Source organism: Nicotiana tabacum, chromosome 12, assembly GCF_000715075.1.
Source record: "Nicotiana tabacum cultivar K326 chromosome 12, ASM71507v2, whole genome shotgun sequence".
Lineage (NCBI taxonomy): Eukaryota > Viridiplantae > Streptophyta > Magnoliopsida > Solanales > Solanaceae > Nicotiana > Nicotiana tabacum.
This window is the reverse complement of record NC_134091.1, coordinates 87,266,234-87,338,322: the sequence shown is the minus strand read 5'-3', so window position 1 is coordinate 87,338,322 and position 72,089 is coordinate 87,266,234. Positions and strand designations below refer to the sequence as shown.

Genomic DNA, 72,089 nt, shown 5'->3' with positions numbered 1-72,089 from the left:
AGTAAAAGTGGTATAATATTATGCAAATGATCCCCAAATTCAGTTTTTATTGAAGCATTAGATCCGTATTGAAATTACGGAGTCATAGCAAAAAGAATCATCGAATTCGGACATCGTATGAGAGAGTTATGCCCATTCCCGTGTCATAACAAAATCATTTCCCGTCGCCAGCGCCCAGGGTAGCACGGGGCGCTGTCCCTGGTACTGGGGTTTTTGTTTCAGCTACTGGAACCAGTGCCACAGGCAGCCCCCAGCGCCACCTGTGGCGCCCAAAATGCTATATACTCATTTCGGGGTTTATTTTACTCCGTTTTTCTTGGCCGAACTTTGGGGTTTTCCTCCACTCTCTCAAGACCTCCAACTCCCCCCATCTTGAAGGTGAGTAATCCCTACTAGTTTTATGTTTCATTCCATCAATTCCACCCTAAAACTAACTCAATCCTCCATAAAATACATAGATCTTCAAGAAAGTTTTTCAAGAACTCAAAGGAGGGTTTTGCAAGATTTCTTCCAAAAGGTAATTCTACACCCTTAGACTTACATGTATGGATAAATTATGGGAATATGAGTATGAATTAATTATTGGAACTCATGGGATGGTGATTGAAAGCCACTAGTGCTTAACCTAGATTATTGAATGTTGTAGAGATTTTGTAATGAGTTAATTAGTAAAATTTGGTGGATGTGAGTTCATTGATGATTACAATGGTGCTAAGAATGTAGTTAGTAGACAAAGGATGTTGCAGTATCTCATGTTGGTAGGAATGGGGGATTGTTGGATGAAGAAACACCATTACTAGAGGTAGTTGAGTGTTATGCACTCTAGGTGTTTGCTAAAATGCCAAAACAACCAAAAACCTGGAAATGTTTACTAATATTGGTCCAATTGAATTTTTTTGATGTAGATTGAAGTTGTAAGAGTAGTGGGAGGTTTTAGTATCACTAAAGAGCTCCATCAAGGTATGTTGGCTAAACTTTCTCTTTTGGAATTGAATTCCATAATGTTCCCGTAAGTTTCAACGTATGGGTTGCGTATTAAAATGTTATGGCTTTGAGTCATGTTTGAATGAAAGATAGTATGCCAAATTGTGTGAGAGAATATCAATATTCTTAAGACTCTTAATTTCTCATATGTGTACCTAAAGTATTGATTGGAAATGTCTTATTGTTGATAACCTATAAAGATGGTTGGAAGTGAAATAAGTGAATTGGGGATATAAAGTGTGGCCAACGTGCCAAGAATGAAAGTTATACTTGTGGCCAATGGTGCCCATGAAATGATATGATGTGAGAAAGATTATAAAATGAGCTTTGATTCAACTATTCAAAAAAATTGACTTTGAAAATAGAATTGCCAAAAAGATTATGAACTCAAGTGATGCCTATATGTGGTTGTTTTAGCTAATGATATGATTAGTGAGTATTTTCAATGTGTTTTGCATTCTTTTATATTCGTGAGTGGAAATTGTGTATTGTCCTTTTTGGGAAAAAGTAATTCAAGAAGAAATCCATTGTGTTTAAAGTCTTCATTACTAATGAACTTAAAGTTGTGATTTCCGAGATATTGTATATGTTGATATTTAGGATGATGATCCATGAAAGGAATCATAAACCTAGATAATGAACTCAAGAGGTCAAGGGAGTGAATAATGAGATGGAAGGGATATGTCCTTTGTTAAATGACGATGAACCTTAAGAAAAGAAATTGGGCCCATGTGACATTGAAATCGACTTATTGATTTACCATGCATGCGCTAATGTAATGAGTTGTGTTTCTCCATGATAAGCATGAACATGAAGTATTCCAATGATGTGAATAATTACGATGTTAAATGTTATGAAATCCTATGGACGGTCTATGAAACGCATAGGTATATTATGTTATGAAATCCTGTGGACGGTTTATGAAACGCATAGGTATATTGTGTTATGAAACCCTATGGATGGTCTATGAAATGCATAGGTATATTCTATTATGAAATTCTGTGGACGGTCTATGAAACGCATAGGTATATTATGTTATAAAACACTGTGAACGGTCTATGAAACGCACAGGTGTATAGTGTATGTAAACACTGTGAACAGCCTATGAAATACACAGGTGTATTGTATGGTATATGTGAATCCTATGAACGGTCGATGAAACGCATAGGTATATTATGTTATGAAACCCTATGGACGGTCTATGAAACGCATAGGTATATTGTGTTATGAAATCCTGTGGACGGTCTATGAAACGCATAGGTATATTATGTTATGAAACACTGTGAACGGTCTATGAAACGCACAGGTGTATTGTGTATGTAAACACTGTGAACGGCCTATGAAACGCATAGGTGTATTGTATGGTATATGTGAATCTTATGAACGGTCTATGAAACGTACAGGTGTATTGTGTATGTAAACACTGTGAACGGTCTATGAAACGCACATGTGTATTGTATGGTATATGTGAATCCTATGAATGGTCCATGAGACGTACAGGTGTATTGTGTATGTAAACACTGTGAACGGTCTATGAAACGCACATGTGTATTGTATGGTATATGTGAATCCTATGAACGGTTTATGAAACACACATGTGTATTGTATGGCATATGTGAATCCTATGAACGGTCTGTGAAACGTACAGGTGTATTGTGTATGTAAACACTGTGAACGGTCTATGAAACGCACATGTGTATTGTATGGTATATGTGAATCCTATGAACGGTCTATGAAACGTACAGGTATATTGTGTATGTAAACACTATGAACGGTCTATGAAATGCACATGTGTATTGTATAGTATATGTGAATCCTATGAATGGTCCATGATACGCATAGGTGTATTGTCTATGGAATCCTATGAACGGTCTATGAAAGACATAAGTGTTTAATATGACATGTGAACATTAAGGACGGTCTATGAAATGTATAGGTGTAAGATAAGAGAGGGATATGGACGGTCTAATGAGACACATTATTAATGCAGACAATAGGTGCCACTTTCGTTGTCCTTGTTTGTACAGGTTGTTTCAATTACATTATATTATGTGTTCCACGTATAAATCATATAGGCATTCTATTTTGAAAGAGGATTTCTAGCTATACATACTAGTGCTATTCGACAGTACTAACGTCCCTTTTACCGAGGGTGCTGCATCTTTAATGGATGCAGGTGGTTCTACAGCAAATGGCATTGATCAGTGATAGCAGTACACTCTTTTCCGCTGATTTGGTGAGCCCGCTACAATTTCAGTGGGCATTCGATTCTAGTTGGTTTTCTGTACTTAGGTATCTATTTTCATAGAAGCTCCATGTACACTGTGGGTCATGTACTTAAGTTTTTGAGTTTCGTCATGTATTTATGTTCACAGATATTTATGAATCTATGTACCTATCACGAGAGAGAAAAAGAAAAAAAATATTTACGGGCCATTGAGCGAAATGTATTCAAATATGAAAGTCATGATTTAATTATGTTTTGATAAATCATGCATGAGTTATGATGAGAGGTTGATATAACGTAGGCTTGCTCGACTGGGTTCACTCGGTTGAGCGCCGGTCGCGCTCCTTGAGTTCGGGGCGTGACACACGTATTGTATCTTTTGTTCATATTATTATCACGTCTCGAGGTATAGCCGGGGCCTTGTTGCCGATACTACCATAACACTCTTTTGTATCTTTTAGAGGCTCCGTAGACACTATGTGGATTGTAATGGGTGCTAGAAAAGTAGAACAGATTATGTTGTGTTTTGATCTCTTGTTCCACTCGAATCATACGAATGTGTATATCTTGAAACTTAAAAATGATGTAACCAATAAGACGATTTAGTATTGTATATATGATCTTCCTACTGTCTAATTAATGAAATCATGTCTTCTCTTGATCATGGGTGAGTTGGGTAGAAAGTATCTAACAGGCTTGCTCGACCGGGTTCACTCTGTTGAGCGCCAGTCGCGCTTCCCGAGGTTGGGGCATGACATCAGTAGAGGCGTGTACACATATCCTATCAGTCAGTACAGTGTGTTGGGCTTTTAGGCCTTGTATGTATATTTTTGTTAGTTTGTCAGCTGTAGTAGTTATGACGGCCTTGTCGGCTCAGCTTAATATTGATGTCCAGTCAGAGCTAGTTTCCGTTCAGCTTTATATTTTGTTTCACAAATTATCTTGCAATGTGGCCCTATGGCCAAAGTATGATATTGTAAGTTCATAGTCCCTCAGTCTCAAGTTGGTACACTCGGTTAAGTGAGGCACCGGGTGATGGTCTCGCCCCCTAGGTTTGGTAGGGTCCTGTTTATAGATGTGTTGTGCACCACATTATATAAGCAGGAACTATAGGGCATTTAGGAGTTGGCTACCCTTCTTTAAAATCTAAATAGTGTTGTAGAACTGGGTTATAGGAAATTTGAGTTAAACCTACGTATTGGTGTTTGCATACAGAGATGACGGTGACTAGGAAGACTACGGCTAGTCAGAGGAGAGATACAGTAGCGGGTGAGGGAACCAATAGGGTACCCCTAGTAGATGGGGCCCAGTCTGAGGCCTAGGGCGAGACCCCTACTCGGCCATTAACGGCTCCTCCACCACCTGGGGAGATTCCTAGGGATATCGCACATACAATTCCCCTTCCACTTCCATCAGATCAGGACTTGAGTGTGGTGCATTTGTTGACACAGTTGGTAGCTACCCAACAACAGGCTGGAGCATCATCTAGTGCAGGATCTTCTGAGGGGTCAGGGAATTCAAGGGTCTGAGAGTTTTGTTTCCGTGAGTCCCCCAAAGTTCACAGGGACAGATCAAAGGGAGGACCCACAGGATTTCATAGATCACCTTAATAGGATCTTTCGGGTTATGCATGCCACAAAGAAAGAGGCAGTTGAGCTAGTAACTTTTTGACTCCGAGATATAGCCGTCCTTTGGTACGAGGGATGGGAGAAGTCCAGGGGACGTGATGCACCTCCAGCTATTTGGGGGAATTTTTCAGATGCATTCCTTGACCAATACTTACTGCGGGAGATTCGATAGGCTCGAGTCGATCAGTTTCCTGCCCTCAAGTAGGGCAATATGAGCATTCAAGAGTATAGTCTCCATTTTGACTCATTGGCCATATATGCTCCATCCATAGTTGCTACTATGCGGGACAGGATCCATAGGTTTATAGCAGGGTTGGCCCCAGAGTTGAATAAGGCATGTGCTACCGCTGCATTGTAGGATACTATGGATATCTCCCGGATCCAGGCTTTCGCACAGAATATAGAAAGTGGCAGGCGTCGGTAGCAGGGTATAGAGAGGAGTGACCAAGGGCAGCATAAGAGGATGAGATTTTCTAGGTCTAAGGAGCAGTCTCAGGGTAGTTATAGGCCCCAATACTTCGGACGGCCACCTAGGCCTCCACCGCCTCAATTACAGGGTTACAGGTTTGACTGATATGCTCAGTCAAGACCAGGTGAGAGCTCACGAGCGTCGGGTTTGCAGCGACAATGAGGTTCAGGGAAAACATGGTCATTTCCACCACGGTGTGACATCTGTGGTAGAGGACACTTGGGCCAATGCCAAGCAGGTTCTGACGCTTGATATACATGTGGGCGTCCGGGGAATATGATGCGAGATTGCCCAAATAGAGATTCTGGGGTATAGCAGAACCAACGGTTCAGCAGCAGGATCATCTATGTCCGTGCATCCTCCAGGGCACGAGTCTTAGTCTATGCTTTAGCAGGTCGACAGGACCAGGAGTCTACACCAGACGTTGTGACAGGTATATTGACCATTTTCTCTCACGATGCTTATGCCTTGATAGAACCAGGATCTAGTTTATTATATATTACCCCGTTTGTCGCGGGGAAGTTTGGTATAGTGCCTGATATACTGACTGATCCTTTTGAGGTATCTACACCAGTTGGAGAACCGATTATTGCTAGACGGGTTTACCGAGGTTGTACGATTAAAGTTTGTAGTTGTCAGAGCTCAGCCGATCTATTTGAGCTAGAGATTGATTTTAGCATCGATTTGCTTCCGATAACTCAACCAATATCCATCCCTTCGTATAAAATGGCACCTGTCGAATTGAAGGAATTAAAGGAGCAGTTAAAAGATTTGCTGGAGAAAGGTTTCATTAGACCCAGTACCTCACCTTGGGGTGCACCAGTACTGTTTGTGCAGAAGAAAGACGGCTCGTTGAGGATGTGTATCGATTATAGGCAGTTGAACAAGGTAATTATTAAGAATAAGAATCCACTTCCAAGGATCGATGACTTGTTTGATCAGTTGTAGGGGGCTAGATTCTTTTCAAAGATAGATTTGAGGTCGGGGTACTACCAGGCCAGAGTTCGGGAGAAAGATATTCCGAAGAAAGCCTTCAGGACCCGATATGGCCACTTCAAGTTCCTTGTCATGTCCTTCGAGTTGACAAATGCACCCGCCGTATTTATAGACTTGATGAATAGAGTATTCCATCCATTTTTAGATCTGTTCGTGATAGTATTTATTGATGATATTTTGGTTTATTCACGTTTAGAGGAGGAGCATGCAGACCACCTACGAGCGGTACTCCAAACCCTCTGTGATCGTAAGTTGTATGCTAAGTTTTCTAAATGTGAGTTTTGCTTGAAGTCTGTAGCATTCTTGGGGCACATTGTATCCCATGAAGGTATAAAGGTAGACACTCAAAAGATTGAGGCCGTGAAATCCTAGCCTAGACCTACCACTCTGATACAAGTTCGTAGCTTTCTACGCTTAGCAGGCTACTACCGAAGGTTTGTAGAGCGTTTTTCTTCTCTTTCAGCACCATTAATGAAGCTGACTCAGAAAGCAGCTAAGTTTTAGTGGACAGAGGTGTGCGAACGGTGTTTCCAAGAGCTTAATAACAAGTTGACCTTAGCGCCAGTTTTAACACTTCCAGAGGGTCCAGAGGGTTATGCTGTGTATTGTGATGCCTCAGGTGTCGTCTTAGGATGTGTCTTGATACAACATGGAAAGTTAATTGCATATGGTTCAAGGCAGTTAAGGAAGCACGAGTGGAATTACCCACAACCTCGAGTTAGCTACGATTGTCCATGCACTTAAGATATTGCAGCATTATTTATATAGTGTTCATGTGGTTGTAGTTACATATCATAAAAGCTTGCAATATATCTTCAAGCAAAATGAGTTGAATTTGCGACAGAGGCGATGGCTAGAGTTAATGAAATATTACAACGTTAACATTTTGTACCATCCAGGGAAAGATAATATTGTAGTTGATGCCTTAAGTCGTCGATCTATGGGTTGCTTAGAACATGTAGAGACTGAGAAAAGAGAACTAGCTAGAGAGCTTCATCAATTGGGTTGTTTGGGGGTTCAGTTAGTAGATTCTAACGATGGTGGAGTTGTACTCCAAAACACTGCAAAATCATCTCTCATAGATGAAGTAAAGGAAAGGTCGTACGAGGACACAAAGTTGGTCGAGTTGAGAGAGCAAGTTCCGCAGTAGAAGAATTTGTTGTTAGAGATCAAGGAAGATGGGGTTCTCTGATACAGGGGTCGTCTGTGTGTTCCAGATGTAGTAGGGCTACGAGACAGGAATATGTCAGAGGCACATTATTCATGGTACTCCATTCATCCTGGGTCGACAAAGATGTATCATGACATTAAGGATGTGTACTGGTGGAACGATATGAAGAAGAACATAGCTGATTTTGTCGCCCAATGTCCTAGTTGCCAGTAGGTGAAGGTAGAGCACGAGAAGCCCGGATGGCTAATGCAGACTATAGAGATCCCGACGTGGAAATGGGAGGCGATAAACATGGACTTCGTCACAAGTTGCCTAGTTCTCATCGTAAGTTCGATTCTATATGGGTGATAGTCGATAGGCTCACGAAATCAGCCCATTTCCTACCAGTCAGATCTACATATACAGCCAAAGATTATGCGAAGTTATATATTAAGGAGGTAGTACGGGTACACGGAGTACCAGTATCTATTATATCTGACTGTGGGGCCTTGTTTACAGCGCATTTCTTTTGTCATTTCAGAGAGATCTAGGGACTCAGGAGAATCTCAGCACATCTTTTGATAAGTGGGGATTTTGACTACTTATTAGTGCTCTTTAGCTTTCGTTTTAGTGCAAAAGCGCTTAATTATGTTCCCAAAAACTGAGGAAATGTGATTAATTGCAGGAATATTGGAAGATGAGCTCCCAAGATGAAATCCAACTCAAGAAGGAGTAATCTGAACGCAAGGACAAAAACAGGCACAAAAGCTTAGAAGTGCGGACCGTAGAATATCATCTGCGGCCGTAGGTTGTGAAGAAATTGCCATCAGAGAAATGTGCAAAGTATGTTCCTCACATGAAATGTGCGGCCGCAGAAGCTGGGTCAGAGCAAAAGTTCAGAGAACCTGTATCTCAAGTCCAACAAAAGTACGAACCGCACAATTATTGTGCGGCCCCAGAAGAAGAGCTACGCGACCGCACTTATAATTGTGCGGACCGTAGAAGAGCAAGGTGCAGCCGCACTTACAATTGTGCGTACAGCAGAAAGAGAGCAGTGCGGCCGCAGATCAAAATTATGCAGCCGTATATTTCCAATCATGTCGAGCTAAAGAAAAGTGCGGACCGCACATGGAATTGTGCGGCCGCAGAACCTTCGAAAGGGTATTTTTGTCCGAAAATTCCAGCCCTGTATAAATAGAAGAGTTTCACTTTTTTAGGTTAACTTTTGACATCAGCTGCTATAGTAGACTGTTTTTTTACTCTTTTTAGTAGTTTTAGCTATTTTGAGCTTTTTGAACATAGAATTTATCAATTTAATTAGCAATATGGGTTTAATTATCATTTCTTCTCCTATTTCTTCTAGTTTAAGCATGAGTAGCCAGATGTTTACTAGGGTTATGACCCAACCCTAGTGTGTAAACTTAATGGGTGTTTGATTTATTGCTTGTTTATGGTTGGGTATTTATTATTTAGACTTGTTCTTGCTTTTATTTGAAGAATTAATGATTGCAAACATTAGTTCATGCTTATTTGACTTGGTCTCTACTTGAGAAAGAGAGACTTAGTCTAGGAAAACTTGGCTAACAAGAAATTGGGTCAATCGAGAGATTGATAAGCCCAATTAAAGGGTTGAACCTAGAGATAGTAAAATCCGACTTGAGCTTTTATTCAACCGTTTTGTTCAATACCCATTTGGATTTGAGAAAGCCAAATTGGGCAAAATCATTCTCTGACCGAGAGGTATTGAGTGGGTAACCGAGTGTTGATAGCTATAATACACCCCGACCAATAAAATAAGCTTTAAAGTTTACAACCCATTAGGAAAACACCTAGATGAAGGTCATAGCCCTAGGCCTTTTATATCATTTGAAAAATAACAAAAACAATTTCCCACTTTCAGTCTTTAAATTGTAATCGTAGTGTAATTTAGATTTTTAAACAAACCAAATATTGTTGAAGTGCAAATTTAGATATACAAACTCACGCGCTAAGATATATACTACTAACTCCCATTCATATAGCTCCTTGCGGAATTCGACACCGACTCTTGTTGGGTTTTACTATTGCATCGACCGTTTTCATAACCTCAAATAGAAGAGTGAAATTTGACGAGATCAATTTTTGGCGTCGTTGCCGGGGAGCTAAAAAATGGTGTTAGCTATATATTTAGGTGTGTTTTTGGGATATCTTCTTTTCCTTCCTTGTTACTAACATGTGAGTATTGTAGGTACAATCATGGCAAACAACGAGCTCAGAAAAATAGCCGTGGGGGATGTGGATGTTGAGGATGATCAAATGGATGAGGTCCCTCTTGAACCTCAAGCCAATAGATGAAGCCGACCACCTCAAGACAATGTACCTGCTCCACCCCCACCTCCACCACGAGCGGCTCCACATAGGGTGTTTCCGAATGAAGGGTATGCAAGTGCTATAGTCCCTCCCCATATTAGGTCAGACAACTTCCAAATAACCAATGTGATGCTCACTTTGCTCGAGCAACGAGGGTTCTTCACCAGTGCACCGGGTCAAAATGCATATAAACACTTGAAGGGGTTCGTAGATACGTGTTGGGGGAGCAAACAAGCAAATGTCTCCAAGGATGCTTTGAGACTAAGGCCTTTTCCCTTCTCTATACGGGGAAAGCTTTAGATTGGTTGGAACATTTACCAAATCATTCCATTCATACTTGGGATGAACTAGCGGAGAAATTTATTTCAAAGTACTTCTCTCCCGGGCACATGGCTATTCTTGGGGATGAAATTATAGCATTCAAGCAAGAGCCCAATGAACCACTGTACGAGATATAGGAAAGGTATAGAACAATGGTGAAAGAGTGCCCCAACAATGATATGACAGAGAACATGATTCAACAAACTTTCTATCGGGGGATCGATATCACCAACCAATGTATAGTGAACCAACTTGCCGGTGGGAACTTCATGACTACACCCTATGCGGAGGCGTGTGATATTTTGGATGAGATGGTGGATACTTCATCGGCATGGCAATCTAGAGCCAATGTTCCTCAAGGTGATCCAAATGTGATTCTTCTTCACAAAGAGTTGCATGACCATGGACAACCCATAGCCGAGTTAACAACCACCATGAACAAATTAGCAAAGGCTCAACTTTAACAAGTCCAAAACCCGAGGCAAGTCAATGCAATGGAGGGAGTCAATATGATGGTGAACAAGAGAAGAACAAGAAATCCACAAGTGCAACAAAGAGTAGATAATTTTGTGCAAGATGATAATGGATTTGATCAAGATGGTTCTTATGATGACCAAGAGGAAGAGGTACAATATGTGAACAATTTTCAAGGGCAAAGAAACAACGTCCAAGGCCCTAGTCAACAACAATGGAGACCTTTTGAAATCCAAATGGAGTGGTCCCTTTGAAATTGTGGGTGTGACACCTTTTGGCGCATTGGACTTGAAGAAAAAAAATAATGAGGTATTCCAAGTCAATGGTCATCGGGTGAAGCATTATTTGGGACAAGCTGATGATGGCCACGTGGTGGCAGATATTCATTTGAAGTGATGGTAATCTGCTTCGTGCCGCAACGTTAAATCAGGAGCTTCATGGGAGGCAACCCATGTCTTCTTTTTCTTTTTCTTTTCTTCTTTTGTAGATAGGTGTTATTTTGTACTAACTAGATTTGAAGTGTGTTGCAGGAATGAGTGTGCTTTACAGGAATTGTGCTCAAAAAAATTGGCTAAGTGTGGAAAAAGTGCGGACCGCACATGAATTGTGTGGACCGCACATGAATTGTGCAGACCACACAATTTTGAATGCTACAGCACAAGGAAACTACGGCCGCACAATTCTTGTACGGACCGCACAAATTGAGATGGGAAATTGCAAACTCTCTGAAGTTTGGTCTGTCATAGAATTGGCCATTTTACGGCAGCACATCGAATTATAAGGTCCGCAACCAAAATCTGCGGTCGCACCACAAATTGTGCGGACCGCAGATCAACAAGGCTATTGAGCTTTTAGGTAACAGAGTGCGGACCGCAGAAGGAATTCTACGGCCCCACTCCTCCTTTGATTCCCCAAGTTTGCGTCTAAGTATAAATAGTAGCTTTGGGCTACTGTATAAGTTTTTCCCTCTCTAAGCACTCTAAATTCTAAAACATGGAAATCATATGTTCAAGCATCTGCCACACTCCATACACATTTGTGATCACTTAGTTGCACTCCTTCATATGGTATGTTTAATTTCTCATAGAATGTTTCACTTTTTAGTTAAATTTATAATTTGTTAGATAGTTTTATGCCATTTGTCAATAGATTTCAATTTTACTACCATGTGGGGGTTAATGTGTGTTGGGTCAACTACTAATTGCTTTATGGGGACTGGGTAACTTGATTTGCATGCGTAATTGTTAATACCATGTTGAAACTGTGCAAAAACATGAAAACCCTAGAGGTCTGATCGAGTTAATTTTGAAATCTGCGACCGCACAAGCAATTGTGCGGTCCGCGGAGTTAAGATCTAGGGTCCTTGGTCAAGTAAGTTTTTGCGACCGCACTTGAAATTGTGGGGACCACAGAAATTCCACTGTCGCCACAGAAAAGTGTGTGCGGCCGCATATCAGGCCAATCTCTGTCATCAGAGAGTTGGTACTTTTGGAAAATCTAATGTGCGGCCGCAATAAGAAATGTGTGGACCGCACTTCTATTATGCGGTCGCACTTAAAATTGTGAGGACCACAGTTCTATCTCTATGGCCGAAAGTCCAAATTGTGCGATCCGCACAACCCAGTCTGTGGCAGCACTTGTAATTATGCGGACCGCACTTCCCCATCCTGCACTCATGTTCTACACTATGATATGTTGTATGTGTGCAATTGAATTACAACTGACTTCTGTTGTTTCTTGTTACATAAAATGGTTAGATCTCCTGGCCGCGGTGACACTTCAAAGAGGAGGGGTGAACCTTCTAGAGGCCGAACCAAAAGCACTTTACCCCTCGCCCTCCCGAAGATAATCACCAAGAAAGCTACAGTAGGCTGAGGACGAAAGCCTGAGCCCTCCGAATCTAGTTCATATGCCCCATCTCGGGAAGCATCAAAGGGCGACTCAGTGCAAGAGTAGCCTGCTGTCCAATCACAGCCACAGCAGCCACAGGGAAGGTATCAACTTCAGGATGAGCCTTCCTCCTCACATAGCACCTCCGAGGGTTCGGAGAGTGCCAGTCAGGCTTCAGAGACTTCTTCTACACCTGCCCCTGAGGCACCAGCAGCCGCTGTAGATGATATTCCCAGACAATGGTCGAGGGGGTGATACTACAGTTTCCGGCCTTGAGAGGTCGAAGAAGAAAGAGGTCTAGGAGGACCATTTTGTAAGTCTCGCTGCCTTCACCAGTTTTCGTGAGTGGTGTCCAGTGAGATCGCTCACTCTTGAGCGACAATTCCAACTCTAAGATCTTGACAAGTATAATCTATCTATGTTGAGACAGTAACGCGAGAAGAAGGGGTAGATGTGGTTCACCCAGACTGTGGTTGATGCCAAGGAGTATTTGGTCTGGGAATTCTATGCCAATGTGGCACACATAAAGAAAGGGACCAAAGTTACAAAAGTGAGAAACCTAAAGGTGCGGTTCGACCAGCACACACTGAACTCCTACTTGGGGTTTGAGGACGTGGAGCCAGTGCAGAACTTGGAAAAGCTGGTGATGGGTGATGCAGCTCACCCATGGCTAGCTGAGATTCTTGCTGCCCCGGGGCCACCACCACCATGGATCACTGCTGGGGTTCCTATTCAGCAGAACACCCTAAATTTTGAGGTGAAGGGATGGCAGACCTTCGTATATAGCAGACTAGACCCGTTCCAGAACGAGACAAACTTACCTATTCCACGGGATGTTCTAGTTGCATCTATTATGGCCGGGTACCCGATCAATGTGGGTGTTGTGATGTCGGCCAACAGGTCAGTAATCACCAGGCCGGATGATACTTCCTATCCGTATCCCAACACCCTCACTGAGTACCTTACAGATGCACGGGTAGAGCCCAGGGATTTTGACACGAAGGTTCAAGAAAAGAAGCCCTTCTCTTGGTATTCTCTGATGGATCCAAAGAACCCTAAGAGAAAGGGTCGGTCGACTACTACCGTAGGCCAGTCTGATGAGCCTTCGGTGGTAGCTGCAGAGTCAGTAGATATGCCCTCTATCTCAGCAGAGCCTTCTGCCAGTGCAGTTGCCATGCCTCCACCTTCAGCCTCAGTTCCTCCCTCCTCGGCTTTGAAGTCGGTGCCTATGCCTTCTGCCCCACTATCTGCGCTGCGAGTCTCCCAGACTTTGGTGAGCCTCAACAACTGGATGCAGACAACTACTGCAAAGCTGTCTGATATATCCAGTCATATTGTAGCACAATCATCTATGTCGGCACCCCAGATTCCTCCCACAGTCGAAGAAATTTTGAAGAAGATCCTGGACAACCAGAACACTATCATGGCCACTCTGGTATAGCATGGGTCCGTGATTGAAGAATTGGCCAAAGAAGTAAAGAAGATGCGAAAGTCACAAGCTTCGAAGAAATCAGTAGATAAGCTCCACCGACAGGTCACCAAGTTTGCAGCAGCCGGAGACATTCCATTTGACATGTTGATAGACCCGCACCGCCCACGCCCAAAGCCCACCGTAGCAGCTGGCTAGTCTGAGGAGCCATACCTTGCTGCTGACACTGCTGAGGCAGTCCGTCGGATATTTACCAACCCAGCTACTCTCAGACTTGAGGATGATGAGATCCAATTGGAGACTGAGGTCGGTGCCACTGCTGGGGACACAGAGATGGCCACAGAGTCATAGGGAGTTTTCTTCACTCCACCCTTCTTATACTCTTATTTTGTTAAGCATTGAGGACAATGCTAATTTTTATTTGGGGGGGGGGGTGGAGTTTCTTTGATATTTTGATGATTCTGATTCTGTATTTTGAAAACTATGACACATTTGGCATGTAATTAACTTATTACTATTTTCTTCTTCTTTCTCATTATGCATATATTCTCTCTATTCCCTCATTATGCATATTCGTCTAGCTTTCAATAATTTTTTGTTTTATAGCTTCTTTATCTTTATATTTGCCTTCTTTTTTACTTAGTAGCTTCTTTTGGATTTGCTTTTTGAATTAGTAGCTTCTTTTTGTTTTACTAGCTTCTTTTTATGTTTTAGTGGATAATAAGCCTTTGGTTTTCTTAATGACACGGTTCTTTTCAAATGTGGGTTTTTTGTGTGAACCGGGTGACTCTTTCCAACGATGGATGGCGTGACAACCTTCTTAAGAGATATAGTCTGTTTTTGGTAGTTAGGTAATAATAGTAGTAATAATGAATAAAAAGACCTAATTGAGTCATGCTCGAAGAGTCAAACATGTTTCACTTGGTACCAACACAATTAACTACGTGCTTATGGTTAAAAACAAGATTTTTGGAAAGAAATAGCTCTAGTTAGTGACCTTTTGACTCTTGTGTTGACTTAGGCAATCATCGAGTGGTTTCGTTGAACCATAGTAATTTTAAGTTTTGCTTGGCTTGAGAAATGATTGTAGGCTCTCTTTCTCCCGCTTGAAATTTTTCATGGCCCACCAATGTTGTTATCCCTAGTCAACCCATTTGAGCCTAAAACCTTTCTTATTTGATAATCATGTTACAAGCCTTTACCCGTTTTGTCGTGACCCTCTCTTGGCACCCGAGCTTTCCTTAACACTCTTGTGAAACAATTGGCTAAAAATGTAAGCTTGGGGGAGAGACGAGGAGTTTGAAAAAGGTATCAAGGCACAAAAGAGAAAAGAAATGAAGAGAAGGAAAGAGCAAGAGAAAGAAAAATGCAAAAAAAAAAGTGAGTAAGTTGAAAAGTTGAAGGGATTCAAAGAAAGGTAATGATACGAAGCATGGAGAAATCAAAGAAGGAGAAAATAAATAACATGACCAATAAAGAGTGATGTTAAGTCTCTCTAGTTCCCCTAAAGAAAAGAAAATGCCTCAAAGAGTTGGCAAAGCATGAGCCTAGAAAAGAAAATTGAGTGCTTAAGGAATGATGATCTCGTTCTCTCAAAGCATATCCAACCTTAGTCCAAAACCCTTCATTGCATTCCGAAAAAGCCCTACGTGATTTCAAGCTGAGTAAGCTTACATTAGTGGTGATTTAAATGAGGGGTAAGCCTATGGTACTTAAAGCCGTACTTGCGACATTCTTTTGAGAGAGTTGAGCGAACCTTTGACAAATCTTTGGATTGAGTGCTATATTCTTAAGTGAGATAGGCAAACGGAGAGTAGAGGAGGAGGAGTTTGGGATCCAAAATGACCTACATGAAAGAGCGAACTTCCATGATGAACAAAGTCAACTCTTGATGCTCAAGTGTCACACTAGAACTACCTGTGCTTAAACTTTTAACTTGTTGCCTTGTTGATAATTCATAAGTGGTGTGGGTAATTATTGGTCCCAATTGATGTGTGAATGACTAACCTTTGATTAGTTGGAATAGCTCTTAACTTGTGGAGATGAGAATTACTTTATTTGCTTGAGGACAAACAAAAGCTTAAGTTTGGGGGATTTGATAAGTGGGGATTTTGACTACTTATTAGCGCCCTTTAACTTTTGTTTTAGTCCAAAAGTGCTTAATTGTGTTCCCGAAAACTGAGAAAATGTGATTAATTGCAGGAATATTAAAAGATGAGATCCCAAGATGAAATCCAACTCAAGAAAGAGTAATTTGAATGCAAGGACAAAAACAGGCACAAAAGCTTAGAAGTGCGAACCACATAATATCATATGCGGCCGCAGGTTGTGAAGAAATTGCCATTAGAGAAATGTGCAAAGTGCGGTCCGCACATGAAATATGCGGCCGTAGAAGCTGGGTCAGAGAAAAAGTTCAGAGAACCTGTATCTCAAGTCCAACAAAAGTGCGCACCGCACAATTATTGTGCGGCCGCAGAAGAAGAGCTACGCAGCCGCACTTACAATTGTGTGGGCCGCAGAAGAACAAGGTCCGTCCGCACTTACAATTGTGCGGACCGCAGAAAGAGAGCAGTGCGGCCGCAGATCAGAATTATGCGGCCACAGATTTCCAATCCTGTCGAGCTGAAGAAAAGTGCGGATCGCACATGGAATTGTGCTACCACAGAACCTCCGAAAGGGCATTTTTGTTCGAAAATTCCAGCCATGTATAAATAGAAGAGTTTCACTTTTTTAGGTCAACTTTTGACATCAGCTGCTACAGTAGACGGTTTATTTTACTTTTTAGTAGTTTTAGCTAATTTGAGCTTTTTGAACATAGAATTTATCAATTTAATTAGCAATATGGGTTTAATTATCATTTCTTCTCCTATTTCTTCTAGTTTAAGCATGAGTAACTAGATTTTTACTAGGGTTGTGACCCAACCCTAGTGTGTAAACTTAATGGGTGTTTGATTTATTGCTTGTTTATGATTGGAGAATCTGGGTTACATGGGGCAGACTTGGTTCAGCAGGCCGTAGAGGAAGTAAAGCTTATCCAGAAGTGATTGTTGACAACTCAGAGTCGTCAGAAGTCATATTCTGACGTGCGGCGACGAGACTTAGAGTCTGGGGTTAATGGCTGGGTATTCTTTAAGGTGTCGCCTATGAAGTGCGTGATGAGGTTTGGCAAGAAAGGCAAGCTTAGCCCACGGTATATTGGGCCTTATAGGATTATTTGAAGATTTGTCCGAGTAGCTTATGAGTTAGATTTGCCCTCGGAATCGGAGTCTGTCCATTCGGGTTTTCACGTATCTATGCTACGAAAGTGCATTGGGGATCCTACCCCAGTGGTGCCCACTGATGATGTACAAATCACGGAGGACTTATCGTACCAAGAAGTTCCAGTTGCCATCCTAGACCGACAAATTTGTAAGCTACAAAATAAGGAGGTAGCCTCCATGAAAGTTTTATGGAGAAGCAAGAACGTGGAAGAGATGACGTGGGAAGCGGGGGGAGAAATGAAGTCTAAATACCCCTACTTATTTCAAACCGAAGATATGGCTCGAGATGGGATACTTCAGCAGAGCTCTATTCAGGCCAGTAGGTCATCAGGTAAGCACTTATTTTTTACTTTCAGTATTTATGATTGACGGTCGTGTGAGGCGTGTTGTTATTTATAGACATTGGCCATGTGTGGCATGTATAGTATGTTTTCTAGCTACGTGCAGGTTGGTTTTAGTCTAGTGTATAGAGGAGACTCTAGAAAAAGTATCCCAATTCTCTTAGAGTAAACATTCGAGGACGAATGTTCCTAAGGGGGAAATGATGTTACACCCCATATTTTCGTACGTAAAAGTGCATCGTAAGCAAACTGATGCAATACAAAAAATGAGATCATCTTTGAAAGTATATAAAGTAAATTATCATGTTACCTCGGAAGTTACAAATATTGAAGATCATGAACAACAAGTACAAAGAGGGTTGGAAGGTTTAGAAGCTAAAGGAATTGAAGAAAATAATGTTCCGTCGAAAGTTGACAAGTTGGGAATGTTATAACCCATACCTTTGGGGTGAGACTAGGGTTCTTAACATGATAAGAGGGTTATGTTATGATTTATTTTAGTCTTATGATAGTCATGTGTTAAGTTTTGAAGTCACTCAAGTTGTGGAACAAAAGTCGATGAAAGTCATCGCAAGTTACGTTCATAAGTTTTACTGAAATTTGGGTCAAATGTCACTGCGATTGTCTCCCAATATACTTAGAGTTACGAGGTGATCCACCCATCAAACTGTTTATTAATATGATATCGTAGTAGAGAGATATATGCATTTTTGCGAGACTGCGCGGACTGCTAGGTGACAAGTAGGTGTGTCACCTACTTGCTTAAATGAGAGGACTATATATGTCGAAAAAGGGGCTATTTAGGGTCCGCCAAAGATCCCTTTTAAGGGATAATCTCCTGCAAATATAACACTCATTATATAGCAAAATAACCAGAGATAAGCCCCTGAAAAATTCCCCAAACAATTGAACACAAACCCTAATTGATTTTCTCTTCTTTTCAAGTTCTAGTTGCAGGAAAACCTAGGGTTTGAAGAACCAAGATAGGAGATGAGATATTCAATAAATAAGTTAATTATATTGCTCTTTTTCATCCATTTATTCTACTGGAAATGTATGGAAAGTCGTTCTATAATTGTAAGAACTCACGGGATGGTGATTGGAAGCCGTGAGTTCAAGTTATTCAACTTGTAGTGGGCTGTTTTGTGGGTTGTTTCGTGTTGCTGTTTGATTGCGTGTTTTGCTACTATTTTAGGGAGTTTTGGAGGAGAAAGGTTGTGGAGAAACACCAAATAAATTCAGGGTGGTGGGCTGCTCGTTCGTCGTAACATTTTCGGGTTGTTTGACACTACTATGGTTGCCGTTTTGTGTATGAAGTGATAGGGGTATGTTGGGTTATTTTGTAGTATTTTGTGATGGATACTAGGTTGTAAAATGATGTATATATGTTGTTATTGTGTTATTGATGTTGTCTCGAATTGGGAGGAAGTAAAGATTATAGGGGAGATGCTGCCCATTTTAATATAAAATAAGTTTGTCGTTCGTTATGCGATAGTTGTACCTTTCGTAACTTAATGATAGTATTATATCGTTGTTGTAGATTAAGATGCAAAGAGACGAGTTCAACATGGTTATTGGAAAGATTGTGATAAGGTATGTTAAGGTTAAACATTTCCTTCATATTTATGTACAATATCCTAGTCTCATAAGTTATCGTATTCTCCCTTATCGGGACTTTATATTCAGTTAAGTATTGTATTCTTCCAGTCAAGAGAGCAGAGGGTCTATATATATATATATATATAGTATTACAGTATTTTTACCACCATCGAGCTATAATCGGTGGGCAGACCCCTATTGGGCAACCTCTTATCATATGGTAAGTTAAAACCTGAGCCTACTATGGTCGAGCGCCTATGAGCGAGCCCAGAATGGCCGAGATACCGAGCCTAGTATGGACGAGCGCCTATGAACGAGCCTACTACGGCCGAGCAGTTACACGTACCGAACCTTATAAGGTCGGGCAGCTATTTTACTTGCTATATTGAGAGAGTTAAGTCAATATCAGCAAGTAAGTATATCTCTAGATCATATTTGACCCCCAGTTACTTTCAATTATTATATTATCAGTTCAGTTTTAGCTTTCAGTAATTTTATTTTCTTACATACTCGGTACATTATTTCGTACTGACATCCCTCTCTTGGGGACGCTGCATTTCATGCATGCAGGTTCGGATAGACAGACTAGTAGACCTCCTCCGTAGGTGTTGTCCGTGTTCAGCTTGATCGGTAAGATCCACGTCCTTCGGAGTTGCCGGGTCTAGGGTTTTGAGTACATAATGTGTATATATGTATATATATTATGGGTAGGTCGGGGCCCTGTTCCGACCACAGTTCATCCATCAGTAGAGGTTTGTAGACATATCATGCTAGTCAGTGCAGTATGTTGGGCTTGTAGGCCTTGTATGTATATTTTTATTGGTTTGTCAGCTGTAGTAATTATGACGGCCTTGTCGGCCCAGCTTTATATTGATGTTCAGTCAGAGCTAGATTCCGTTCAGCTTTATATTTTGTTTCACAAATTGTCTTGCAATGTGGCCCTATGGCCAAAGTATGACATTGTATGTTCAGAGTCCCTCAGTCTCAAGTGGGTCCGCTCGGTTAAGTAAGGCACCGGGTGCCGGTCTCTACCCCCAGGTTTGGGGTGTGACAGTTTGTGGGTCGTTGATCTCTGAGATCAAAGGCTCAGATAGAAGGAAAGAGTGGGGCGGGTCATTTAAAACAAGGACTGACCGGGTTTATTAAAAGGGGTCATCTGGTTTAGGATGGGGAAGTGGGCTAAGGATTTTGGGCCATACTTTGGTCCGAAATCAACTCAAAATTGGGCCATAGTTTAAATTCACGAAATTTATTAAAAATAATTTATAAAAAGTAATTAATAAATAATAAAAATATCATTTATATAGTAAAATACTTGAAAATAATATCTTAACATTATAAAAATATTTAAAAAAAAATATTATTTTAGCATAAATAATGTAATAAATATAATTATGTATAGAATGTAGGCTATTATTGCAAATATTGTGTAAATAGCTCGAAAATACAAATGTAATTATATGAAATGAAGTAAAAATATAAATCATACATGTTGGTATAAATAATAAATTTGAATAATTAAATCGCCCCAAAATAATTTGAAGGGATAATTACTAAATATTTGAATAATTTAAATGCAAGAAAATCAGTTTTAAAGCTTAAAAAGATTATAGAAAATTATAGAAAATACTTATATGACTATTGTAAATTGGGTAATAATGCAAAATAATATTTTAAAAGTATATGGAATACTTTATAAAATATGAGGGAAAATTTGGGTATCTACAGTAGGTATACCTTGAAGTCTGCGAAAATTGTTGGATGATCACTAGCGTTCGGTACAGGCAGATGTACCTGGATCTGCACAAAAATATACAGAAGCGTAGTATGAGTATACCACAATTGTACCCAGTAAGCGTCAAGCCTAACCTCGGTAGAGTAGTGACGAGGCCAAGTCAGGACATTTACTAGGACAAGATAAACTGAATAGAGTATAATAAAGACCAATAACGAAAAATGAGGAAATGAATGATAACAAAGTAGTACAATAAGGTAGGCTAATAACAGAGTTTAAGGAAAGAAAGGCAACGAGAAGTGAACACATGATGAGAACAACAAGCAATCAATTATGGACAAATACAAGTAAGATATTGAAGAAAGCAACAAGAACTGTTTAACCAACAATCAACTGCATGTGTATCAGCCCATATCCTTATACCACCGCATGCATATTAATATCACAACACAATAATCAACTTGCATCACATGTGTCCATATGCCACAACACTTGCCAATATCAATAATACCAATGTTACAACAACACATAGTCCATGGCTCAATCACAATATGTACAAGAATCTCGATAACAACAAAATGAATGAGGAATACTCAACACCGGAAAGATATCTCAACAATTAACAACTTAAAATTAGAGTAATTCGACAATAAAAAGGGATAACAAGACAATAAAAGAGGTAGCAACTTCAACTAAAGCATATAAGAGCAATTTCAACAATAAAGGATAGAACAAATGCTAACAACATCAATTAGAGCATGTGAGAGTAAATTTAATAATGAAAGATATAAATGTTATAATAAATTTAATTAAATGCATGGAAGAAGTCTAAAAGTATAAACCGGTCAAATACCACATAAAGTCCATGTACACACTTGTCACCTTGTGTACACGTCTTCCACATAGTACAATTAACACAATCAGCCCAAATCTTATGGAGTAGTTCCCCCACATAAAGATAGGCAAGATACTTACCTCAACTCGGCCAAATCATCCCTCGAAAATAGTTTTTCCCTAAAATTCGCCGCCACACGGCTCAAATCTAACCAAAAATGACTTAATAACATCAAACAATGCAAGAGAAACCAATTACAATAGATAAAGCTATGATCTTTACACAATTTCCCAAAAGTTAACCCCGGGCTCGCACGGTCAAAATTTGGGTCCAAGGGTAGATTCCGACTACCCATAATCCCACGAGTCCATATATGTATTTTATTTTTAAATTCAAGTCCAAATCGACTCTTAAAACTAAAATCTTCATTTTTCAAAACTTTGACATAAATTCCCAAATTTCCTCTTTGATTCTCATAAATTTGATATTAAATCTAAGATATAATAAGGAAATATAGTTGGAAATTGATTAGAATCACTTAACCAATGTTTGTAGATGAAAATTCTCTCTCCAAATCGCCTCCTACGGGTTCTAAAATGAGAGAAAATGATATGAAATCCCAACTCTCAGCCCTCTTGTTCCGCTGTAGATGTCGCAATTACGACAGTGAGTTCGCAAATGCGAACCCTCGCAATTGCGAAGAAATTCTCGCAATTGCGGCTACTGACAGCCTAAGTGGGAAGTCGCAAATGTGACATAGGCTTCGCAATTGCGAAGCCCGCTCCTTTCACAAATGCAACTAAAATGCCGCAAATGCGAACCTACCCAAAATGTCATACACTTCGCAATTGCGAGATGCATCGCAATTGCAATACCTAAACCTCACATGTTTACTTCGCAATTGTGAGTCTGGTGCTCGCAATTGTGACATCAGAGACACCAGCATACCAGCAATCTGTTTTCAGTCAAAACCTTTTCGAAACACGTCTCAAACTAACCCGAGCCTTCGGGGCTCGAAACCAAACATCCACACAAGTCTAAAAATATCATACGAAATCGCTCGCACGATCAAAATATAAAAATAAAATCTAGAACTACAAATCGGACATAAAAATGCATGAATTTCAAAGAAAAGTTCAAGAACATCTAAAATTGCAACCAATCATCTGAATCCTATCAACTCAACTCTAAATGACATCAAATTTTGCAGACAAGTTCCAAATTACATAACGGACCTATTCCAAGTCCCAAAACCAAATTCTGAATCCGATAACCAAAAGTCAACCTACTGTCAAACTTGGAAAAGACTTCTAAAGCTCAAATGGCCAATTTTTGGCGAAACAACACAAATCAACCTGCGAACCTCCGAATTCGATTTCGGGCATATGCCTAAGTCCAAAATCACAATACGAACCTACCGGAGCCATAAAAACATTGTTTTGGGGTCGTTTTTTTGCAAAAGTCAAACTTTGGTCAACATTTCTAACTTAGGCTTCTAAATCAAGAACCAAAAGGTCCAAATCAATCCGAAACCTTTCCGGAACGAAACTAACTAACCCCGCAAGTCATAAAAATATAAATACACATATGTGAAGCATAAAAATGGGAATCGAGACCCATATACACAAAATGACTGGTCGGATCGTTACAATTATATACTGGAGGTTTGAAGATTTTACATATGAATTCAGAAAGATCCAGTATAATATATTGGTGTTTTGAACTTTTAACATATGCTCTAATATAAAATACTGGTTTTCAAACTATTTTCATATGAAATTCTAGTATTAAATTCATCAAATATTTAGCTATTTAATGACATCTTGCATTTAATGTTCACAAATAATTCATTCTTAGTATCCAGCATTTTATTCAGGACATTGAGGAAAGATTAGGCATTCAGATGTATTTTTCTGGTATGAATCAAAGATACTTCCAATATTATATGCTGAAAATTTGTAGTTTTTACATATGAATTCAAAAAGGTCCAATATATTATATTGGTATTTTGAACTTTTAACATATGCTATAGTATAAAATATTGGTGTTTAATTTGTTTTCATATGAAATTCCAGTATTTTGTTATGTAATTCATACATGATATTGACATGCCTTTAACTGTGTTCTTTTTAATCAAACAAATATTTACGTGTTTAATCACAACATAAAAGTACTAGAAATTAAATTACATTTTATATATTACACAGTCAATCACAGAATAAATTGCTGGAAACTAAAGGATTTTCATATGAAATTCAGCATAATATCCAGCAATCCAACAATTTTCAGTTACGATTTCAATCAGAAACGAGAAGAATTGAAGATTAACTCCAGAAGAATGGAAGAACGAGAAGAATAATCATGAGAGCTTACTTGAATCTGCAGAAGGAGGCGCGAAATTATGTAGAAAGAGGTACGAGGTTATGTCGCGTAACTTTTAAAAATATAGGAGGGGTATTTTTGTCAAATTCCGTCTGAATCTACTATCTACATATCGTTGATTTTTGAATATGTGGCTAAATATGATTGACCAGGGCTACTTATAAATTTTTTTGCTTATTTTTGGTTGACATGCCAAATGCATTAAAGTCTAAATAATTGTAAGAGTAATACAAATAATTACTACCTCTGTTCTAATTTATGTGAACCTATTTCCTTTTTTGTATGTTCCAAGAAGAATGATCCCTTTCTAAATTTGAAAATAATTTTGCTTAAACTTACAATTATACCCTTAATGAGAAACTTTTATAACCATACAAATACTCTGGGGCTCTTTTTGAATTGTTTAGGACCACAAATTTTAAAAGTTTTCTTTTTTTCTTAAACCTATATTTTAAGAATGCAAGTTGTAAATTCATTGCAAGTTGCAATTTGAGCTATGTTCAAAGTGAGTTATATTAAAGAAAAAAAGAGAGGAAAGGAGAGCTGAAAGAAAGAACGCAATTTTGTGAGACAACTTGCAACATCGTTGTAATATTCTGTGTTTGTGCGTATATATTCCTTATTCATTATCGTGCCGAGGTAGACGGTCACCGTCCTTACGCACTTCCCCACCGAGTAATTGATGTGTTCCGACTTCCGGCGATCTCATCTACTCGTAAAACCCAGCAACTCACAAAAATCAGAGCTTTATTAGAGTTGCCAGAACAAAGAAATATAGCTATGAAAGCTTTGTTATATCCAGACCCATTGATATCTCCAGTACCAATTACAAAAAACAGACCTTTTTTGAATCCTCAAACTTCCGTCCGCATTCCCATTAAACGCGTCGACTATTGGGTGGGGAAAAGCAGTTATTCGGCCATTAATGCTGTATTGGATTCGGCATCGATTGATGAACTGAGGGAACAAGAACCCGATATTAAGAACCCGTCTCTGTCAACTTCGTATCGGAATTCTGAGTTACCAAAGCCCAATCAGACTGTACTGGAAGCTCAAACCAAAGTTTGTACTGGGCCCACTCAAACCAGGCCTCTCACTGAGGAACAGGCCTTCAAGGTTTTGGACACCATTTTGAAATCAGGTTATTCTGATTTGACTTTGTCTCTCTAATTTTTATTCATTTCTTTTGTTTTTCTGGTACTGTGACATGTTTTAGGATTTAAGTTATATAAACAGATAAAGAATTCTTTTTACACCATCCATCAGTATAATTATTACTTATCATTTTTTCTGGGTCATGAATCATTGCTATTGTGAACTATCCTGTCACGACCCAAAACCCCACCAAGGTCGTGATGACACTTAATGTAACCCTTTAGGTAAGCCAACACTTATAATCAATCAAAGTAAGACAAAAATAAAGGATAATCCGCTGTCATGATAAAGATAAAACATATATAAGTCTGACAACATCAACTAAATGCGAAAAATACGTCAATCTCCCAAAAAATCCGGCAGTACAGAATCATGAGCTACTAAAAAGAGTACAACTAGGTCTCAAATATAAAATGTTGTCTAGAACAAAATAAACATTAGGATAGATAAGAAAGGGATTCCATAAGCTGCAAATCCAACATAGCAGCTCACCACGAAGTCTCCAAAGCTAAGCAACTAAGCACCCTCCTGGACGCCGCTAGGACCAATACCAAGATCTACACAGAAATGTGCAGAAGTGTAGTATGAGTACATAATTAACGCACACTCAGTAAGTAGCAAGTCTAACCCCGATGAAGTAGTGGCGAGGTTTAGACGAAATGTACATACTTAACCTGTTTCACTCATAAAAATATACATAAATGGAGAAAACAACCAAGAAACCACAGATATAAATAGCAAGGTGGCCCTGTCAAGGAACAAGTATTAAACATATCGAATCCGCATATAAGGATGGTATGCACCAAATAGCATGTGAATGCATACCTCTACGTGAGTTTAGAATGTCTATGCATGATAAAAACTCAGCTCTACTTTAACCAAAACCTCCTAGGTGCCCGACACCTCCTTGGTATCCAATATCACTGCTCACACATGGCCCAAAATAACATGGATAATCACATGACTCCAAAGGGATGGATCCAAATCACTGCGCTCGAGCATTATAGCTCCATAATTTATCATTAATATCTCAGAAATTAGTCATCAAACCGTATGGAATGTACATCGTGCCAAATCATAATAACTGCATGGAATGTCCGATCGTGCCAACCTCAGTCCATACTAGAGTATCATATGCAGGGACGCATGCATATGAACAAGAAATAAGCATGTATATTGCATATGGACAGAGAAATCAGCATGCAGAGATGTGTGCATGTGTATAAGTAAGACTACAACTTAAGTTGCTTGGACACGAGTGCGGATCTAGAGGTCTGATCCTACGGATCCTAGTACGGATACGGGTGAGGGATCCGACTAAAAATAATTCAAAAATATAAAAATTATCTCTAAATTATGAGAAAATTTGTGGAATACTTACGTATAGTTTGTAAAGTGTGGATTTCTTCTTTATTCTCAAGTTGTAGTATGTAAAGTGTTGATTTCCTAGATAAGGTATACTATTTACTTCAAATTTACCCTAGCTTTTGGTTCTGATTTCGGGATATCTCGTCTCGAATTTTTTCGTCTGTCGTGGTCAAAGTACCCAAAATATTTTTACCAAATCAGGTACGGATCCCATACCCATACCCATACTAGTGTTGTGTCGACACGGGTGCGACACAACTGCCATGTCGGAGCAACTTAGACTACAACTACAACATGTAATTCAACATGCCAAATAGCCCATCATGTCCAAATGAAGCATCAAAAGGCTAGACATAATCTCTAGTATAAATAAAGTTGCTCAAGCAGTCATACAACAATTAAGGCATAAAACAAGAAGAAATATATCTCGTACAAGGCACAAAGAAGCCTAAAATCTACCCCAAACATGGTATAACCTTGGCACCCGCATATACGCTCGTCACCTCGCATATACGTTGTCCCCAAACACATATTATTTATCATACAAGTCCATTTTAGGAAAATTCCGTCAAATCAAAATTAGCCAGGATACTTACCTTATCCGAAATAAGCCTCAACCTTCCAAAATGCCCTTTCCTCTATCATTGGCCTCCAAACGCTCCAAATCCAGCCAAATAATACTCAACGAGGTCAAATATAGGTATAAAAACTAACTCCAGACTATAAAACTTCAATCTTTAATCAAATTTTAAAAGTCAACAAAAAAGTCAACCTGGGTCCACATGGTCAAAACCCGAGTTTAAGGTCAGATCCGTCGACCCATAACCCCACGAGTCCAAATATGTGATTAGTTTCCAAATCCGAGTATAAATCGACACTCAAAACCTTAAAATACACTTTTCCAACTTTTGGACAACTCCAATTTCTCTTGTTCAATCCCATGTTTTGATGTTAAATATAGCGATAGATTCATGTAAAAATCATAGATTTAGGTTAGAATCACTTACCCCAACCTTGTAGATGAATCTCTAGGCCAAAACCTAGTCCCACAAGCTCTAACAACTAGAAAAATATGCCAAAAACACGAAATGGGGCTATTTATACGAAGGGCTAAAGCTGTAGAATTCTGCAGCAAAATTTGGCCTACCGCGTCATGGGGTGCGCCGCGGTAGGTCTGCAAACCTGCAACTTTTTTTTAGCTTTGCCCTTTAGCTCCCCCGACATTCCGAAACACACCCAATCCCCTCGGGATCCCGTCCAATCATCCCAACAAGTTCGTATACCCTCTACAAGCTTGTCCAAGGGCTCAAAACACATCTGGAAACATTACAACTAAGAATCAAGCTCCAAACCAGATATGAACTTTCTTAAGTTTTTCAAGCTTCAAACTTACAAAATAGGCCCGAATCACTCTCGACCCCTTCGGGTCACCTCTCAACCATCCCAGTAAGTCCAAATAACCTATATGGACTTTTCCAAAGGCTTAAAACACAAAATGAAACGCAATAACACAAAAGTGAACCCCAAGTCAAACTTATGAACTTTGAAGTTCTTCAACGTGCCAACTTTCAACCAAAAGTGCCGAATCTTCCGGACCACCCGATACCCGATCCAAATATACGTACAAGTCCAAAATTACCATACAAACCTATCAGAACTTTCAAATTACCAATCCGAGCCCGTTTACCCAAAATGTTGACTTTGGTCAACTCTCTTAGTTAAAGGCTCTAGTCATGAACCAAGTGTTCCAAACTCCCGAACCTCTTGGGACCTGAACCACTCGTCCTTGCAAATCATAAAACATCAAATGAACCTACGGGAAATCTCAAATAGGGGAATGGGGTTCTAGAACTCAAAACAACCGGTTTGGTCGTTACATATCCAAATTAGCTTTTAAATTACCTGATCTGAATAAGTACTTCTTACACCATCAGAAAATTAGAATTTAAGCTCGTTTTATTTTTCTATTTCCTTTTGAGTAGAACTTGTTTGTATATTCAATACAGTGTGATATTACAGAAACAGGAGAAGTCAGAAACAGTCTAAGTAGTCCCAACTAATTATGTTTCAAATAATTCCGGTTCGTATTGTAGCTCGGAGTTATTGATGGTTAGTACATCTGGTGTCCTGATTTTGGCCCTCTTCCAGAAATCTGCATGCCGATGTTGCTTGATTTAAATCACTGCAAGTATACCTTCAGAAGATAAAATTGACAAGGTCAAAGTAATTTAAATAAAGCAAAACCACAAAAATTATTGAGGCAGGAATTCCCATATCCCAGAGTAAAACTTGCTTTGCCATTAAAATGGATATATCTGTGTAAGACTTCTTGATGACTACTGAAGTTACTTAGTAGCATAATGTTTGATTTCAGCAAAGGGAGAGCTCAAAGACGAAGAACCAGTATCAAAAGCACAACTTGGGGCATTTTTTTCTGCAATGACCATTCGTGCAAATGCCTTCCCAGAGCCAACCCAATGGAGTGAAGGGGAAAGGCGTGCAATGAACCATTATTGGCCGCAATTGATTCGAGTGCTTCCCCAGGATACCATATTTATTGCTGATCCAGAAGGCTCGATAATGGGAGTTGGCAGTTCAATAGGCCCTCAATTCGTTGGTAATGGTACTGCGGAGATGAGACTCGTTGGTACCCTTAGGGAAGTTTTGGCTGGGGGTCATCTTGGATATGAGGAAGTTCAGGGTGTTCTAAAAGATGTCCTTCCATTGGAAGTAGGAAAAATGGAATCATCTAGTGTAAGTGAGTCACTGTTTTCTGCATTTATGATAGGCCAACGAATGAATCGGGAAACAGACCGTGAGCTGAAAGCCTACTGCCTTGCATTTGATAATGAACTTGGTAATATACTATTTCCTTTTGTCTAAAAAGAATTGGTTGTTGCTTGTTACGTGCCTGCTGCTAAATGACATTGGTTGTTGCTTGTTACGTGCCTGCTGCTAAATGACATTTCTTTATTATCTGCTTTAATCTTGTCATCATCCCTTTCAGGCCCTGCACCCGTTGCTGATGTAAACTCATTGACTCACTACGGTGAGCCTTATGATGGAAATACCCGCTACTTCAGAAGTACACTGTTTGTTGCTGCTGTTAGATCCTGCTATGGTGAATCTTGCTTGCTCCATGGTGTGGATTGGATGCCACCAAAGGTGTCATATGTGCCTATATGCTGTAATAAGATATCCATTACTTAATATCTATATCTAAAATTTATGTCTGATATATATACGGAAAAGATATTACTAGTAGAAAACATGAATATGCAAGGAAATATTTACTTGAAGAGGCACCTGCTGCAAGAAGCTGTCCTCAAATAGTCACCTTCAAATGAAAATTTGAGTTTGCAGAAAATTTTATGATCCAATAATAGCAGATAGATTTCTACATCCGTTCAATTTTTATTTTTTTTGAAGCAAGTGGTTTAACCAAACCTCATTTTCTTATTCCAGGGAGGCATCACTGAAGAACAAATGCTGATGTTTATGGGAGCAAACACACACTTAACACCCTCTCAAGTTAAAAAGCTTCTTGAGGTCCATGATTTTCCCGTCCCTTGATACCTTTTTTGCATTAAACTTACATAAAATGTTGCAGTTTATTAGTAATCCAAATTGTATTCAGGATGATGAAGTTGGTTTTGCTTATATAAGTCAACGAGAAGCTCGCCCATCTTTGTACGTAGATCCAACCTTTCAGAAACCGAATCATTCTCTTTATTTTTGTTTTTTTCCTTTTTTTTTCTTGCATGTCCTAAAGGGAAAGATAATGCCTCAATTAACTCCCCAGCAACTGTCCTAGCAGTTAAAAATAGAAAGGATATATTTCTGCTGTAGATTCTGCAATCTGGTCTTCCCAATTCTGAAGGCTTTTTAAAGTTCTAGGTTCATAGAATCTGATGGTTTGAGATATTCTGTATGGCTGTTCCAAAGCCTTTCTATATGTTGGACTCCTCCCTTCCTCGATGTTCTTAATATTTCAGTTTCCCATCTGAACATGGCTCCTACCGTTGAGTCTCTTCTTCACTTTTGACTTTTCTTGGCTTACTTAAAAAATATGTGAGATATCATTATGTCTTCTATTTGAGTACTTTTACCATGCTCTTATTTATTTGTTTGTTTGGGGGAAGGCAGTTTCTTTTTGGTGCAAGACTGCAAGTATAAAACACTAAATTCTGATATCTAGCTAGGCTTAGAACAGCTACTCCATTCCTGAATATCGTGTGAAAATTAAGAAATAAAATTACTTATATTTAAAATATTTATGCATAAGTTATGCTTTTTTTTTTTTTTTTTGAAATGGCTTATGCATTATTTTTTTGAAATGGATAATATGTTATACTTATCACTAGAGGCTAAAAGTTTCAACTTAATTGCAAAATTACTTGCCAATAATTGGCTGACCCCGAAGGTTAAGCACCTAGTCAGTACTTCGTCTGTATTCATATATATGTCCGTTTAAGGCACAGCTCAGTTGTAGAAAGAAATTGTTCCTTAGATCATTGCTTTATGAATGTAACCTGTGTTAAACTTCCATGATAATAAGAAGCAGCTAACATGATGGTCCATATGTTATTGTATTTGCAGATACTCATTGATAGGGTTAAGGGAACATATAAAGAAACGCCCACCACTGGCGACAGCTGAGAAAGTTCAACAAATTGTGCGGGTAGGTCATGTTACTGTTTGTTTCTTTTGTACCAAATACAAAAAATGCATTTAGGTCTACGTATTTAAATTTCTAGATTTCAAGTATGTTATTATCTTGTTCTGCTTACTTATGAGCTTAGCTTAGAACTGGTCATGAATTAATTCAATTGACTCTCAATCACATGTAGGTTCTTTAGAAAGAAGTTATAGGCTCTTAGATGGCTTTTTCTTTTCTTCAATTTGTATTTTTAAAAGCAGAAGCTCCGTGCAGCTTGGACAAATTGGTCTTTATTTGAATTGTTCTGTTTTCTCTTCAGGCTCGGGGGAAGGAAGCAATTGTTGCTGGTTTCTATCACGAAGGCTATGAAGAACCATTGTTGATGCTTATGAGGAGACGGGGTGTGCATGCTGGTTTGGTTGTAAAGGTACTTCATGACCTGAAAGAAGATTTCTTTTTGGGGTGGGTGGGGCGGTGGGGATGGTCCCCTCTGCTGTTTATTATCATCTCTGACCTGAGAAAACCAGTGGCAACATTGATTTCGCGAGTTGTACATAATCTCTGTAGATGTTTGCATCTTTAGGGTGAGGAAGGCGCACTTTCAATGACGACGAGGTTGAGGACAGCAAATGCATCAAAAGGATTTCCTGTGAATTATTGCTCAGGGTTTCGTTCAGTGAATTTGGCACCTGCTTGTGCAGTTGATGGTACGTGTTTACCATACTGTCAGTGATTTTATCCCTTACTTTCTATGTTGAGTTGCTGAATTCCTGCTTCTCCAAGTACATAAAAACAACATACCCATTCTAAAGAAAATAGACAATGAGGTAACTGGTTTTAAGCATCTTTTCAGCAAGCTCAAGCTTTTTAAGATGTCGCAGGTGTATCACGTGAGAGTTTCAATATTGAGGTTAATGCTAAGGATTATGGCTTTGCACCCACAGATACTCCAAGAACAGATAGATCTGTAAGCTCCGTCTCTCTTTTTTCTCTTTCAAATGCTTTCTGTTCCCAGAATTTACTAGCACCAAAATTTGTCAGAGCGATAAGTGATTTTTATCATTTTGCATGTTACACTGATTGCTCTTTGCCATTGTATATATTGGGACTACTATCTTGGTGGCCGCATCAATTCTAAAAGTTTATAAATGACTATATTTTGTGAAGTTAACCATGTGGTCCAAGATCATCGGTTTACTTTGTTTAGGTTTTGAAACTTCTAGACGGAAATCAAGGCCAGTTGCTTCAACTTGAGTGCTTCTCTCGTATTTCCAGCCTATTCCTCGAGCTTTGTCCTTCTGGTGGTAATATAAATCAAGATGATTAAACCTTTGTTCCTTTGTAAATTTCTTTAGGTTGCAAAGAATATAGAGTTGGGTTTAGCAGCTTTACGTGGAGAGAAAGGTCCAGCATATGATAGAATTGTCTTAAATGCTGGTATGATCGATCATTTGCTTGGGTCTGATGGAGCTCAAGACATAAGTGCAGCTTTAGATAGAGCCAGAGAAGCCATTGATAGTGGCAAGGCCTTGACAAGATTCCTGAATTACATCAAGACATCTAACAAAGTGATATCATAGTTTGAGGCATGTTGGATTTTCTCCTTCCTCGTCTAGGCCATTATCCCAGCAAATGTGTAATGGGTTTATGTCCATATGCATGTGCAGATGATGGAAGTTGAAATTCAAAATTGTTTTCTTTATCTTTTGTCTTTTAAATCTGTTGTACATGTCGGAAAGATTTTCACTGTTTCAATTTTGCTTAGGCAAGCTTCTCTCATACCGTTCCCCCTTTTTCCCTACTTGAAAAGGTCTCTTCCGTAGAGGACTTGAGAACTGATCTAAAGAACTGTTCTGATATTTAGTTATGAACTTAATGTCAGTATTACTATTAGCTTATTCATGTACGAGTACTTGAAGGAACTAATATCTCTTGTCAGCTTTGATTTCCACTTGAAGGCCGGATAAAATGGTCTGAAAATCTGTAGGTATGAAAAAGAAGGAATAGAAAAGAGAGGGTATAGATAGAAAGTTTGCTTTCATGAAAGATAACCTAATGGTAATTCCGAAACAGATAACCTAGAAATTGTGTAAATAAAGAGTAAAGATACATGAAAAATGTCTTGGTAATTCCAGCATCTCCTTTGTTATGTCCTTTCTCTTTTATCACGGTAAGCACATGCATGATGCCAACAAATGATCCACTGACAAAATTGTTGCATGACTGGACTTTCTTCCTAATTCGAAAGTCACAACGGCTAGAAATAAGAACTGCATATCATGCAAGAAAGCAATTTTATGAGAAAGAAAAGATCCATTTCTCGAGGTACATTCATCATCTCCGTGAAGAAGTTTGAAAGAGTAGAAACATCTTAGTTATGCTACAATCGAAGTGTATATCTTTTTGAGAAGTAGATTAACTAAGAAAGTTCTATCTAATCACTTGAGTAGCACCAGTTATTGCGGTAGTGCTGCCTGGAAGAGCTCGCTTCTCCTTGCTTTCTCTATACTTGTCTTGAATCAAAGGTGAATATAAAGAATGAAATAACAGCTTAGGAGGATCTGCAATTAAATCTGAAGTGCAGCTGCTATGGGAGCGGCGAGGCTCAGAACCTCAAATGGCTTTCTGTCTTTCACCTCCTTCACTGTTCGAGGGCATGAATCTGTGATCCAGAAGTAGGTCATCCCATTCTCCGGACTACCTGAAAAAGTTAGAAGGTAAATAGGGATGAGAAAAATCAAGAGGATAGACCAAAACTCAAGACAGACATTCAGAGTGCGGTTGTGCATTTCATTGAGAATTTAAAAACTTTTAGATATGCTAACAAATTTTAATATTAATTTGCTAAATACGGACGAAATTTCAAAGATCATGCTGCAAACACACTTGGTGCCTGAATGTGTTGTATTGCTGAATAATATCTACTTTCAGTTGCCAAATTTTATTAGTACATAATTTTTCCAGTCTAACACCAAGAACAACAACAAACCCATTATATTCCCACAAGTGGCGTATGGGGAGGGTAGTGTGTACGCAGACCTTATCCCTACCTTGTGAAGGTAGAGAGGCGGTTTCCGATAGACCCTCGGCTCAAGGAAAGATGAAACAACTATTCAAGGAATTTTTCATGAAATGGATAGAGGCAGAAAAGACCACCACTCGGTCAAAAGAATAGTAGAGGAAGATTTCGAAAAGCACATTAAAGCATGGTAATTTAGCATTATTTAGGGAAAAACCTGTTAAAAGATACATGATTTTTTCCCGATAAGGATATATAAAAGTCTAATAAATCAGAAGAGATCTCAAACGTGATGCCACACACTCGAGCCTTCTGCAAAGATTTTAAGGGCTTTGACATTTTGGCAGAACCAATCTTATAGAAGGAAATTATTGCTACTAATATAAGAACCTGAGAACACATGCCTACCTCCTTTGTCGTGGTTAAACCGCTGCCATGATCTGTTTGGAAAAATTCCGTGGGTCACATAAGCACTTATTTTTTGAGCTCCATGTCTAGCCAACACTTTCTGCAAAAAGGCAGAGAATAGTTTTCTACTTGAAATAACAAAAGAGAAAAAGTATATATCAATTTTCAAGAATGTCAACTCTATACAGCATGGTCAAATATTTTATACTTCTACTCTGCATCTAAGTATTTTAAAAAATGTGCATACTAATAACAGGTTTGTTAAGAAGATACATATGCTACTATGACCCTCTCCACATTTCATAATCTTCTCATTGAGAATACAACCCTTCAACATGGAAAAAAAAGAAATCTAAATAAGTTTCTCCAGTTTTAGAGCATACAGAACTAACAACTATAAAGCAGTACCTTGAATTCATGGACCCAAGAATGGTACTTTCTGCACTTTGTTTCAGTTCTACCTTTTAAATGCTAGGATTTCATTACTTACCTAAATGAGGCCAACTTTTCACTTATCAGAGACTACATCAAAACAAAAGACCGTACATAAATAGCTTCTGCTTCACTAGTTTCTGCCAAGTAACTTGGATTAGCCAGAATGGAAATGAGTTACAAAAGTATCAGAACCAAATATAGAGGAGCATTAGACTCTAGATAGGAATGTTTTTATTTCCTTTCTTTTTTTAACCGACCAGGTCATAAACGTATAGCTAAATATGAGGGCTCTAGCCTAATGTGAGGGGAAGTAAATTTGTTCAGATGTAACAAGCAGTCAGCACCATTAGCTTTCTCACCTGGCATTCTGTTAGGGTGCCACCTGATTGTACAAGATCATCCACTATCACCACATGACGTCCATCAGGATCTCCCTCCTTAATCCGTACAATTCGTTGATCACCTTCCCTAACTTTAGCACAGACAATCTGATATTCAACCACAACAGGCCATATATAAATGAGCAAGGCGAACGTGGTTCCAGATGTAAGGCAAATTGAAAAGCAAAGATGTAGTCTTTCAGTAAGATGATAAAAATTCCAGCAGCTTGATTATTGAAGGACCCAACAATTTCTTAAGGAATAAACTATATTCAACCAGAACAAGTAGATGATGATATGCACAGCCTGCTAAATCCAGAAAACTAACACCCTGAATAGCATACGGTAGCGGTCAATGCAAATACAGACATGCGCGCAAACTTCGTAAGCTCACATACTGCACATTTTAAGAAGCTCATAACATAGCGGGATCCACTCCCCTCTTCCCTACCCCCTCCCCAAAGATAAAACATCAATGAATCATCAATCATGCATTAAATCCCAAATCAGCTAGGGCTGGTATTTTCCCTCTTTATCTATTATTTGTTTGGTAGGTAAGGGGCAGGGAGGGATCATTTTACAATGTTAGTCACTACGTACTTATTTAAGGAGTGGGGGAATGGGAAGGGTACCCTAATTTGTGAAAAGGAGAAAGCCTCGATAACCCCCAACCCTGGAGGAGTAAGTGCTCCAGAGTTTAATTCACCACTCAATTCAGGAAACCCAAGTACCAGTACACTGAATTCAACACCTAAGTCAGCTGGTATGACGACTGGAGTAGTAAGCCCAGAAAGAGCTTACTGCAGCGAGAATGGTTATTTCAAACGGTGAGGATCAGGAGATGCGTGGAGCTTTCACTCAAGAGGCTAAATCCAGCGCAAGCAAAATAGTTGTAAATGAAGAGCAGTGGGAGAAGGAACAACGTGATGCCATTCCAGTACCTCAGAAAAAGGTAGAACCGATCAATGGGAACGGAGAGAAAACATGGGCAAAATTGTTCTCTGGTAACAGGATGGCGGCAAGGGGAATGGACCTAGTGTTTGTTCCCCCTTTGATTCAGGATGGAATCAGGAAGGCACAATTGAAACAGGATGAAACGAAGATTGAGAATGAGAAATGGAAAAAGGCTATTATGCCATATGTAATTGGAGAATCTCCACCAATTGGTGCCACAGAGAGATTCATAGCCTCACAATGGAATTTCGCTGCTAAACCAAAGGTATACTATCATAATGAGGGGTATTTTGTCATACTTTTCAATACCATGGAGGACAAAAATGAGGTACTTTACTCAGGGCCACACACCATAAATAATAGGCCAGTAATCCTGAAATCGTGGTCTGCTGATTTTACTTTCTATGATGTTCTAAAGACTATTCCATTATGGGTAAATTTTCCAAATTTGCCACTGAATTGTTGGGGAAGGGTCGCTTTGCGTAGAATTGCTAGTGGACGGGGATGCCCTATATATGCTGATGAATGCACCACGAGTACAAAAAGGATTTCTTTTGCCAGAGTGCTCATCGAAATGGACATTACAAAGGAGTTGCCTAGAGGCATTAGAGTGCAGGACTCAACTGGGAAGGAATGTGATGAGATGGTAGAGTATGACTGGGTACCACAATACTGTAATAAGTGTCTAATGGTTGGACACAACTACAATAGACCAAAAGGAGTACCAGGGACACAAGTGACAAAGCAATAGGATGGAAAACAAAAGCAGAAGGCAGAAACATAAAATCAGCAGGAAAAAATTAAAAAATCATCTAAAATATGCAGGCAGGTTAGGAGCCAAAAGCCAGAAGTCCAATGGTGGGAAAGAGGACCAATAAAACAGGTTGACAAGAACATAGGCAAACAAGTGACTCAATCACAGCAGGTTGAATCACATGCACTGGGAGCTGATCAAGATGTCTGGCAGAGAGCAAAGGGAAGGGGTGTACAAACAAGCCAATTGATTCCAACTCAGAGCAATTGTGAATGCACAATGGATGATTGATATGCCTCCTATGCAGATTCAAGTGATGAATCCTCACTTCTCAGATCATTCTCCACTAAGTATAGAGGTTGAAGCAACAATGGACAACAGAAAGAGACCTTTCAGATTCTATAACTGTCTAGCTGATCATCCAGACTTTGGGAAAATAGTACAGGAATACTGGAGCATCAGGAGAGGAGATATGTGGAGCATTTGGCAGAACTTAAAATGTGTGAAAGCTGCTTTAAAAGGACTCAACAAGAAGGAATTTGTAGATACAACTAAAAAGGTCCAGAAGCTAAGGGGAGATCTGGAAAGCATACAAGCACAAATGAGGAATACTGCATCAAGTGCAGACATGTTTGAAACAGAAAAGGATATAAGATTGCAGTTGGAAAAATGGAGTATGATATAGGAGAGCATTTACAAACAAAAATTTAGAGTACAATGGCTTAAACTGGGAGACTCTAATACAGCTTTTTTCTTTGCTAGCATGAAAGGGAGAGCCTCACAGAATTAGATCAAAATGCTCACCGAAGAAGATGGAAGCTTGATAAGAATGCAGAAGGAATAGAAGATGAGATAGTGGGTTTTTACAAGTGTTAGTTAGTTAGTTGTTATGTAAATAAGAATAGTCCTACATGGAATAAGAGTAGTGTAGGAATTGTGTATTGTTATAAATAGGGATACTTGTATTATAGTTAATACACATCAATAATATAATTTTCCGAGTTATTAATTCTCACATGTTATCAGTGCAACAGTGAGAAACTCCGGAAAGGTCGGATAGTCGATGTGCATCAATTTCCGGCGACTCTTTCTAGAATATGATGGTGTCACCTCTCTGTTGGTGAGTGTTGTGCTAAAACCAACACCACCAACATACTCGGAAAGCTCCGGCGACCAAACCCCAAGAAACCAGTTCGGCAGAAACCCTACCACGCGCCGTCTAGCGCGGCTTAAAGCTCTGATGCCGGCGATGCGTCAGTCACACGCGCCGGCACATGGACACTGTTCTGTTCCGGCCAGTTTTTGACAAAAGTTCTTTTGGACAGTCCGTTCGCCCATCAATTCCCAGCCTACCCATCATATTTTCTTTTTATTCCGATCACTTTCAATTTTTTCCGGCAGAAATAGTGATTTTCTGGCAAAAACAATGATTTCTTCCCTGTTTCAGCAAGGTACATCTGATTATTTTTATTATTTGTTTCTAGACCTCTCTCCAATCCAACGATGTCTTTGGGAATTGATGTATTTGGTTTTAAAAGCACGGGTTCTGCAAATTCAAGCTTCATGATTACTTCGGAGCCCTTAATGGGAAGCTCAAACTATTTAGCTTGGGCTTCCTCTGTTGAGTTGTGGTGCAAGGGTCAAGGTGTTCAAGACCGCTTAACCAAAAAGGCTAATGAGGGAGATGAAAAGGCCAAAGCACAGTGGGAAAAGATCGATGCTTAGTTATGTAGTATCCTGTGGCGATCTATTGATTCCAAGTTGATGCCTTTGTTTCGTCCATTCCAGGCATGTCATTTAGTTTGGGAAAAGGCTCGTGCTTTATACACTAATGACATATCTCATTTCTATGATGTGATATCGCGGAAGACAAACTTGAAGAAACGGGAATTGGATATGTCTACTTACTTGGGACAAGTACAGGCAGTCATGGAAGAATTTGACAAGTTGATGCCAGTTTCTGCTAGTATTGAAAAGCAACAAGAGCAACGACAGAATATGTTTCTAGTTCTTACACTCGTTGGACTTCCTAATGACCTTGATTCAGTACGTGACCAGATTTTGGCTAGTCCGACTGTCCTTATAGTTGATGAATTATTCTCTCGATTACTTCGCCTTGCTGCAGCACCAAGTCACCCAGTGATCTCATCACAAACACTTGACTCCTCTGTTCTCGCATCCCAGATAGTGGACAACCGGGCATCTCAAACTATGGAGAATAGACGAAGAGGAGGTCGTTTTGGAAGATCTAGACCCAAGTGTTCTTATTATCATAAACTTGGACACACTCATGAAGTTTGCTATTCTTTACATGGTCGACCACCCAAAAATGCTTATGTTCCTCAGACCGAGACTACACGTAACCAGTGATTTTCTTTATCTATAGGGGAATATAATGAGTTCCTTCAGTATCAAGCAAGCAGACATCTCCACAAGTAGCCTCGGTTGCTCAAACTGATACTTCTGTTACTGGTAATTCTTTTGCTTGTGCTTCCCAGTCTAGTACTCTTGGACCATGGGTCATGGACTCAGACGCTTCTGATCATATCTCTGGTAACAAATCACTTTTGTCGAATATTGTATATTCATAGTATGTTCCCACTGCTACTTTAGCCAATGGGTTTCAAACTAAAGCAAAAGGAGTTGGACAAGCTAATCCCCTATCTTCTGTCACTCTAGATTATGTTCTTTATGTCCCTGGCTGTCCTTTTAGTCTTGCAATTGTTAGTCATTTGACTCGTGCCCTCCATTGGAATATATTTTATTGATGATTCTTTTATTATGCAGGACCGCAGTACGGGGCAGACGATTGGCACATGGCGTGAATCAGAAGGCCTTTACTACCTTAACTCACTCATTCCCTCCACAGCATGTCTAGTTACAGATCCTCCAGACCTAATTCACAGACGTTTAGGACATCCGAGTTTATCCAAGTTTCAGAAGATGGTGCATAGTTTATCTAGTTTGTCTACATTAGATTGTGAGTCGTGTCAGCTTGGAAAATATACCCGAGCTTCCTTTCCGCGTAGTGTTGAGAGTCATACAGATTCTGTTTTCTCTTTAGTTCATTTTGATATATAGGGTCCTAGTAGAGTCAGTTCAATCTTTGGATTTCGTTATTTTGATAGTTTCACTGATGATTATTCAAGATGTACTTGGTTTTCTTAATGAAAGATCGTTCTCAGTTGTTTTCTATATTCCAAAATTTTTGTACTGAAATCAAAATCAATTTGGTGTTTCTATTCGCACTTTTCGCAGTGATAATGCGTTATAATATTTATCATCTCAGTTTCAGCAGTTTATAACTTCTCAAGGAATTATTCATCAGACATCTTGTCCTTATACCCCTCGGCAAAATGGGGTTGCAGAGAGAAAGAATAGGCACCTTATGATTAATCGGATGCCTTCATCTCCCATCCAGAATCAGATTTTGTATTCAGTATTGTTTCCCCAGTCACCCTTATACTCTCTTCCCCCTCGTGTTTTTGGGAGCACTGTTTCGTTCATAACTTAGACCCTGGGAAAGATAAGTTAGCTCCTCGTGCTCTCAAGTGTGTCTTCCTTGGTTATTCTCGTATTCATAAAGGATATCTTTGTTACTCACATGATCTTTGTACGTACCTTATGTCAGCTGACGCATTTTTTGAGTCTAAACCTTTCTTTACCTCTTCTGACCACCATGATATATCTGAGGTCTTACCTATACCGACCTTTGAGGAGTTTACTATAGCTTCTCCCCTACCTTCAGCCACAAAAGTCTTACCCATACCAACCGTTGAGGAGTCTACTGTTGCTCCTCCTAGATCCCCAGCCACAAGAACACCACTCTTGACTTATCGTCGTCGTCCGCGCCCAGCATCAGGCCCAGCTGATTCACGTCCTGCACCTGACCCTGCTCCTATGCGGACTTGTCTCTTCCTAGTACACCGATTGCACTTCGGAAAGGTATACATACCACACTTAATCCTTATTCCCATTATGTCGGTTTAAGTTATCATCGTCTGTCATCACCCCATTATGCTTTTATATTTTCTTTGTCCTCTGTGTCCATCCCTAAGTCTATAGGTAAAGCATTGTCTCATCCAGGATGGCAACAGGCTATGATTGACGAGATGTCTGCTTTACATACGAGTGGTACTTGAGAGCATCTTCCTCTTCCCTCAGGTAAATCTACTGTTGGTTGTCGTTGGGTTTATGCAGTCAAAGTTGGTCCGGATGGCCAGTTTGATCGACTTAAGGCCCGTCTTGTTGCCAAATGATATACTCAAATATTTGGGCTCGATTACAGTGATACTTTCTCTCTCGTGGCTAAAATAGCATTAATCCGCCTTTTTCTATCCATGGTTGTTCGCCATTAGCCTCTCTATTAGCTGGACATTAAGAATGTTTTTCTTCACGGTGACCTTGAGGAACAAGTTTATATAGAGCAACCACCTGGTTTTGTTACTCGGGGGACTCTCGTGTCCTTGTATGTCGCTTGTGCCGGTCACTTTATGGTCTAAAGCAGTATCCTCGAGCGTGGTTTGGTAAGTTTAGCACAGTTATCCAGGAGTTTGACATGATTCGCAGAGAAGCTGATCACTCTGTGTTTTATCGGCATTCTGATTTAAGTCTCTGTATTTATCTGGTGGTCTATGTTAGCGATATTGTTATTACCGGCAATGACCAGGATGGTATTACTAAATTGAAGCAACATCTCTTTCAACACTTTGGGACTAAGGATCTGGGCAGATTAAAGTATTTTCTGGGTATTGAGGTCGCTCAGTCTAGCTCAGGTATTATGATCTTACAACGGAAGTATGCCTTAGACATTCTTGAGGAGACAGGAATGATAGGTTGTAGACCCGTTGACACTCCGATGGATCCGAATTCTAAACTTTTGCCAGGACAGGGGAAGCCGCTTAGCGATCCTGCAAGATATAGGCAGCTGGTTGGTAAATTAAATATCTCACAGTGACTAAACCCGATATTTCCTTTCCTGTGAGTGTTGTAAGTCAGTTTATGGATTCTCCTTGTGATAGTCATTGGGATGCAGTTGTCCGCATTCTTCGATATATAAAATCAGCTCCAGTCAAAGGATTATTGTTTGAGGATCGAGGCCATGAGTAGATCGTTGGATACGCAGATGCTGATTGGGCAGGATCACCTTCTGATAGACGTTCTACGCCTGGATAATGTGTTTTAGTAGGAGGCAATTTGGTGTTTTGGAAGAGCAAGAAACAGAATGTAGTTGCTCGATCTAGTGCAGAAGCAGGATATCGAGCAATGGCTATGGCAACATGTGAGCTAGTTTGGATCAAACAATTGCTCAAGGAGTTGAAATTTGGTAAAATTAGTCAGATAGAACTTGTGTGCGATAATCAAGTTGCCCTTCATATTGCATCAAATCCGGTGTTACATGAGAGAACTAAACACATTGAGACTGACTCTCACTTCGTCAGAGAAAAGATACTCTCAAGAGATATTGCAACAAAGTTTGTGAAGTCGAATGATCAGCTTGCAGATATTTTTACCAAGTCCCTCACTGGTCCCCGTATTAGTTATATATTTAACAAGCTCGGTACATATGATTTGTATGCACCGGCTTGAGGGGGAGTGTTAGATAGTTATGAAAATAACCCAAGTCCCACATGGAATAGGAGTAGAATATGTATTGTGTATAGTTACAAATAGAGCTATTGTAAAACACTTAATAGAATATCAATAATGGATTTTTCTCCCGTGCATTCTCACAGCTTTCAAAAATTTTCCAGATCATCAGGCTTGATAGCAAACCAAGACAAAAGTTGTATCTATTTTGGAGGGGTTCCACTAGATATACAGCAGCTGATTACACAAAGCCTAGGTTTCTCTGTAGGTTCTCTACCTTTTAGATACCTGGGGGGTGCCTCTGAGTATAAAAAGATTATCGGTGGCTCAATGTCAAACTCTGACGGACAAGATGCTTGCAAAGGTGAACCATTGGACAGCAAAATTCATGTCGTATGCAGGAAGGTTGCAATTGATTAAGAGTGTTATGATTGCCATCCAATCCTTTTGGTCACAAATATTTCCATTACCAAAGAAGAAAATTCTGAAGTTTGAAACTATTTGTAAAAGATTTCTTTGGACGTGTGAATCTGAAGGCAACAAAAAGGCATTGGTGGCTTGGGAGAAGTTGTGTTGGCCCACGTCTGCGGGAGGGCTGAACATCACTGACATACTAAGATGAAAAAAGCAATCCTGCTAACTGTGGCATTTCTTTTTAAGCCTAGCTGGAATTTCCTGGACAATGCCAAACAATCCTGCTAACCTTCTTAGTAGCTGGAACAATGGAGAGGCAAACATTCAACATAAGAATTGGTGGAAAGTCATCCCTGCTTGCATATGGTGGGCTATATGGAAGGAAAGAAATGCCAGAATTTTTGAAGATAAGCAAAGCTCTTACCAGAAAATTAAGCTAAACTGTTTTTTGTTGTTTCATTTTTGGTGTAAGGAGAGCTATAGGGTGGATGTACATTCTTTGTTTGATCTGCTAGAAGAATTGTAAAGGATAGACTAAGGGGTTCAGTTTTTTCTTTTGGTTCTGATTGTGGTGACACACAATCTTGTAATTATTTTTCTCATATATATAATCGTTACCTTTCTCAAAAAAAAAAAGATGAAAAAAGCAGCAGTCCTAAAGCACCTACGTAATCTATGTAAGAAGAAGGATAGATTATGGATACAGTGGATGCATATATATTACATAAAGAAAGGTGTAGTATGGAATACATATGCCAAGCAAGCTTCATGGTTAACTCAAAAAGACCTAAGTGCTGCAAAGTACCTACCAGAAGCAAATATAAGAGTGGAGGATATTTTGAATGCAGAAAGCTATTCCATTAGAGACATCTATAACAAACTTAGAGGAGACTTTCCTGAAGTTGAATGGAGGAAGCTGTTGTGCAACAATCAGAGTAGTCCTAAGTGGATCTTTATACTATACATAGCATTACAGGGCAGGTTATACACCAGAGACAAGCTTATCAAATGGGGCATACTAACCAGTCCATTTTGCTCATTATGTGAAGGAGGAGCAGAGGACCATGAACACTTATTTTTCAAGTGCAGCTACTCAACAGCAATATGGAGAAAGCTGCTATACTGGATAGGAATCAATAGGGATGCACAAGGTTGGACTGAGAAATCAGCTGGGCTACAAAATATGCATCAGGAAGACAACCATTAGCAGCAGTGTAAAGAATGGCCTTAACTAGTGCTGTCTATCACATATGGCAGGAGAGAAATGGGAGAACTTTCCGCATGAAGAAGAGGACCAGTGATGATATTGTTAGAGCAATAGTTCAAGAGATTCATTGTCGAGGAAGTATGAGTCCTAGACTAGCCAAACAACTGCAGGAGCTAAACTTTTATCCTTAGCTAGTTTGCTTTAGATTTGAATTAGGAGTATTGGTGCTGTTTAGTTTAAGAGTCTTTAGAGTTGGGGCTATATGTCCAACTTTAGTATGAAAGCTATATGGTTTTGTTTTATACTTGTACATATTTCCCTGGTAATAAAAAATTTCTAATTACCAAAAACAAAAAAGGAGCGGTTTATGGCATTCATCTTTGGGTCACAGGTGCTCGAGCACATTTATAAAAGTCAATAATCCTATTTGCAATTTGTAAAATACAATTTGCACTTATTTAAGGGGGTTATGACAACTTTGAGCATAGGTACTAGAGGGCCTTTAGAAAGGTCAATAGTCCTACTTGCAATTTGTAAAATACAAGTGCATGACGAAGAAACTGAAGATTCGAGACAATAAAAAGGGGAACTATAATTCAATCCCATATTAGAGCATACAGGAGCAAGTTTACAAGCATAAAAACATGAATATAAATGTATGATCACCATGCTGATGGAGTTATTTTGAGCAACAAACTAGTTTTGAAGGAATACCATTGGAAAATGCTGAAGCTGCTTGTGAAAACGTTTCCATGCACCATCATCAGGAAAAGCTAGAGATATCTACAGAAAGCAACAGGACGTCGATTATTAGCAGGAAAAAATATTTAACCATTGACCACTTCCATTATTTCAATCATACAAGTAGTAGGTGAAAAATCGGTATCCTGCAATGTCACAAGCACATTATGTGATCTACAAATTTTAGGACCAAAAAGACCGTTACATTTCCTTTTTAATTTTTCTTCATGCAATGGGAATAGCACCCCAAAGGAATTCATTTCCTTTTTATTTTTCTTCATGTAATGGGAAAAGCAACCCAAAGGAATTCATTAATTTTAAAATCATAGTCTAGACTCATCTTTCATAACTAGTTCATGCTTGAATTCTGAACCGTTAAATCTAAGCACGAGTTTGGAAAAAATAACTATAGCCTCTGGTTATTGGAAGGCAGTACTAATACAAATTCATTCTGTTTATAAGCACATCGGAAAAGAACATAAACCAAACAGTACATCTGTTTGAGAGCAAATCTTTGAGGACTCTGAACTGGACACCAAAACTAGAACAACTCTTAAGAAGCTTTACAAATTTCAAGTGTATGTCCTAGCAACAATCAAGCTCAAATAACTACAGAGCAGGATTCAAATCCCATCAGAGGTGAAAAATGATAGTGATTTCTTTTCATCTGTCTAAGTTTTGAGGGACAAAGTTAATCGGAATATGTACTAGTGGGAGCTAGCAGGTGTCCTGTGCATTAGTCGAGGTGTGGGGAAATTGGCCCGGACACCACAGTTATCAAAAAGGAAAAAAACAGCTATTAAGCTTGACGTAGCTAATCTGCCAGAAAAGATGCTTTGATTCTTATTACACTCATTTTTATTATAGAATACCGAGTCACATCCACCTAGTTTTACCCATCAGAGGTTGGACTGAAGGGATAAAAACATTTAGCTTAAAGAGATGAGAAGTTTACTTGTTTCAATATCCTCACGATCCCTTCGCTTTATGTGCTATAAGATTCATCAACATGTTAGTTTACTGGAGTTCCTCAACATCAGATTTTGCAAAGAATACAAAAACATTCGGAAGAGAAACACCGCTATTTCCAGCATCAGAATATCAAACATATGATTAACTTGTTTATGTTACCTCATACCAGGATAAAAGGAAAGGAAACAAAACTTACATTGTCAGAGTCAGGGAGTTGTTGTAGCCTATTCAGAAGCAAGGGGATCCCGCTCTCGAAGCATGGTAGTATATTGTCTCCAAAGTAGAACCTCTCCTGTAATTGAGGAAGTCACATAAACAAGCGTCAGCTTAAGATTACAATGACATATAAGCTAGAAAATGACCAGCATGAAAAAACATCAGGTTTTTCAGGAAGACATGACTTTGGTATACACCTGCAAGGCATGGATATCAAAGGTAACTAAACTAGTTGGTCCTCCTCGAGGAACTGGAATGTTTGACAAAATCCTGGCAAGCGTAAAAGCTGTGGCAACATCACCTTCATCCTCCATACGCTCAGATGTGCCCGTTGGGAAGAACGGAAGGACAAGTGTGAATGAGGAAACGAAGAGCTTTGGCAATGCATAAATAACTGATAATTGCTCAAAAATCACCCCAGGAGAACTAAATGAAGCAAGGAAAGCTGCATGCTGTCCACGGATGCCATGAGCATTAGATATGAATAGGTTTGGGAATCCATCTTCAAAAGTCCTGAATTTATTTAGACCAAATCAACTTTGCAAAATAATACAATAAACAGTACTTGTGGTCCTCTTACTCAATTAAGTTATGTTCCCTTAATAATGCAGCAAGTATAGGGGTCAGAAAATCAAATTAATTCTACACTCTCACTCATTTTTCTTAAATTCGATTTAAAATTGTTATCCAAGTCTATTTAACATAAATATATCTGATCAAACTATTAGTTTATTTTGACAAGCATGTTTCTATGGCGCCAAGAAGGGAACTTTGATCTCATCGTAAGCAGGCAAAACTCCAATTTCCAAAGTTTACCCTTGTGGACCTATTAACCAGAATGAATTTGGTACTTCTTTCGCCCCATTTTATGTGACATTGAACTTAACACATTAGTTTGATTTGTATGTTACACAAAAGAAAGAGTGGAATAAAAAATTAGCTAAATAGTTAAAAGTTCTGGTTCAGTATACAACCCTTAATAAAAGCTGGCAATTTCTCCTTTTTATTTCTTCTCGGTCTTCCACCTCATCTAGGCTCAGTAATTAGTTATAAATTACTCGTTCTGTCCCAATTTATATGACACTTTCCATCTTGGGACATCCCAAATCGTTCAATAACATTATTCTTTTACCCAGTTTAATACCACAAGTGGGGTATGAGGAGGGTAGTGTCTACGCAGACCTTACCCCTACGTGGTGAAGATCTTTACAACCTTCACAAACTTTCAAGAATTTAAATTCTTTGATATGGTGTTTTATTTATCAAACTGACTTTTATCCATAAATTCAATGTTTTTTTCCCACAATCACCAATTTATAATACAAGTAAAAAAATATGTTTAACTCCATGCTTAATCAAATACAGCCATATAAAATGGAACTGTGTAAATAATTTTAAAGAAAAATAACATATCACTACTTAAATATGATTAGTTAAAATATATTTAAATTCTACTAATTCATAAAAATTAATCACTCTATCCCAATTTATGTGATATTCTTTTCTATTTTGACTTTCCAAAAAAATACTCCATCTGTTCGCTTTTAGTTGACTTTTGACTTTGCACTCCAACAACAACAACAACAACAGCCCAAGTGAGGCCTGGGAGGGTAGGGTAGGTCGATAGAAAAAATAGTACGTATTTTACAATTTTACCCATAAAAAAAGTATTAGAAAAATAATTTGGGAATTAGTAGTTAATGACGGGGTAAAACATGAAAAAAAGATTGATTTGCTAAAATGGAAAAGTAAAAATAAAAATATATTTTTAGTATAATGGACAAGTAAAAGTGAACTGAGCGAGTAATATCGTTCTATATTGAGAAAGAATTTAACTTTAAACTTTCAATGACTACTATGTCTATAACTTATTTTATTCCACAAATTTGGAAAGTGTATTTTTTCTTAATCTTTGTGCCTAGTCATGCAACACCAAGGAGTATAGAAGATAATTTTACTAAAAACAATGTCGAATTAATAAATAAATAAGGAGTTGGGCGAATCTTACCTCCAAGTGATACTACGGAGCTCAATGGCGTCAGATTGAGAAGCAATTCGCTCAGCAAGATCTTTCATCTCATCGCAATAGAATAAGCAAACTCTCTTCGAATTCTTACCAGCAGAACCCAAAGCAGCAGCTGCAGACATTGGGATTGAAGGAGGTTTCAGAATAATATGAATTGGATCAGTCGCTGAGACACAGCCCACCGTCCACCTTTGGTTACTCTCAAATTCACATCGAATGGAAAAATCCTTATTACGCTTGAAGGATCGCGAGAGGATAAAAGTGGAATTATGGAATTTGTCAAGGGTTTTTGAGGAATGTGAAGAGACGACCGGCGGCGACGGCGGAGTTGTGGCTGACATGGGGTGGAAGTGTGTCAGTGTTAACGGGTTGTGTAAGGGTGGAGGAACTAAAGACTATTAGAATTGCGGCTAGAGCTGGCGGCACTTTGTGTTGTAAGGAAAGAAAATATAAATACACTTCCGCTCGGACCAAACTACATTAACTTACAATCTACATATATACTCCTATATGGAGTACATAGTTTAGGACATTAGGTTCCATGTACGGGTGTTGTAACAAATATTTATGTAATCAAGTCTCATAAAAATAATTTTTTTGAAATACTTGATTATGGTGGATGTTCGTAACTACTAAGGGAGTAACACCCACTATACTTCTCCATTAATCTTACCATTATGATTGTAACTCCAATACCTTCATTATCTTTCTCATGATCTCAATAGTTCCTGGGATTGAATTCAACTAGCTTACAAGGAGTGAATCTATGCATTCTTATTTTAAATTATTTTGAGGTTGGCTTGGTCTAGTTTATATTACATGACAATACAAATAAATTTTTGCAGGAAAATAAGCGGACTAAATGAAGAATGTCCATATTGACTATGGCTTGAGGGTAAGACGGTGGATTCAAGTTCACTGCACCATAAGGGTAAGGCGTCGGGTGTGAGTCCCGGTGCACCGTGATTATAAGAGTTGGGTTTGATCCCAACTCATTATGGCTTAACATGCCGTTATATGGGTAAGACATTGGGTTTGAGTCCCAATGCACCATATTGATGATATAATGATTACTAAAGAAAAATAATGTCTTTTCATGAAAAGGCATGAAGCTTGTCCCATTTGATTTGCTCCATTCTTAAAGTGAATGTGATAGCAGTGTATAATAAGTCTAAATGAAAATAAATGGTTGACCAAAGAACGTGAGCGTGCTAAAGATCAAAACAATAATAGTCATCATTATGGTAATTATAAAAAAGAGAATAATAAGGGTTCTCAAAATAATCCTTCCAAGGTTAAAGAAATATGTATCAATGTGGTCTGTTAATACGAGGCACGTTCACATGATTATAGTCCATTCCTTGAAAATATGACTTGTGATAAGCATTGTAAATGCGGACTCATTCATGAAAGTGAATGTGAAAATATATATGTGATAAAAATTATGCATAAGAATGCGGTTATGCATGGTTGGATAAATACTACAACTCACCTCTAAGGGAGGTTTGAGAGAAAGAAAGAAAATGCATATTACTGTGTGGTTACATGGATATGTCATTAGTCGCGTACATGTGGTACGCCAAAAATATATCGTCATGTCTTATAAAAAGTTATTAAAGGAAAATTTAAAGCAAGAAATGATTTTGCTAATGCTGATTTTGACCATGACAATTATTACGAAATAATTTTCTCCGTAAAGGAGATATTCACCGTATGAATGGTGTAACAAAAGATCTTGTAGTACAAAATTAATTAAGAGCTCTGAAAGAACTAATTTGTTACTATCCGGATGAATGAAATTGTTATTGACATTAATATTGTAGTAAGTCTCAAAATGTCACGACCCAAAATCTTAACCTGCCGTGATGGCGTCTATCGTGGTACTAGGCAAGCCGACATTTCAAAATATTCCCAACATTTTTAACAGAAAACGAATTAAAGTAGTTTAAACAATGGAGGTTCTCATAAACGGGATAGAAACCCAAAACACAACGCGAAAGTTCCTAACCATGGGGTGTCACAGAGTACATGAGCATCTATACATCACAAGTCTGAAAAGATACTGTCTATGATAGTCTGAAACTAAATACAATAAGCGGAAAGATAGGAAAGGAGAGACACGGTCTGCGAAACGACGGCAACTACCTTGAAATCTCCCGAAGATCAACTGTGCACTGAAATCAACACTCACCGTGTCCAGAAACACCTGGATCTACACACGAAGTGCAGGGTGTAGCGTGAGTACAACCAACTTAGTAAGTAACAAGACTAAATAAAAAACTAAAAGTAGTGACGAGCTTCACAGTCAAAGTTTAATTATAGTAATTTTAGCATAGGAAGGTAGGCATGCTTTCAAGTTCGACAAATAAGTCCAAAACAGTTATTTCATATCAAGTTCATTTGAAACAGAAGATTATATCTCTCAGAAATTTCAAGATAGTGATATATGACAGCTGAAGTGCAACAGAAATGAAAGTCAAATGCAGCCTCTCAGAGCAACAGTAACACAATCCTCCCATTCACTCCAACCTCACAATCACCCATTCCTCACATTCACTCATTCCTCTCAATCGCTCAGCACTCGACACTCAGCACTCGGCACTCGCACTCAGTAGGTACCTGCACTCACTGGGGGTGTGTATAGACTCCGGAGGGGCTCCTTCAACCCAAGCGCTATAACAAGCCAATCATGGCATATATCAGTGAAACATGTTGCGGCGTGCAGCCCGATCCCATAAATATTCTCACAATTAGGCCCTCGGCCTCACTCAGTCATCAACCTCTCCAGTCTCTCGGGCTCTCAGAAATCATGATAAGCAGCCCAAACATCAATGATATAATGCATCAATAATGAACAATAGAGACTGCGATGTAATATACAAGTAAAACTGTGACTGAGTACAAAACAATAATTTAGCAGATAATTCAACATGTACACGACCTCTGTGGGTCCCTATAGTGCCAACACATAGTCTAAACATGATTTCTAACATGATTCGTGATTCAATTTCTCTAATATATGGAGAATGTGCAGATAACAACAGGTTATTCAACTACCCAGTTCTATGAAATTTGACCAAGTCATAATTCCTACGGTTCACGCCCACACGCCCGTCACCTAGCATGTGCGTTACCACAAAACCAAATACATAACACGTAATACGGGGTTTCGTACCCTCAGAACCAGATTTAGAACTGTTACTTACCTCAATCCGAGCAAATCTCTACTCCAACACACTCTTGCCTTGCGAAACGGCCTCTGAATTCCTTGAATCTTGCTAATAAACAATTCGATACAATCAATACGGGCTAAAGGAATCAACTACATAAGGAAATGCTAAGCTATTAATCAAAATAAAAAATCAACTCAAAAGCCGGCCCCCGGGTCCACGTCTCGAGATTCGATAAAAGTCATAAAAGCCGAAAGCCCATTCAAATACGAGTCTAACCATACCAAATTCATAAAAATCCAACACCAAATCGTCACCCAAATACCCAAATCAAACTCTCCAAATCCCTAACCTCAATCTCCCAATTTACACCTTAAATATACACCAACTAGGTGGAAAAATCAATGGGGAAGTAATATTATTGATAAAAAATGAGCACAAGCGACTTGCCTCAAGAATTCCCTCGAAAACCCTCTCAAGAATCGCCAAAACCCGAGCTCAAAATGTTTAAATGAAGCAAAATCGCGAACCCTTGCATTTAAGTGTTCTGTCCAGTACTTCCGCTTATGCGGAAACTTAACCGCTTCTGCGGCATCGCAGAAGCGACATCACACACGCATTTGCAGCTCATTCCGCTCCTGTGGTCCCTCACTCCGCTTCTGCGAGCGTCCAAGTTGCTTATGCGGACCAAGCTCATCTGCCCAGCTCCACTTCTGCGGTCCGCCTGCCGCATCTGCGGTCACGCAGGTGCGGAATTCCCTATCTCACCTGTGCGCCTTCTGCTTCTGCGCACCTCTCACCGCACCTACGACCACCTGCACACTCCCCTCCAAACTCGCACCTGCGCAAGCCAGCCCGCACCTGCGAGCTCGCACATGCCATCAAAGCTCCGCAGGTGCGGTTACACCAGCAGAGGTCCAACTTCAACAATCTCTCAACTTCAACTTTTGATCTGTTAACCCTCCGGAATCAACCCGAGGCCCCCAGGACCTCAACCAAACATACCAATAAGTCCTAAAACCTCATACGAACTTAGTCGAGCCCTCAAATCACATCAAACAACTTCAAAAACATGAATCGCACCTCAATTCAAGCCTATTGAAACTAAGGAAATTCAACTTCTACAAACGACATCGAAACCTATCAAAACACATCCGATTGATCCTAAATTTTTCACACAAGTTACAAATGACATTACAGACCTACTCCAACTTCTGGAAATCGGAATTCGACCTCAATATTAAAAAGTCCACTCCCGGTCAAACTTCTCAAAAATCTAACTTTTTCCATTTCAAGCCTAATCCCACTACGGACCTCCAAATTACAATCCGGACACGCTCCTAAGTCCAAAATCACCCAACGGAGCTAACGAAACCATCAAAAGTCCATTCCGAAGTCGTTTACTCAAAGATCAACATCCAGTCAATCATTTCAACTTTGAACCTTGAGACTAAGTGTCTCATTTTTTAAGGACCCGAACCGACTACCCTGGCAAGTCACATAATAGTTATAAAGTACAAAATGAGCAGTAAATGGGAAAAATGGGGCTATAACTCTCAAAACGACCGGCCGGGTCGTTACACAAAAGAAACATTTTGAGTTTCAAATATATTAGCCAAAGTGGTTGGCATTTTAAAGGAAGATTGAATATCTTTATATTACTATAATCATACCGGGTAAATATGAAAGGTTACCCGACTTTTCTTCTATTTGTACTACACATGTATAAGTATGATGATGGAATCACATGCTATAGTACAGATGCTTATTGAAATAAATATCAGTTTGCATGACTGGTTGGCCATCCCGCTTCAATTATGATGCGAAAAATGATTGAGAATTCACATTGTCATATATTGAAGAATTAGGAGATTCTTCGAGAATTCTCTTGTACGACTTGTTCTCATGATAAACTGATTACTATACCAGCTGGGGTTGGGATTGTATTCCCTGATTTTTGGAACGTATAAAAGGTGATATATATATATATATATATATATATATATATATATATATATATCAACTTGCAGTTTGGTTTTTGCAAGGTTGCTTGCTCAAATTATTAGAGCACAGTTCCTGAATATAAATTATGATGATTTATCTTGATAATGCTGGTTTAAATCCAAGTTAGTTTAGCAAAAATTGTATGCCTCCAATTATAGCTAAATCATTTGTTATGAGAACAAAACTCCCAAAAGAAATTTTGTATGAGGTGTATTATTTAATATACAGCAGTACTTGTACGCACCTAGCCAGGTTATGAAAATTTCTCCCTATCACAATCGGTTCACGGTCAGGAACCAAATAATTTCATCTAGAAATATGGATGTGCTATATGATTTAATTGTTCTACCACAATGCACAAAGATGGATCCCCAAAGAAGGTTGTGGACATATGTTGGTGATCCCAACATTAGGGGGAGAAAATGAGCAGCTGAAAAAAGTGATACGTGAAATGAATTATTATGAGTACATCTACATCCTCGTACAAGAAAATGTGAACTTGAAGTTCAAATGATAATTCATTTGTAAAATATTGCGAGGGAAATTTGCTGACCCAAAGCTAAATGTCATATTTCAGCTGCAATGCTCCAACTAAAATAAAGTCCATGATAGACAGAGTCTATGACATGCATAAAGCGTAATAGACTAATTGGTTCCAAAGATAAAACTCCTTGAAGAAGGAGTGGAGCAAATGATCAAGATGGTCATAATAAGGAGGCATATGGACATGTTGGGACAGATACTATTTTCATGTCTTTGTGCCCCTTATTGATGAATTGTGATACTATGTCTCTTGATGATATGCTGTTATTTTGTGTTGTCATTATTATGGTACATATGGACATGTTGGGACGGATATTGTTATTGTTATGATGTCTGGGAATAAGGATGGAATTCTTATTGATGAAATGTGGAGTATAAGGGTGGTATTCTTATTGATGAAATGTGGAGTATAAGAGTGGCATTCATATTGATGAGTTGTGGAGTATAAAGGTGGCATTCATATCGATAATATGTAGAGTATAAGGGTGGCATTCTTGTTGATGAAACAAGGAGTATAAAGGCGACATTCATATTGATGAAATGTGGAGTATAAGGGTGGCATTCTTGATTAAGCAAGTTAATTCTTTATGCTTTGTTATGCACTTTACATGATTTCATGTTACTTTTAACATGCTATTTTATGCCTCTGTTATTGACAGATAATTCTTTTGTCAAACATGATTTACATGTGATGGTTGATAACTATTGTTTCGTCGTGTTGATGGTACTACATCTTGTTATATTATTGTCACTAGTTATTTAAGATATAGCACAAGTTCTATGATTAGTAAGAACCACATGACTCGAATCTCGTTACTATTCCACCGAGGTGTGAGCTTTGATATCTTCGAGAGAATTCAAGGTAGTGATACATGGACGTTACAGACCCTTGGAGTCCCCTTTCTTCATTTCTTACTATCGTATTACATTTAGAAGGTATTGTACTTATTGAGACTCGTTATGTATTCATTTTAAAGCTCATGATTCTGTATTACCTAAATTTGGGAGATTGGCTTATGTACCTTGTATTGGCTTTGTTGGAATCGTATTTTGCTGTTTATGATAATTTCAAACTTATTATATCATGTTTTGTTATTTTATATTATTGTGTGATTGACTTACCTAGTCTTGGAGGTTAAGTGCCATCACGATCTTTGATGGGATTTTTTTATCATGACAAGCATGCACTAGTTACCCCTGTTAGAGCCGCAAGATAGTCGGGTCGAGGTAGATGCCGAGGTGGGGCACATGCCGCAGCTAGAGCCCCTACTAGAGCAATAGTGGTGGAGCCACTAGTAGCCCTAATTGTAGAGATGGAGCCTAATTATATTGAGTAGGTAGGACCCGCTCGGGCACCTGAGGGGCCTATTGCTACCCCTGGACTTTAGGATACCTTGGCTTATTTTATGAGTATGTTCGAGTTAGCCTCGGTAGGGTTGATTCTGGTTGCACCAGCTACTTCACAAGTTGGGGAAGGAGCCCGGACTCCCACTGTATGTACACCAGAGTAGCTGGCTCTTGTTTATCAGACACCAGGTGTTATGCCGGTGTAACCAATATTTGTAGTGCAACCCGAGGTAGGGCCAGTCGTGTATGTTGAGGAGAAGAAGAGGTTGGGAAGGTTTTAGAGATTCCATCCTCCTTAGTTCAGTAGAATGGCTACTGAGGATACACATGGTTTCTTGGATCAGTGCCATTGTATTCTGCGTACTTTGGTTTTAGTGGAGTCGAATATGGTCAACTTTACCATCTTTTAGTTAACGGGGCCGGCATATAGACGATGGCAGACTTGTGAAGGAAGTAGGCTAGCTGGCGCAGCACACTTACATGGTTTTGGTTCTCGGATCTTCTCTTGGGGGAGTTGATCCCACAGACCCGTAGGGTCGAGTTGCGCATCGAGTTTGAGCATATGTGCTAGGAGGGTATGACTATGACCCAGTATGCTAAGAGGTTTACAGAGTTATCCCGCTATGAGGCTTCTTTAGTTTCTACTTAAAGAGAGAGAGAGAGAGAGAGAGAGAGAGAGAGAGAGAGAGAGAGAGAGAGAGAGAGAGAGAAAGTCCGTAAATTTGGTGAGGGACTTACCTACAGCCTTAGATTTGGGATGGCATGGGAGATAGAGATTAAGACTGCATTTCATCATGCTGTGGAGATTGCTAGGAGGTTATACTGTAACATCATAGGAGAAGGAGGATATGGAGCCTAATAAGCCTCGTGGTTTTGGAGGATTTAGTGGCTCCTACTTTGGGGTTGAGGTTCGATATGGTAGAGGTTATTTTAACCGACCAGTTCAGTCAGCACTTAAGGTCTCACGTAGTACTCCAGATAGTCATAGATTTCAAAATACTCGTACTAGACAATCATCTTTCAGTGCACCTCCTGCACAAGGTTCTTACAGCGATTATTCCAGTCATCTAGGAGGCTAGGACAGACTCTGTTCCAACAGCCACATCTGCAGAGAGGTTGTTATGAGTGTGGTGATACCAGACATATTATGAGAGATTATCCCAGGCTTCGGATGAGTGTACCTCAGCAGGGTACCCAGGCTATGATTATCGCTCCAGATGTTATACCACTTGTACAACCATCTAGAGGTGGAGGACATGTGGGTAGGGATTTCCCTAGAGGGGAAGGCCAGGCCCATTGTTATGATTTCCCTAGTAGGACTAAGGTATTCTTATTAGATGCAGTCATTATAGGTATTATTCCAGTCTGTTATATAGATGCTTCAGTCTTATTTGCTCCGGGTTTTACATATTCGTATGTGTCATTCTACTTTGCTTCATATTTGGTTATGTCTCGTGATTCTTTTGCTACTCATGTTTATGTGTCTACACCTATTGGGGAATCTATTATGGTGGATCGTGTTTATCGCTCTTGTACGGTCACTATTGGGGACTATGAGAAGAGGGTTGACCTTTTGCTGCTTAATATGATAGACTTTGATGTGATTTTGGGTATGGATTGGTTATCTCCATACCATGCTATTCTTGATTGTCATACTAAGACCGTGACGTTGGCCATGCCGGGGTTGATGGGGTTGCCGAGGTTTCAATGGAGGGGTTCACCTGGTCACATTCCTAGTAGGGTGGTTTCTTTTTTGAAATCTCAACGGATGGTTGAGAAAGGATGCTTGGCATACAGTCTGCCTCCCATCGATCCTGCACTTGTGACTGCAGCCATGCAGCAGATCCGGGACCGTATTAGCATCCTGGAAGACAGGAAACGTTTGTTAGAGATGTCAGTGCTGATAATACTACGGTTTATTCGGTTCCCGTGGTAAGAGAGTTTCTAGATGTGTTCATTACAAACCTACCGGGTACGCCACCCGATATGGACATTGATTTTGGTATTGATTTGGCATCGAATGCTCAGCCTATATTTATTTCACCATATCGCATGGCTCCAACAGAGTTGAAAGAATTAAAGAAACAATTGCATGAATTATTAGATAAAGGTTTCATCAGGCCGAGTGTTTCCCATTGGGGTGCATCGATACTATTTGTGAAGAAGAAAGATGGCTCTATGAGAATGTGCATTGACTACAAGCAATAAAATAAGGTTACCATCAAGAATAAGTATCCACTACCGCGCATTGATGATTTATTTGATCAACTTTAGGATTATAGGGTGTTCTCCGGGATTGACTTGAGATCGGGGTACCATCAGTTGAAGATCAGGGCTTCGGACATTCCTAAGACGGACCCGTTATGGGCATTATAATTTATTGGTGATGTTACCTCGCCACTACTTCGTTAAGGTTAGTCAAGATACTTACTAATTAAATGGGGTCAGTTGTACTCATACTACACTTCTGCACCGTACGTGCAGATTTTGGAGCTGAGTTATTGTGGAAGAAGAAGTCTAACTTTGATGATGTACCGGTGTTCCAGTTGCAAGCTACCATTTTGTTCATGGTAGTTTAGGATTTCTGCTTCTATTTATATATATATTTAAACATACGTTGTATTTTCTTTGTACCAACATTATAAATCTAAAATCGTAGTTGGTCATGACTTGTAGTACCAGTTCTTGTGGAAAGTTGAATTGATTTTCGCATTCTCATTATATTATTTACTTGATGACCTTTAGTTCTCACTGTGCTATATCTTGTTTGGCTTACCTAGACGGTTGGGTTTGGTGTTATCACGACTTAGTGAAATTTTAGGGTTGTGACAAACATACAACAAGTAAAGGCATGTAGCAAAACAAGGCATAATAAGGCCGAATAAAGTATCTCAAATATTGTCAGGACCCGGAATCTCACCAAAGGTCGTGATGGCGCCTAACCTGCTCGCTAGGCAAGCTAGCACAATATAATCATAATTCTAAAGCAGATTAATCCAATTTTAACAAAATACCCAATATGATAAGAAACAAAATAATATCAAGTCTAATAAAATAGTTAAACTATCCAAGGCAGAGTCTAAATACGACAACTTCCAATACCGCTCAAAACCCGAATATCATAATCATCACAAGCATCTAACAAGAGTATATAAAATCATTTGAATACAGTGTATGTCTGAATAGAATAGATAGACATACGAGATAAGTAGGGAGGGGGACTCCATATGCTGCAAATCGATCAAGTAGAGCATCTCACCACAAAGTCTCCACAAGTTCTCCTACTAAATCGGATGAATTCCACTCACACCAGCTTCGTAACCTGTACAAAATATGCAGAAGTGTATATGAGTACAAACTACGGTACCTAGTAAGTATCAAGTCCAACCTTAAAGAAGTAGTGGCGAAGGGTCGACTTCGACATCACTAACAGTCCAATAATCAAATGAGAGAATAGTTAAATATGAAACTAGGCATGCTATCATCAATCAAAGCCCAAAATATAGTTCATGCAGAATTTAGACATGCTTTTCAAATAAAAGAAGTCAATAAGATATCAACATCCCAATTCTCGAATAAAACATGATACTAGTCAATAATTCCTTCATCAATTCATAGAATGAGTCTAAACAAATATACATATGCATGTTTAGGATCCCTTTATCAACAACACACAGCACAAACTCATATGCCTTACACATGCCACGTGTCCAACAAGAACAAAAAATATCACGGATGCCTACACTCATAGGGCCTAAGGTAACATGGGTAATCACCTGACTCCGGAGTGACGAATCCATAATCCAAGCATTGATCATTTTGTACTTAATGATCGTAAATCAATCATCGCGACGCGCAACCCGTTCTAATCATAACATCGTCAATCAAATATTCATTAGCAATATCCACTCAAGTGCCCATAGTGCTAAAATCTTCAATTTTCCTTAATAACCACATTTTCCACTCATGCATATGTGTATGAAATGATATAATAAAAGGGCACCAACACGATAATAAGAATGCGGATAACATCTCAAATGGCTAAGGTATGACTATGACAAATCATGTAGCTCAATCTATCATAAAGGCTCGATATGCTATTTAACATATTCAAGCTTAATCATACTATTATCATGAGTTAATTAGTCCATAGGAAACCTAAAAAATCATGGAGCATACAAGGAAAGTATATGAATATGAATTTGTAATAAAGCTCGACGTGGAAAAATAATCTTTCATCATGTCAAATCAATAAGTCATAATCCTAGTCATGCTTCTAAATCATGAATATAAATTATTACATAGTCATAGAATCAATTTGAACATGGAGAGAAACTTCACCTAATCCAATAAAGCACAATTCACGTCGGCAAATACCAAATATGGTCAAACCTAGCTACGCATATACACTCATTACCTTGCATATACGTGGCTCTTAAATCACGAATTAAGTAGCAATTATATCACCTACGGGGAGAATTCCATCTTACAAGGATAGATAAGAGATTTACCTCTGCCTAGTAAGCTAAAAATCAAGCAACAATTGCCTACCATCCAAATTCATCTTCAAACGACCCAAATCTAGTCAAAAACATCTCAATAACGTCAAATAAAGCCATAAGAAGCAACCCAAACAATAAAACTTCTATCTTTAATCAAATCCCCAAAAGTAAACCAAGGCTGACGCGGTCAAAACCCGAGTGAAGGGGTAGATCCTGAGTACCCATAATCCCACGAGTCCATATATGTGATTAGATTCCAAAATCGAGTCCAAATCGACCTTCAAATCCCCGAAATACACCCTCTTATGTTGTAGACAAAAACACCATTTTTTTTAAAAAAAAATCCATATTTTAGGTGTAGAAATTTATAGGAATTAAGATATAAAGTCAAATTCAAGTGAAAATTACTTACCTCCAATGTAGTAGTGAATTTTCTCTCCAAAATCTCCACCTCTCGAAATCTAGGGTTCAAAATATTATAGAAGGAGCAAAAATCCCAAAATTCCAATAACCTAGTTGCAGACTGCATTTGCATCCTCTGGCTCACAATTGCGGCCCTTGTAAATGCGACCAAAGGGTCGCAAATGCGAAGACCTCACCAGCCGCCCATACCAACCATCCTTGAATGTCACAAAAAAAAAACATATGAGAAACATCAAATAGGGTAATAGGGTACCACCTCCACAAGTTCAAATAGATCAAAGAAAAAATGATGACGTTCGAAGAATTGTTGAAGATAGTTGAAGAAGAAGTCAAGGAGCTACAATTTGAAGAGTTCACAAGGTTGAAGAAAGAAGGGCAAGACTCTAATTTTTACCTTGTTTTATTCTATCATTTTATAAGTATCACCATATGTAATATCATCACAGAGTATGTTATAAACTCTGTGATGATCATAGAGTACTTAGTTCGTTCTAGTTCTTATTTATTTACATGCTTGTTAGTAGATGAGGTTGTTCATGCCTCAATAGGAATTGTAAGGTAAGGTCTAGCTCAGTAAGTGTTTGCTATTTGACCTATGCCTTTGGGAATAATCCAAACGGCTATGAGATCATTCGCCCTCGTTAGATGTTACCGGCAGCCACACCATGAGCCTCATCATGAGGTGGCCATCATAAGGCAATAAAGGCACATATGGATGATTATATAGCCAAGGCATAGAGGCAACACTACTGTAACTTTTGCCTCCCTTAATTGTACTCTTCCTTTGTGGTTTTTATTTATTTATTATTAATGAAATAGCTACTAGGCAACCCGCCTAGTAGTATAATTTGTTAAAAAAAAGGGTAACAGGGCTCAAATACACCAAACGACCGACTGGGTCGTTACATTCTCCTCCTCTTAAACCAACGTTCATCCTCGAATCGGTCTTGAATCATACCTAGAGTGCCAAAAAGATGAGGATATCTGCTCCGTATATCATGCTCGTTCTCTCAAGTCGCCTCCTCAACTGGTGGACCTCATTACTGAACCTTCACTGATGCAATATCCTTCGACCTCAGCTTCCAAACCTGCTTATCCAAAATGACCACCAGCTCTTCTTCATAAACCAAATTCTCATCCAGCTGCACCGAGCTGAAATCCAATACATATGACTGATCCTCATAATACTTCTGAAGCATGGAGACATGAAACACCGGATGAACCCCCGACAAGTTGGGTGGAAAAGAAAGTCTATAAGCGACCTCACCAACCCTCTCTAACATATCAAATGGGCCGATATACCGAGGACTCAGCTTGCCCGTTCTCCCAAATCTCATCACGCCCTTCATATATAAAAACTCTGAGAAGAACATTCTCACCCTCCATGAAGCCACATCATGAACCTTCCTATCATCATTACTCTTTTTCCTGAACTGTGCTATATGAAGCTGCTCCTGAATCAACTTCACCTTCTCCAAAGCATCATGAACCAAAGTGATTCTCGATAACCTAGCCTCCTTAGGCTCAAACCAACCAACCAAAGAACGTCATAGCCCCCAAATAAGGCCTCATACGGAGCCATCTAGACACTTGATTGACAGCTATTGTTGTATGCAAACTCTGCTAGTGGTAGAAACTGATCCTACTGGCCACTAAAATCAATAATGCAGACTTTCAACATCTCCTCCAAGATCCGAATGGTCCGCTCGGACTGCCCATCTGTCTGAGGGTGAAATACTATACTGAGCTCCACCTGGGTGCCCAACTCACGCTGAACGACTCTTCAAAAATGCGATGTGAAATAAGTGCCACGATCTGAGTTGATAGACACAGGCACAACATGCAAGCGAACAACCTTCCTAACGTAGATCATAGCCAACTGATCCGATGTGTAGGAAGTCATGACCGGAATGAAATACGCAAACTTGGTCAGTCTGTCCACAATGACCCAAAAAACATCAAATCTCCTCAAGGTCTGTGGCAACCCTACCACAAAGTCCATAGCAATGCGCTCCCATTTTCACTCCAGTATCTCCGACCTCTGAGGAAAACCACCCGGTCTCTAATGCTCATACTTGACCTCTGACAGTTCAAACACCATGCAACATGTCCAATAATGTCCTTTTTCATCCTTCTCCACCCGTAATGTTGCTTCAAATTATGATACATCTTTGTAGCACATGGATGAATAGAATAGCGCGAACTATGAGCATCCTTAAGAATCAACTCTCTCAAGCCATCGACATTAGAAACACAAATCGGACTCCGATGTCACAATACACCATCATCACCAATAGTTACCTCCTTAGCACCACAGTGCTGCACTGTGTCCTTTAGGACAAGAAAATGGGTATCATCATACTTGCGATCTTTAATGCGCTCAAACAAAGATGACTATGAAACAATACAAGCAAGGACTCTGCTAGGCTCAGATATATCCAATCTCATTAGTCTATTGGCCAACGTCTGAACATCTAAAGCTAAAGGCCTCTTCCTAGTTGGAGTGAATGCTAAACTTCACATTCTCTCCGCCTTTCCGATCAAGGCATCTGCTACCATATTAGCCTTCCCCAAATGATAAAGAATAGTGATATCATAATCCTTCAATAGCTCCAACCACCTCCGTTGAGTCAAATTAAAATCTTTCTGTTTAAATAGATACTGGAGATTTTGATGATCCGTATACACCTCACAAGACACGCTATACAGATAGTGCCTCCAAATCTTGAGCGCGTGCACAGTAGTTGCTAACTCCAAATCATGCACTGTGTAGTTCTTTTTATAGGGCTTCAACTGGCGTGATGCATAGGAAATCACCCTACCGTCCTTCATCAACACATACCCAAGGCCAACTTGTGAAGAATCATAATAAACCGTATACAACACTGATCCTGAAGGCAATACCAAAACTGGAGCCGTAGTCAAAGCAGTCTTGAGCTTTTGAAAGCTCTCCTCACACTCATCCAATCATCTGAACGGAGTCCCTTCTAAGTCAACTTAATCAATGGGGATGCAATAGATGAAAATCCCTCTATGAAACGGCGGTAATAACCAACCAAACCTAAGGAGCTTTTGATCTCTGTAGCGGTAGAAGGTCTGGGCCAACTTTGAACTACCTCAATTTGCTTTGGGTCCACCTTGATCTCGTCACTAGATACCACGTGACCCAAGAATGCCACCGAGTCCAACCAGAATTGACACTTGGAGAACTTAACATACAACTTATTCTCCCTCAAAATCTGAAGCACAAGCCTGATATACTGCTCGTGCTCCTCACCGCTACGGGAATACACCAAGATATCATCAATGAACACAATGACAAAAGAATCCAAGTAAGGTTAGAACACATTGTTCATCAAATGCATAAAAGCTGCTGGGGCACTAGTCAAACCAAAAGACATCACCAAAAACTGATAATGTCCGTAACGAGTCCTGAAAGCTGTCTTAGGGATGTCCGAAGCCCTAATCTTCAACTAGTGATACCCAAATCTCAAGTCAATCTTCGAGAACATCTTGCCGCCTTAAAGCTGATCAAATAAATCATCAATGCGCAGCAACGGATAGTTGTTCTTGATGGAAACCTTGTTCAACTGTCGGTCGTCAATACACATCCTCATAGACCCATCCTTCTTCTCTACAAACAACACTGGTGCACCCCACAGTGATACACTAGGGCTGATGAACCCCCTATCCAGCAACTCTTGTAACTGTTCTTTCAATTCCTTCAACTCTACTGGAGCCATAAGATACAGAAGAATAGATATGGATTGCGTACCTGACAACAAGTCAATACCAAAATCAATATCCATATCAAGTGGCATGGCAAGTAGGTCTATAGGAAACACATCCGGAAACTCCCTCAGGGACGGAACCAACAATAGGAGTATCAACACTAACATCTTGAACAAAATCCCGATACGCCAAACACCCCTTATCAACCATCCATTGAGACTTTAGAAATGAAATCACTCTACTAGGAGTGTGACCAAGAGAACCTCTTCATTCCAACCTCGGCAACCCCAGCATATCCAACATCACAGTCTTAGCGTGACAATCAAGGATATCATGGTACTGAAATAACTCAAAATTACATAAAAGTCCATATACTAAGCAATACAAGGTCAACACTAGTCTCATAACCACCAATACTGACCACACAAGACCAATACACATGATCCACCATAATAGAATCAACAACTGGTATAAATACATGCACATGAGTATCAAGAGAACCACGAGGCATATCCAAATAAGGAGCAAAGTATGATGACGCATAATAATAAGTAGACCTTGGATCAAACAACACAGAAGCATTTTTATGAAAAATCGAAACCATACATGTGATCACAACATCAGAGGCCATCGCCTCGGGTCTCCCCAAAGAAAGCATAGCAACGAGCCTAGCCACCACTAGTATGACTACCACCAACTTGACCTCCTCCTCTTGGGCGTCCTCTCACTACGTTCCCTCCCCCTCTTGCTATCTGGGCATGGGGTGATGTAACTGGTGCCAGAACTACGGACTGAGAACCCCTAGCAGCTCCTTTAAACTAGAAAGTAGTGAAGTCCACTCTGTTGGACTCTACCAAGCCCAAATTGCGAAGCATCTGATGGCACCTATCTAAAACGTTCTGGCCATCCTCTGAAGCACTGCCGTCAAAGTGTGGAAGAAATAACCTCTAAAATCTCTCTAATCTCTTTTGCTCATTAACAGATATGACTGCTAAAGTCTCAGGTCTAGCTACTACAATCGGCTGCTCCAGAGTATGAGTGACAAGGGTCTGAGCTCCCCCTCCTACTTGAGATGTGGCTGGAGCCACTGGGACCATCTTGGCCATAGCCTTCTAAAACACGAGTGCAATGATGAAACCTTCTAGCTACTAGGTATGCACTGGAGCCTTAATATACCCTTTTATGTTCTGCTCCTCCACATGGTCCATAGGTGAGTCTGCTGCAACTACCCTGTCCTGGCCACGGGCCTCAGTGGATGTTCCACCTCTGGTTGTAATTTTACGGCCCCTAACGGGAGGTTTGGCCCTACCCCAGCCTCCGCCTCTCCCGGTCACAACCGGTGGTACCACCCCTACATCCTCTGGTGATCCAGAAGCACAAGTCCTCATTATTTGTGAGAGAACAGAATATAAGGATTTAAATTCAAGACAATAATCAACGCACGATGAGGAATCAAGAAAAAAGAAATTTCCTAAAGCCCTATAGCTTCTTGCATATAGACACTAACATCTCCGTACCAATCCACAAGACTCTGCCAGGCCTACTTGTGATTTGTGAGACCCTTAGAACCTAGTGCTCTGATATTAACTTGTCACGATCCAAAATCCCACCAGAGGTTGTAATGGCGTCTAACCCGCTCGTTAGGCAAGCCAACACAATACAATCATAATTCTAAAGCAGATTAATCCAATTTTAACAAAATACTCAATATGATAAGAAATAGAATAATCTCAAGTCAGATAACATAAATAAACTATCCAAGGTATGGTTTAAACACGACCCCAACTTCCAATACCGCCCAAAACCCGGATGTCAATCAACACAAGCATCTACCAAAAGTATGTAAAATAATCTGAATACACTGTCTGTCTGAATGGAATAGATGGACATAAGATATAAGTAGGGAGGGGGACTCCATGTGAAGGGAATCGATCAAGTAGAGCATCTCACCACGAAGTTTCCACAAGTCCTCCTATTAAATTGAATGAATTCCACTCAGACCAGCCTCAGAACGTGCATAAAATATGCAGAATGCAGTATGAGTACAAACCACAGTACCCAGTAAGTATCAAGTCCAGCCTCGAAGAAGTAGCGGTAAGGGGTCGACTTTGACACTCACTAACAGTCAAATAATCAGATGTGAGAATAATTCAACATGAAACTAGGAATGATATCATAAATAATTATCAAAGCTCAAAATATAGTTCATGCAAAATTTAGACATGTTTTTCAAATAAAAGAAGTCAATAAGATATCATCATCCCAATTTTCGAATAAAACATGATACCGGTCAACAATACCTTTATCAATTCATAGCATGGGTCTAAACAAATATACATATGCATGTTCCAGATCCCTTTTTCAACAACTCACAACACAAATACATATGCCTGACACACACCACGTGTCAAACAAGCACCAAAAGAATTATCAGTGCCTATGCTCACAGGGCCCAGAGTAACATGGGTAATCACCCTACTCTGGAGGGATAGATCCATAATCCAACCATTGATTGTTTCGTACTTAATGATCGTTAATCAATCGTTTCGACATGTAACCCGTTCCAACCATAGCATCATCAATCAAATACTCAGTACCAATATCTGCTCAAGTGCTTATAGTGCCAAAATCCTCAGCTTTCCTCAATAACCACATTTTTCAACTCTTGCATATGTGTATGAAATAATATAATAAAAGGGCACCAACATGATAATAAGAATGCGGGTAATACCTCAAATGAGTAAGGGATGGCTATGGCAAATTATGTCACTCAATTTATCACAATGACTCAATAAGCTATTTAACATGTTCAAGCTTAATCATATTATTATCATGAGTTAATTAGGCCATAGAAACCATCAAAAATCGTGGAGCACATAAGTCAAGTATATGACTATGACTTTATAATAAAGCTCGATATGACAAAAAAAACCTTGCATGTAAAATAAATAAGTCATAAACCTAGGCATGCTCCTAAATCATGAATATAAATTATCACATAGCCCAAAAATTAATTTGAACATGGATAGAAACTTCACCTAATCTAATAAAGCACAATTCAAGTCAAATAATACTGAATATGGTCAAAACCTAGCTACACATATACGCTCATCACTTCGCATATATATGGCTCTTAAATCATTAATCAAGTAGCAGTTATATCACATATGAGGCGAATTCTCTCTTACAATGATAGACAAGAGACTTATATAAGACCCCGTAAAATTTTGCCAAGGAATTTAAGGTTTCGTGATGCCGAGATAGGCCTATGTATTTGAGGATTGTAGAAATTATCGCGGCGGGCTTTCGAGCCACGGTACAGACTTTTTGGGTTGAAGAATGCACAGAGGAGTTGATGGAAAGTTTTGGCAGAAGAAGGCGATTCTGCGGTTAGTTTCACGATCGCAGAACCACTCCGCGGGCCGCATACCCGTCGCAAAGTTGGGCAAACAAATGGTTGAATTTTGAAGGTCGTTTTGCGATCCATTGTACGATTGTATATCCATTTCGCGGTCCGCATTTTCCATCACAAATTTGGCATGAAGAATTTTGTTGGATGATTCTGCAGTCCATTCTCCGGCCGCATAAGTGTTCTACGGACCACAGATCTGTCCAGACCAACCCAATTTTTGGCATCACTTTCGCGGTCCATTTTGCGGGCCACGTATCTATTATGCGATCCATTCTGCGACCGCAGACCTGAGTTCGGAGGGTCCATTTTTCCTATTTTAATAACACGACCCCATTTTGATAAATAGCCTTAGGGGCTCATTTTGAAGCGGATGTTTGATGAATTTAGAGAGAGGTAAGAGTATTTTGCAGAGAGAAGGGGAGGGCCTAACATTCTAAGCACTCATTCTTGCATCAATCTTCAAGAATCAAGGAATCCACTCACTAGACCACCATCTATCCGGGTAAGTTCATGTCCTAACCACCCATGCAAGTTATTTTAGGGTCTAAGTATATTGTGGGGGTTGGGAATAGGCCATGCATGTGACAATAGGTTGTAGTATGTGGGATTAATGAACCATTTTAGTTAGTTTCTTGTTGAAATTGGTTGAGGGAGGAAGGGATTACCATTGTGTAGCTTTATAGTCTATTTTGCATACTAGGTGTTTGACAAAATTTCTAAGAGAGTTACACCATGAGAATCCTTCTAATTGTTATCCGATTTTCACTATCTTCCTATAGATTGTTATTGCTAGAAGTGTTGGGACGTTGTAGTAACTTAAGGAAAGCTCAAACAAGGTATGTTGGCTAAACTTCTCTCTTGAAATCGAATTTCATGATGTTCCCGTAAGTTCCTAATTCTCATGTTTCGAGTTATTCTGTACAAACGTTACTATTCTGAATAAACTTGTGTTGAAAGATATGTACTAGAAATGTGTACCGAATACTCCTATCGTATTGTGCTCTCCTTCGGGAATGTATTCAAATGTGACCAATGTGTCAGAATGTTATGATTTCAATCATGTTTTTGATTGCAAGTTGTTATGCCCAATTGTGAAAGAAAACTCAATGCGCCTAAGACCCCTATTATTCATATTCATGCTTAAGGCCTTGATCCCAAATGCTCTTACTATTGATGACCTACAAATATGCTTGAAAGTGAAAGAACTAAAGTGAGATATAAAACGTGGCCATGGTTGTTGTAGCTAGTGCATTTGATTTGAAGTCGTGTTTAAATCGTAAATCACCATGCCTTCCTTTATTAATATTTCCAATGTAATTTGAGTTCTTACGTACTCAAGAGTTAAAATTGTGTATTGCCCTTTTGTGAAGAAGTATTTAAAAAGATACAGTGTAGTACTCGCTTATGATTTTTAACTTGTGTTGTGATTACAAGTCATTGTGCTCTATACTTTGAAAAGGGATCTAATGTGTTTAAAGCCATCATTACTAATGAACTTAAAGTTATGATTTTCAGAATATTCGATATGTTGATGTTTGTGATGATGATCCTTGAAAGTAAATAAATGAAAGTGTGGAATATGAGATACGGCCACCGTACCATGAATGAAGAATTATAAGTATGGCCAAGAGAGCCAAGGATATAATGATGTTGTGAATGGTTGAAAGTACTAACGAAGCTATATATATAAGGTGAAAGGTTAAGAGATGAATATAATAATATATTTGTACTTTTGTTTCCCTTCTGTTCAAAACAAATATTTTGGGAGTATCATTAGCAAACCGAGGAAGGGTGGGTCATAAGGCCCACACCCGAAACTACACGTGCCGGTGTAGGGGTGGATTGTGATTATTCCCCTTATTTGGGATGAGATTGAAATATTGGTGTGATTGTGATTATTCCCCTTAATTGGGATGAGATTGATATTAGTTGTGAATTGAAAAGTCAACCCACACGGCATATGTGGGAAGGCGGCCTAGCCGATCGGGTGGAGATCGGACGCCATGTTGCGCACATGGTGGTACTAATCTTGGCAACACCTTTTTTTTCGCATCACATGTCAAACTACATTGTTCATGGGGAGATGGCCTAGCCAATCGGCCGTGATCAGACTCCGTCCTAAAAACTCAGTGGTATATCGGTGCTAATGATCTCCTAACCAAAAATATATATTATTTTTGTATTTTGAAAATTGTTATGCTTTAACTAGGCATTTGGATATTGTTGATTGTGACTTGCTATTTCTATGGTTTTCCCTTTTTTTTATATTGGCATTCTATTTTGAAAGATGACATTTAGCTTTACATACTAGTACTATTCCATATGTACTAACGTCCCTTTTTTCCGGGGGCGCTGCATCTTTAATGGATGCAGGTGGTTCGTCAGCGAACGGTTTTGATCCTCGTTAGCAGTTACTTTCTATTCAGCAGATTTTGGTGAGCCCTACTCTGTTTCGGGCTTTGTGTTATTTGACGTCGTACTTTATGATTTGAGGTATAGCCGGGGCCTTGTCGCCGGCACTTCTATACTACTCTTTTGTTGTACTTAGAGGCTCCGTAGATAGGTTTTGGGTGATGTTTGTTGTTGGGAATTAAACTAGTAAGTGTTGGTATTTGGGCAAACATGTTTTTCATTATATATATAAACTTGTAATATTTTGGAAATCATAAATGAATATCCTTTAGTAATGGAAAAAGAATATGGAACACTTGACTCTTCTCATGCCTATCACTTGTACTGATTCTTATATTGTTAATGGGCAAGGTTGGGCAGAAGGCATCTAGCATGCTTGCTTAATCGGGGTATATCGGTTGAGCGCTGGTCGCGCTCCTCGAGGTCGGGGCGTGACAACTTACCTCTTCCCGGTAAGCTAAAGTAAAGCAACAGTCACCTACCGTCCAAATTTAACTAGATTCAAATATAGTTACAAATAACTCAATAATGTCAAATAAAGCCATAAGAAATAATTCTAAGTAATAAATCTTCGATGTTTAATCAAATCCGCAAAAGTCATCAAAAGTCAACCGGAACCCACATGGTCAAAACCCGAGTCAAGGGGTAGATCCCGACTACCCATAACCCTACGAATCCGAATATGTGATTAGATTCCAAAATCGAGTCCAAATCGACCTAAAATACACCCTCTTAAGTTGTAGACAAAAACCCTAATTTTTCCTTTAAAAATTCATGTTTTAGATGTAGAAATCCATGGGGAATTAATATATAAAGTCAAATCCAAGTGAATATTGCTTACCTCCAATATAGAAGTGAATTAGCTCTCCAAAATCTCCACTTCTCAAAGTCTAGGGTTCAAAATATAAAAGAATGAGAAAAAAATCTCGAAATTCCAACTCTTAACCCAGCTGCAGATGTTGCATTTACGACCTCTAGCTTATAATTGCGACACTCGCAAATGTGACCAAAGGTTCGCAAATGCGAAGACTCACCATCCACCCATTCACAAATGCAACACAACACCTTCGCAATTACGAAGGTCCTCCCATGAGTTCACTGTGGCTAACGCGACCCAACCCTTTGCAAATGCAAGGACCCCAACAAGACTAGGCCACAAATACGACCTCCAGCTTGCAAATGCGGCAATCACAATTGCGATCCTCCAATTGCAATTGTGATGCACCAGAACCAGATATGCATAAGGTCACCAAAACCATCCCGAAACACGCCCGGGCTTCCCGGACCGCTTCCAATCATGCCAACAAATCTCAATACCTTATACAAACTAGTTCAAATTCTCAAAACACCACGACTAACATCAAAATCAAGAATCATTGATCAAAATTCAAGTTAAGCTTCTCTTAAGTTCATCAAGTTCCAAACTTTCAACTACGCGTCCGATTTAAGCCTAACTAATCCGGATTTAATCCAAAATTTGCACACAAGTCTCAAATGAAAAAAACAAACCTATTCCAAGTTCTGGAATAACAATCCGAAATCGAGAACATCAAAGTCAACTCCTGGTCAAATTTAGGAATTCTCTAAACCTCCAAATTGCCAACTTCCGGCAAATAGCGTTGAAACCTCCTAAGAACCCCCAAATCCAATTCCAAACATGCGCTCAAGTCCAAAATTACTATACAAACTTAATGGAACCCTCAAATCACCAATCTGAGATGCTTTACACAAAAGTTAAACCTTGGTCAACTGTTACAACTTAAGCTTCCAAAATGAGACTAAGTGTCTCAAATCCCTCTCAAACCTTCCCGAAACCAAACCAACCATCCCCGAAAGTCACAAAACGACAAACAAACATATGAGAAGCATAAAATAGGGGAACATTCTCAAATATACAAAATGATCGACCGGGTCAGTACAAATATGGATACATCTTAGTATTCTAATATACGCTCGTCGCCATGTATATATGTTACCTCAAACCACGTAGCATCTAACATACATGAATATTTTAGGAAAAATTCCCTTAAGTCAAGCTTAGAAAAGATATTTACCTTCTCCAAACAAGCTTCAAGAATGTCGTTTTCTTTCTCTATGGCCACAAAATGCTCACAATCTAGCCAAAGAATACTTAACAAGGAAAAATAAAGCTATAGTAATTATTCCTCAAAGAAAAT

At 39.3% G+C, this 72,089-nt stretch overlaps 2 protein-coding genes across 3 annotated transcripts; one reads left to right on the top strand and one right to left on the bottom strand.

Annotated features, from left to right (window-relative positions):
- The first annotated feature begins 24,528 nt into the window (after positions 1-24,528).
- LOC107826215 (uncharacterized) lies at positions 24,529-33,175 on the top strand. 2 transcript variants are annotated; one of them, XM_016653167.2, is made up of 10 exons: positions 24,529-25,210; positions 28,967-29,449; positions 29,600-29,757; positions 30,058-30,141; positions 30,230-30,282; positions 31,192-31,273; positions 31,572-31,679; positions 31,836-31,959; positions 32,134-32,219; positions 32,608-33,175. In XM_016653167.2, exons 1-10 carry the CDS (start codon positions 24,850-24,852, stop codon positions 32,830-32,832), a joined length of 1,764 nt encoding a protein of 587 aa, XP_016508653.2. In that variant the 5' UTR covers positions 24,529-24,849; the 3' UTR covers positions 32,833-33,175. The 2 variants fall into 2 exon arrangements, with proteins under 2 accessions (XP_016508653.2, XP_016508654.2); XM_016653168.2 differs by having other exon boundaries at positions 32,125-32,219.
- Positions 33,176-33,532: 357 nt separating this feature from the next.
- Positions 33,533-48,847, bottom strand: LOC107826214 (ribose-phosphate pyrophosphokinase 4). Its single transcript, XM_016653166.2, has 7 exons — positions 48,350-48,847; positions 46,539-46,854; positions 46,322-46,417; positions 45,127-45,195; positions 35,474-35,602; positions 34,680-34,779; positions 33,533-33,953 (listed from the first exon to the last, which is right to left on the bottom strand). The coding sequence occupies exons 1-7, from the start codon at positions 48,706-48,708 to the stop codon at positions 33,820-33,822; spliced, it is 1,203 nt and encodes a 400-aa protein (XP_016508652.1). The 5' UTR covers positions 48,709-48,847; the 3' UTR covers positions 33,533-33,819.
- Positions 48,848-72,089: the final 23,242 nt, after the last annotated feature.

Coding starts and splice junctions, on each gene's coding strand:
- LOC107826214 (XM_016653166.2), bottom strand. CDS start 48,708: ATGTCAGCCACAACTCCGCCGTCGCCGCCGGTCGTCTCTTCACATTCC. Junction 45,196..46,321: donor AACTCCCTGACTCTGACAAT/GTAAGTTTTGTT, acceptor TGCTTTCTGTAG/ATATCTCTAGCTTTTCCTGA. Junction 35,603..45,126: donor AGCTTCAGCATTTTCCAATG/GTATTCCTTCAA, acceptor GTTGAATATCAG/ATTGTCTGTGCTAAAGTTAG.
- LOC107826215 (XM_016653168.2), top strand. CDS start 24,850: ATGAAAGCTTTGTTATATCCAGACCCATTGATATCTCCAGTACCAATT. Junction 29,758..30,057: donor TGGATTGGATGCCACCAAAG/GTGTCATATGTG, acceptor TTCTTATTCCAG/GGAGGCATCACTGAAGAACA. Junction 30,142..30,229: donor AAGTTAAAAAGCTTCTTGAG/GTCCATGATTTT, acceptor AATTGTATTCAG/GATGATGAAGTTGGTTTTGC.